We start from the raw sequence: 60,948 nt of genomic DNA, 5'->3' as shown, positions 1-60,948 counted from the left end.
TAGCAAGCCTAAATAGCACCCTGATAGGAAGTTCTGGCAGAGACCTAATTAAATTAACTCTCTTTGATTTATTAACAAGCACAGCAACATATCACACAGGATTGTCCCGTGAAATGAATGTGTTTTCTGATTCCCTCGGCTGCTTCGGTGTAGTCACCTCCTGGAAAACCCAGTTATGGGGACTCATGTTTAATGAGACTCAATGGCTCGAGAAGGATCCCTGCCCACCAACAGAGATATGCACTGGTAATAATATGCAAAAGCATGTTATTTTCCTTGCACTTCCCTAATTCCTTTTTAATGCCTACGACGATCTAATGGCTAATTCGTAATTTCCTGTCCACCGATATGCAGATGAATGACAAGCCAAAGTCTTCTGCATGTTTAATTATTCTGTTGATTTAGAAGCCACTTTTCCCTCAGTGCAAGTTTCTCTCTGTGTGTGCTCTCATGCATCATGTATTTCATTATTTTTAGAAGCACGTTCTGTGCCTTTTTATGCTCTCATAGTTCCAGCATCCAGTAATTGCTGTGTTTTGTGTCCAATGGACCTGATCCACCGGCAAGTGTAAATCAGGAAAACATCGCTGACTTTAAATGGAGTTATGCCAAGTTACACCAGACCCGAGACCTGACCTCTCCTATTTTTAGTGATGGGGGAAATGTTATTTGTGTGCTGGGACCCTTGTGAAGTACCAGAATGTAAAATTCAGAAAACTTCAGAGTGGTTAAAATCCAAATTGAAGCCTGCAAATGCACAGACGTGAATCTATTTATATAGCGAGCTCTACTTCTGCTTAACCCCTGCAAGGAACTGTAACTCTCTTTGCATATTTGATTTCTCTCCCTCAGTAATACATACTCTACTTAATCTATTTTTGCTACTTTCTAACAGTTTCACTGGTGGGCTTCTTCCCTACGTCTTACATTTACCTTTGGTGTTTGAGCGCTCTTTGGTTAAATTAAGGTAATTAATAAATGGAGACATTAAGCAATCAATTTTGCCTGCATATCTCCACAGCCTTACGTATGACTGGCTGTAATCACAAGATAAATGCAATGTGCTGATGTATGGTAATGTTCAATAATACATTCTCCACCAAGCTCAATTCATCAGGGAGTTTCTGGAGGGGAGGCATTTGTTATTGGCTGTCTCCGGACCTCAAGGATAACATTTCTGTCCTTTCCATTGGCCGCCCCGCTGCTGCAAGCCTCTTCCCGTCTTATTTTGATGATGAATATGAAGGCATGCTAAGCCGTGCCGGAGCGTAGCGCTCGCCGACTGCACTCCCTCCCCAGGCTCAAGGACTCAGGGGCTCCCTCGCTGCTTCCCCTACCCACCAGCAGCAGCAGCAGCAGCAGCAGCAGCAGCAACGCCAAAAGTTGTGATGCTTTTCTTCACCCAGTGCTTTGGGGCTGTGTTAGATCTTATTCACCTGCGGTTTCAGCACTACAAGGCAAAGAGGGTTTTCTCGGCTGCCGGGCAACTTGTCTGCGTCGTCAACCCAACGCACAGCCTAAAGGTGAGTTAAAAATATTTTTTCTCTTCTGACATCTTCTCATCTTCCCCCACCACCACCACTGGCATTTCTCCGCAGGGAATGAAATGATGCTCTGGCAGCAAGGGGAGAGTGCTGTTAACACATTGCAGCCCTGGCAGAGAGGATGTTTGCATTGTCTGGCTGCATGATTCCCCTTGGAGCGAAGGAGAAGCAACCACTGCTCCAAGCGATTGTGGGAAGTTGCTGCTCCCCCTCCCCAAAGTTTCCTCATCCCTTTCACCTGTGTAATAAGCACGCGTGTTGCAAGAATCTGGAAAAAATTATTGGAAAAGTTAGTTGAATATATTTAAGACCCTTTTTAGTGGAAGGATGTTGGGTGGTCTCCCAGGCTGACACCCAAGCACAGGATGCTGCCAGGCAGTGGGGACCAGGGAGGAGGGGGGGATGGCAACAAAGGGGTCTCTGGCTGCTGGTCTTGTTTGCTTTTTTGGGGGAAAAAGGCTGTATTTGTCTTCTGAAGGGAGACTGAAGGCGTTCCTCTGGCACTGAAACTGTCCTTAAGCTGTTTGCAAGGTGAATCTATTTTAGGCGGGAGAATACATTTGCCTTAATGCAAAACTATTTATAGTCCCCATAAAACATTTCTCTTACTCGCACAATTCTGGATTTTCACAGACAAAGTGTCAACAGCTCTGTCTGTGTCAGAGCCTTGATGTTTGTATGTAAAGGAGCAGCAGGGGCATAAAGCTATTTGGGAGGCTTTAATTACTTTATCATGGCAGTGAATGACCAACTTTAACAAAGTGACTCCTTTTTTGCAGTAAGTCCTTGCGTATCTGACTTGCCGCTCCGCTAGACCCACACAAGCTCAGAAATTAATTTAATTCGGGACGACTTATCTTTGGCTCTGCCGGGGTCCCTGTGAGAAACTCAGAGGGGTTGCAAAGAACGTTTTTGCTGAGCTGCAGGTCCCTGGAAGGTCCACTGATGGGGTAAATCCTTCTTCAGAGCAGCATCCCCCTCCCCCAAAAGGCAGATTTCCCAGAGTTATATTTCCAGTCTCAGGCTGTGCTCAGGCAGGGAAAGGTTGTTTCCAACAAGGCACCAGCTCCGTGAGGGTTTCTGCACAAGGCTGTGCTCAGCTCAGCGAGCACCGCCGGCCGGGGCAGGCACTCCCAGGGGATGGACTACTCGGGTGCGGGCTCGCCTCTCCCGGCATCATGCTCCTCTGCAGACACAAGCTATTTAAAAAGCCCGCAGCCCTGTCATTATCTGAAAGGGTCTGGCCATCCAAATAGATCCAAGAAATAGCCGCGTTCTTAAGTGCATGGGGAGATTTTGTAAATGAATGCTTCTGTGCTCGACCCCTTTTATATGACTGTCTCCTGCTACTTTTATCTATAATTTTAATTGTTTAAAAAAAAAATGAGCAGAAAAAAGGTTATTGAAGGTCACAATACAATTTCAATGCCAGTGGCACTGTCTGATGAGGTCCCATAAGCACACAGAGGGGTGTCCACTGACTGCTCCACTGGTATCTAGGACTAGAGCTGAATTTATCAGTTCAGGTCCTCTTGAGTTGCAGATCTGCTATTGTAGGAGATGCAGCATTTTATCTTTGAACATATCAAAAAAAGTTGATGCTTCTGTTCCTCTCTGTTAAACACACTGGGTATTTCAGTTTATTAAAATCCCCCATGGCCAAGCTCTTCACTGGTCAGACCCAAAGCACGGTAGAGAGATGAGCAATCTCGGTACTCTTGGCAGCTCTTGAAAGCAGACACTGGATGCAAAACTCTCTTGGAAACCAACGGGAGCCTCTAGGAAAACATCTGACGTATCAGTGAAGCCCCAGTGAGAATTGTCTTGACCTGGGTGGGAATTTCTTCCCTGATAGGACTGCAGTGGGAACCCGATGGCATGTGTTTCCCCACATGGGCCTGTTGAGACACCAGGCAGATGGACAAGCTGACAAGAAACCTCTCTGCTCTGAAAAAACCCCTCTGACTGTAAAGTGAAATATGCTTTGAAGGTGCTCCCAAGTTACCAAGCTCACATCCAGTAGGGTAAATACAGAGGGCTTTAGCACTGATCTGCTCCCAGGATGTTCAGATTAGTTTCCCACCAGCTCTGTAAAGAACATACCATCACTTTGTGCCCACACCCAGAAGAGAGGGTGGGTCAGACCCCTTTGTGCTCAGCACAGCACTACTGGCATCCACTGCCAGCACCAGCCGTAGGAGCCTTCGGGCCAACACCAGTCATCTCTGAGCAAAACACCTCAACCCACCTGCTTGTGCCTGGTGGTGAAGAGGTGGTCACCTTCAGCCAGCAAGACACCATGTCCAAAAACTGGTGTCAGAGACAAGCCAGATGAACCTGCTTCTCAGGGTGCTCCTTTCTCTCCAGGGGATGCCCAGGGAGGTTGTGGTTGCTCTCTCCAGCAACCTGGTGCAGAGACTTCTGAAGCTGGAATGGGGAAATCCCCCCCAGACTGTCCTGTATGCCAAATGACACCTGAGGGACCATTAAAAATGAAAAGGCCAAGCATAGTCCTCTGTGGTGGTTTACAGTATTATGGCTACTTTGATGTTTCATAGTCTATTATTTCTAGCTGGGTAATTTCAACTGTAACATTTTGTTGACATCCCCCAGATCTATCTTAACAATTGACAAGTGGAGTGAAAACTGTATTAAGGTTCACGGTCGATGAATACAAGCCTGCTAGGAAACAAGGGCTAGGAGCAATGTCATTTCTTTCCCTTCCCTTCTAGGCTTAAATGTTTGTGCTTAGTTCAAAATTGTAAGCTCTTTGCAAAGGGATTATTTTATTCTGTATCTCCATAGCACCCAGGCAAGGGGGCTCCTGGCTGACTGGTGCAAATGATAAATGACAGGCATCATATTCTGGTGTGATTATGCACACTGACATCCCTCACATAGGTCAGGTCCTCAATCAGTGCCAACGCACATAACTCCATTAAAGTCAAATTGCAGCAGGACCTCCATTCTCACTCCTTCCATCCAGGGGAGTGCTCAGAGATGGTAATGAGATCCAGCCCACCCTGAGGACCCGTGGTTGATGATCACGTATATGTGTCAGAGATTTGGCATCACGTAGAGCACTTGGTGAGCAGCAGAGGGCAGGGGAGACCTGGTACCCTCCAGGGAAAAGTTGCACCATCTTCTGCTGCCACAGACACATAGTTAGACCAAGGGGGGCTTCCAGTAAAGTTATGTCAGCATGCTGTCACGGCAATCACAGCCCAGATCTCTGACTGTGACCAGAGCCCATCACTTACCTCTTCCTTTAGGAGAGGTCCCGAGGTCGGCAGAGAAGCACAAGTTTCTAAAGAAACCTGTGTCTTTCTTCCCACTGAAAGGCTCATTAACTGAGAAGGCTGATGAGTGATTCAGTGTATCTTAAAGGAGAAGACAGTAAGAGTATCAGTGCAGACACCTCTATTGATCTGCTGCTATTTCCCTGTGCACGACAGGCTGACACAGGCAGCTCTAAACAAGGAAAGACAATTTTGCAACCGTCCCCCTCCATTTTGCCTGTTTGGCAGGGGTGTGAATAGGGTGGGGAGGTTGTTTTTGAGTCTTTTTGTTCTTCTCGATGCTTTTCTCTTTTTGTCCTCCCGCAAGCTTTCCCAGGCATGGCAGCAGCACCCTATGATGCAGTGTTACTCTGGGATCAAAATTCACTTGCCAAGCAGAGAAAACCACATATTTACTTCACTTCTATAGGTCACCTTTGTTCTCAATTGTATTGTATGCATTATCTTGTAACCTGCTTTCCTTTAAGCATATAGTCGCCCCGATGTCTCCCCTTGGAGAGGCACAGTCAGGCAACAGAGTTCCCCAGCCAAGTGGCTGCTGCCTCCAATGCCATATTAATTAAAGGAGCATTGTTTATGCTGCTGGCTGCCGGGTGCAGCATGTGGGGAAAGTTTTAAGGTGCTCCATGTGCGTGGAAGAAATGAGCAGGGTTTGCTGGTCCTGCAGAGATGAGGCTCAGTGAATTCCTCTGCATTTCCCCCCTGTTAATAGATGTGTGCAATCACAGCCTAGCGAGGTGCTGTGTACATCTGGGTAAAACAGACCTTCATTCAAGGAGTTACCAGCTTTTTGCACGCAACTTTAACTCTTAGGGGAGTGTGAAAATTGTTCTTGTAAAGATTGAAAAAGTGGGTTTACAACGTTCTTGTAAAAACCACTGTCTTCATCTCTGTAGGACTTCGAGGAACTCATTGAATTACAAAAAGCAGCATATTTAAAGGAGGGCATAGATAGTTCAACCTTATATTCAAAAAAGGTTGCAACACGGTTTATGGGGCCAAGCTGTCTTCTAGCTATTTTTTTAAGCAACAAGCAAATCTGCTTTGAGTTAGGGAAGGGATTTGAGTCCTGTTATAACAGCTTCTCTCTGCACGAAGTGGCCAGCCAAATAACATTGTAATCCACTTTATCCCCAGCAGGATTAAAGTGCTATGGTACATTATACCCCTGTGAGATTTATTTATTTATTTATTTGCTGCAAGGGAGTAGAGAGACTCTGAAACCTGCTGCTAACAACCCCCAGACATCCTCTGCCACTGTCTCAGCCCAGACACCCTCAAATATCCTGTGTAGGTCTGTGATTTGGGGAGCCCAAGTGGCATTTGACCCCAATGTCCAGCAGGATCATGACAGCCATGGCAAGAGGGGCTGCAAAACCCCCTGTTGCCTGCAAACCCAGGGTCCTGGCAAGGTGCCTGGGTCCCATCCCAGCTGTGAGCCAGAGATGTGTGAGCACTGGGTACCTCAGACTTTCAAATCCTTTTGTAGGGATGTGGACAGCACCAAAAAACACTGCTTGGACACCCCTCCTTCAGCCCTGCCTCTGTTTGAAGGGATTTCAGTGGGCAAAACTGGAAACTAAATTGGCCACAAGCACCCAGGGAGCCTCCGGTCATGTCTCCTCAGCTGCCTGCAGATGTGACCATAATGGAGCTCTGTGGAGGTGAGGCAGAGCACACTCTGGCAGCTCTCCCCCAGGACTCATCCACCCATGCTGCTGCCTGGTCCCAGGAGCTCCCCTCTCCCATAACCCATTAACCTTGAGCCCACAGGCTCACTCGCCTGCACAACTCATGGGGCCACGGCACAGGGCAATGTGAACTTTGCTCCAAGCACACTGCAAAGCAGGGCAGCTCTGAGCTTCAGCATGGTCTCCCAGAATAACAATGAACGGCATCTCCTTGGTGGAGGGAGAGGGACGAGAAGAGCTGCTGTCTCAGAAGTTTCTGTGTTAATATGCTCCAGCTTCCTTCTCCCCACTTCCAACCCCAAACCTGCTGTGGAAAATTAATCACTGCTGTTAACTGACCCTGCCTGTCATGCTACATCTCCAGACATGGGATAGAGTGGGTAAGCATCTAGTCCTTTCCTACTAACGTTTGATTTTGAGGGTGAATTTCAATAATAAGCCTGACCTGGTTACAAGATGGTTCAAGTCAGATGTTATCAATGAAAGACAATGCTGTTATTTTAATATTGGAGAAATGCCTCTCCGCTTCGCAGGGTGTTTAACAGCAGGGTGAGGAGTAACCATCAGATACCACCACATATCGCTTTGTAATCCACCCACTCTGAAACGACTCAGTATATCAAGAATTTCTCAGTGCAGGCCTTTGGGTTAGACATAACAGCCCAGATACCACCCTCAGGAGAAATACTGCCCCAAAGCAAATGCTGTGGCTAACACATGGTGTGCAGAGGAAAGATGGGTGTTTTAATACAAGCCTTGATTACATGAAATGAGTGGTGAGGTCTCAGTCTGCTTCCCAGCAGATGTAAGTCACCTCTGGACATTCCCACAACTAGCATTAGTTAGCACATGTTGCTGGTTTCCTCAGTAGAAAAGCCAAGCACTGAATATAGTTCTGCAAGCCCCAGATGTTAAAAAGTCCGAGGCCATGTTCCCAAATATTGTGAATTTTGCCTCAAAGCCAGAATTCACAGAGACAATAAATTTTTGTTTAAATTTTGTTTAACCATTAAGATTCTCTCCTAGTATCAAAGACCTCCCAGCACACTTAGCTGGAGGGGCACTTAGAATCTTCTTTTATTTTCTCTGAGACAATCTGAGGTTCTTAAGTAATCCAAGGAACAGAGTTTAAAGGAAGCACAGCAGATCTCAAGAGCTCTGGTAAAGCAGGGGAAAGGAGCCTCTGTGGCTATGCCCTATCTCCCAGGGGTTCAGTGCTTTCTATACCATAGAAAGCCCATAATCCTTGTCCTGCCTGGCTCAGAGCTGAGACTTTGGGTCCCTCCCCACACGGCCAAAGCTTTCCCATCACAATGGGCAATCAGTGTCTCTCAGCCGGGTGCAGAAGAGGGAAAAACTGTGAAACCTGCAATAATTTCACAGGGTGGTAGTGGGAGGACAGTCTTTACCCAGCTTTACCAGGGGCTGAATGAGGCAATGAGGAGCATGGGAGAACACAGCCACACTTTTCTGGCTGCATGAGGCTGGGGTGGCGAGGAGTGCTGCTACCCTGGCATGATGGGAGCACTGACCATAGGAACGATGACCATGATGGGCTGCCCTTAGCACCTCTCAGTGGCATTGCCACTGGCACACATGGCACAGCATGGCACAGCGCAGTGCAGAGCCATGGTCCTCCTTGGAGCTGGTGAAGATGGGTGCCAGGAGGCACATGAGCCACCAAAAAGGAGAGAATTCTTTTGGAGAGCTGAACAAGATTTAGGTAATACACTGGGCCTGCTTTTTGTGTGATTTTTGCAACAGAGGTGAGCAGAGCTGGGCCACCATGTTCAGCTGATCTGGGTCCAGATTCTGATGGAGCTGTGAAGAGCCTGAGCCTGAAGTCTCCACCTGGGTCTGGCTGAATGTGACAGCAACTTCCCAGTCCACCTCTCTATATGTGCTGTATTTGGAAGTGAAAAGCATGGATGTTGAGACATTAAACACCTTATCAGACTGCATTATTTTTCTTTCCACAGCTTCTCTCTTTTTGTCGAGTGCCTTTTCTTCTGCGCTATTGTTCCTTCTCATCCTGCCCATTCCCTGCTATACCAAAGTTTTAACGCAAAAGATTCTGCTCCTTTGACATTCAGTAATCTAATTTTGGGCTTTGTTTACTCCCACTGAAAGGAAAGCATCACTAATTTCACTGAAACTTTGGATCTCTTATTTTCCTCTAAGCTCTTTCAGAAGAAATCACAATCATTCCATCCTCAGCTTGTTTGGTGCCACCAATTTCCCCATTGATAGATGAAGTCCCACTTTAAAACGATCACCAGCAAGACAAGGATCACTACAAAGAGCAGCAAAACATTGCTGTTACCACTCACAGGTGCAGCTGGTGAGGAAGTCAAGTGCCTTACATGGCTGCAAAACCCGATTGCCATCGTGCACTAGATGAGGGCTCAAGCAGGAGGTGCCGCGGCAGCCTGTTGTCCACCCAGCGCAGTGAGCCATGATCATGATCTCTTCACCAGTGCTGGCCAAAAAGAATATCTTCCCTCTGTTTTGATGTGGCAGAGCAAATCCACTTTCTGCAGGGATTTAAGCTGGTGGTCTGGTGTGTGCACAGCCGAAGTAGGCACACACGTCCCTTCTGCTTCCATGCTGCAGGAGCAAGCAGCTGGGCAGGGCAGTGGCCTCAGCTGGTTTTCACAACCTCCCACAAAGCTCTTATCCCTAGGGATTATTGAGGGCTGTGCTGAATGGCAAAATTTCAGTTGTGCATGGAAGATGTCCTGAAAATTACGCTGGGTGACCTGCTGCTAATAGCCACCTGCAATACTCCTGATCAACTCTCCCACAGTGTTCTCCTCCAAAGAGGGAACAGCATCCTGGCATTGCCGATAAATCACCTGACATGTACACAGTGTACAATCTGAAGCACTTTTATTTATTTAGAGACATTTCTGAGCATCTTATATAACATTAATGGATTTATCTTTAGCTCTCCCCTTTAGTCTCAGCAGCAACATGAAAGTGTCACTGGGGGAAAACGGCTGAGACCTCTGAGTACTTTGCGTGTTTATTTTGGTATATTTTTTTTAAAAGGTAGAAATGTTTGAAACAACTTTGGAAAGGAATTAACCAGTTATTTCTACAGCAGATTCGGTGCTTTCAGTTCTAGTCTTTTCTTTCAGAGCAACTTTGTTCTGAGCTGATCCAAACTGAACCCCCTTTTCCTTCCAGATTGGCCTCCTCAGTGAAAAATAAATAATTTGCACAGCTTTTGTGATGTTACTGATATTTTCCACATGGAAATATTAAGCTCCAGAGTGGCTAGCAAATTGCCCATCAACCCCTGGGAAATGCATGGTGAAGAGACATGGTCCTTGTGAATATCTTAAACACAAGATGACACACTCTCTCACATCAAGTGCCAGCTGAAATGGAAAGAGAAACAGAGAAATTGAGAATAAATGAGACAGAAAAAGATGAAATCGGTAACATCCCCTTGTGCAGAAAACAAACACTATAGATGAGCAAGGAGGCGGATGCTATGGAGCAGAAAACCACATCAGCAGAGGATGAAAACATTCTTCCACTCCTAGGGACTGCCATGTGGAAAATAAGGAAAGTAATAAGTGTGGAAATGGAGTAAATAACCACCACACAAGGATTACATAGGGCAGCTGGGGTAAGGGGATGGTTAAGGTCACCTTCAGGCTTTATGGAAATGAGAGGCTGAAGTGCAAACGGCAGGATGGCAGCAAGTGGGGTGATCACGGTAGTGCCCGGAACTCAGCAAGACCACTCAGGGGTTCAGTGTCAAGCATGTGCACAGATTCAAAAATATGTATGTTTTGCAGGATCAGACCCTTATTCAGACATATTTATTCTAAAAATTATCAAACTTGATCCAGCAAAAGATCATATGAAAAACCTGCTGGCGTCCAGCAAATTTATCAATCTCTTTTGAAGAGCACAGGACAGAAAATTGAAGACGTCTTCCTCTTTAACAGGGAAGTGAGCCTGGATGTGTCACTGCTGCATTGCAACATCAGCTCAGGTGAGGATACTTGGTTGCATGCAGGGATGTTATCTCTGCTGGTTGAGGCCCAGTGATATGAAAAGGCACATTACAGACCAGTGGGGGCCAGGTTTTCCTTGTGGGGCAGTACTGTGAGTTCTCTGCTTGTACTACCTGAGCTCTGAGGACACATCTGTGGTGCAACATCTTTTGGAGTCTAGGATCAGTGAGATTAATTGTCCTCAAAGGAAGATTGTCTTTCTTGTCACTGACAATCAAGGAAACCAGAAGACTAGCTTGGGATGGATATGTCATTTTTGTCTAGCTGAAGTTAGATGAAATGAACCCTACTGATACCCTACAGTTCCTTTGACCTATGCACAAGAAAACCCAATGAGTATAATTGTCTCCTTGAGATAAATCCAGATAGTTTGGGCACAGTAACACCAAGTATTATATCCACTACTATTTTACATGGGTTCAGGTAAGATAATCTTCTTTCCGCTGTCCAAAAGCAAGTTTTGAGGGAGATTTCAGATTTAGCAAAGAAATGTCTGGCAACGTAACTGCAGAGTGAGATCTTTCAATTTATTTCTACTAGAAGGAACTTCTGATCAAGAAAAAAAATAGGGAATAACTTTTGGGACTAACTGACAACAGAGAATTTCAGGCAAAAGAGGCGAGTAAACCATGGATGCTGTCACCATTGCCAGGCGAGACAAAAGGACAAAGGGGTCCTGGTGGACAAGCTGAACGTGAGCCAGCAATGTACCTTTGTGGCAAAGGCCAACTTCATCCTGGGCTGTATTAGTAGGACTGTAACCAGCAGGAATGTAACTTGTGAGACCACGTCCAGAGTACCAAGTCCTGCCTGGGGTTCCCTACCCCAAGAAAGGCACTGACACAGAGAAGCAAGCCCAGTAAGGGGCACCAGGAAGCTGGAGCACAGGGTGGGGGAGGAGAGGCTGAGGGCTGCACTTGCTCAGCCTGGAGAAGAGAAGGGAATTGCTGTCTACAATTAATCTATGAGACTGTATAGAGAAAACAGAGCAAGACTCTTCCCACAGATGCACACTGGAAGGACAACAAGGACCAGACATAAGCTGAAACAAGGGATATTTTGACTAGATATGAGTTAAAATGCCCTTCTCACGGAAGGGGTGAGGCACTGGCACAGCCTGCCCGGAGAGGCTCTGCCATCCGCATCCTTGGAGATTTTAAAAATTTGGTGGGACCCCAAGCAACCTGATCTATCCTTGCAGTTAACTGTTCTTTGAGCAGGGGTTGGACAGAGGGGTTGAGCAGAGGTCCTTTCACACCCGAATTGTTCTGACCCTGCAATCCTGTATAAAAACAGAGCTTGGTGTGCAAGGAGGGGTGCAGGAGTGTAAGGGTCTCAAGAGCAATCATTGAACATTTCAATCAAAAATAACCAAGCCAAAGTCATATCTGAAAGACATATCTCAAAAGAATGAAGAAGGCAGACAGACAAACATGTGGGACACTCTCAGAAATCATCACAGGAGACTGATGCCAGTGAAAAAGTATGGAGCTATAGCAGTTACATAAGTATTCAGTACTTTAAGCTCATCAGAAATGCAAATCCTTATGGTATTCCAAAGCCCAGGGATATTACCAGCTAATGAAATCAGTCTGGATTGGAAAGGAGGTCACTGTGGTAGATGAGGTATGACAAAAATGAGAAAGACATACTTCAAAATATGTTTTGGAATAAGCACCCTTATTGGTAATTACAAGCAATATAAAATAAACTCTAAAGGAGAGAGGACAGATTGTTCAAATTCTATCAGAAAAGACTGCACCGTGGCACAAGGGTAAACATGTTCTTAAAGAGCGCTGAGTGGAGCAAATAACACGGAGCAAGTCACACGGAGCAAATAATCCACTTGGACAAATCTGCCTTTCGTTCTCCTTATGGGATGGCTGCCAGCAGAACAAACTTTCTTTGGGTTTATTCAATTAACTGCTTCATGATTACTTTCCCCCTACGGCAGGATCCCTAATGCTTCAGGCCCACTTTTTGGCATCTGAGCTGTGTTAATTAGCTGTGCAAAGAGGTACAAAGCAGAAAGGCTCCTTAGGTAGTGTAATTTCTGTTCCCTGCCTGGATTCTGGGTCTGCTCCCAGGCTCTATGGAGTTTGTTTCTGTTTGTCTTTGGTCAGTGAAAGACAGACATGCTGCATAGACTTTGGTGACTTAGGATGAGATAGCATCACTAGAGGTGAGGAAATGCTGATTTACCCAGCCTTTTTAGGCCAGCTTGTGGTTTATAATACGGAAGTCTGTGGGTGACCTGTATTTTGCTGGGGAAGCTTAAAATTTTGACATTCCACATGAGTTTGTCGGTCCCTTAAAATCTGGTCATTGCTCTGGTGCAGGGTCAGCAGAAGGGAAGATAAAGCTTGGTCCTCATGCTCACAGGCCTTTGTGGGATTATTAAAAGAGTTTGCATTAGTATGTTGGACTAAAGTGGCAGCTGAAATGTAGGTACATGTTCTCCTTTTCTGCCTTGGCTGTGAGAACATGACTCCTGGCAGTGGCCGTGAAGGCACTGAGATCAGGAATGTCCTAGGCCACTGTAGCAAGCTTCAGTGGAGGATATCTGACAGAAGCCTGAGCATTGGTCCTTGAAAAGTGTTTTGCTGGTGTTTAAGGTTTGTTGGCTTGGGAGAGGTATTCGCATTTCATTTTCTCTCCTCTCATTCCTACAAAACAGTTATGATGTGGTCAGGGGCTCATCTGGCTCATTTAGTTTCCTCTCTGTCATCATTCTGGAAAATGTTTTTTGGCGACCTCTTTACTGTTGTTAGTCAAGCAGTATCCTACATAAATATTTACCTCAAGACATGTACCCAGGTTTAGACCTCTCATTATCTGTGCTTTTGGGAGTGGGTGGAAAGACATGTTTTCCACAACCACATGCCAACTTAGCAGAATGAAAACTCAAAGAAGGCAGCAATGCAGCGGGAACATGTGCCTTACAAATAGGGGTGTGTTTACTTGCAGATAATTCATTACTATGCCCAGGTCAAGATTTAAAGTGTAGCAGGAAATCAGACAAAAATGCTTGCAGTAATTCACCATCGCTTCATCTGGTTTCCCCCTTACAGCCAAACTGGAATCATTTGTCCAATTATAATTTCTACCTGGAATCTCAAGGGCCTAAATCATACGGGAAATAATATAGCTTTAAAAATAAAACAAAAATTTTACTGGGTTTCTTCTATGATAGAAAATATTTCAAAAAAGAGACTCAAAAATGTGAAGGTCATGCAAGGTTGCACAAACATAACCACTGATTTGTAAAATAACTGATTATTAAGACTGAATTTTCTTTCAGGCTGTTGGTAAAAGATGACGGCACTATCAGAAAACAGATCTGAAGCCAGCTTAATCTCCAGGAGCTTCACAAGGCAACTGGAGATAATTTAGTGTTGCAGCTTACTGGTGAGGTATCTCTTAATAATTTTTAAGCTTTTAATGATTTTTTAATAATAAGCCAGTGATTAGAAAACAACATCCCAATTCACAGATAAATCCAGGCTGTGTCTGAGTATTTTGCCTATTTGCTGCTTTAACTAAAGCAACTTTAATTTGCCAGAGGCCAATCAACAGCCTATAGCAGAAGAACTCAGGCTGATGAAGCAGATGTTGGGAATGGGAAGACCTTTTCTTTACTTGCTCATAGGGAAAATTAATTGATGCCAAAACCAGCCTTTCAGCATTTTTTGCAATAGTAACTTTTGCTTCTTGACTTTTACAACATAGAAAAAACTGCAGATCAGGTAGCTTCTGAGTTGTTTTTCATGGAAAAGGGCCTTGATGCTCTCTACAGGCAAGTTACACAGTGGGTTGCAGCCAGCTCCGGTCCTAGCTGACCTGCAATTACAGCTCAGGCACTCCAGTAAGACCTGTGCCACCTGGTGTTTGCAAACAGCTGAGTGTTGAAAGATGAGCAAGAACCTAGTCCAGCCCTCTGCAGGCAAAAAGTCCAACAGCCTAAGTCCAGTTTTGCAGATAACAGACTTCCCCAAGACCAGTGAGCATCTGTTCCTGAGTTCATGGGAAAAATCAGGCTGAGCTCCCTGGAGATCACTCAGGGATAACGGACCCAGTGCTCTGAGTCCAGGCTACAGCTAATGGTGACAGAGAGTTTGCTGTACTTACCTCTGTACCCAAAACTGCTTTTCCTCTCAATGCACAAACACAGCCTTTGAGCTCACCAACAACATGTGCAGGTTGCCCATCACCTGCCCCTCTCACCCCAGGAGCTGGGGTGGGAGAAAGGATGGAGCAGAGATGCCGCAGAGGCTAGATACGAGCCAGGCCAAGCCTCATGGATAAACAGCTGCACTGGGTGGGTGCTGTGCCTGAACTAATAAGCCCTGCAGGAGACAGGATCTGTTCACTGCAGCATTCTGCCAAGTTGTTGTGGTTTACCTGCCTCCAAACCTGACGGGCACATCTACGTGCTGCAGTGGTCCATCATGCTGCCGGAGCTGTGGGGAGGGGATCAGCTAGCTGGGATGCTCAGCAGGCATCTATGCCTTTGATTTCTCTCTCTGTAAATTAAGTGGGGGACAATGTTCTCTGACATCAGTTAGGTAGTTTGGGATGGAGGCCAAAACAGTCAAATCTCCTGCTGTAGGTTAAGCTGCTGTACGTGTGTGAGGGACCCATCCACAAAACTGGTCCTGTTGCCATAAATACTGTGAAGCTGCCAATCCTTTTGGTGTCAGTAAGGCTGGGGGGATATGCTCTTCCGATCTCACAGTCAGGTTGAAAATATGTAAGACCCAAAATGAGGATGCTGAAGCTTAATTGTAGCCACCTAAGTTTGTAATTTTTTTACCTTAATCCCTTAATGATGATTATCCTGTAAGTAGAAAATATAAAGCATTTTAGGAGCATTAAGTAATACTTAGAGGGCTCATTAATCCACAGTTAATATGCAGCCACCACTGAGAGGGAATGAAGCAATCATGTCGCCTCAGCATTACGCAGCATGCCGTCCCCGCCTGCTTTCAGGAGGGAAGCAGAGGATGCCCGCTTCACCTGGGACCATGGGAGGAGATGGAGGTGGACAGAAAATGGTGGTCTGAGGTAGACACCACAAGGCATGCGCAGCCCCCTAACCTCCTTTGTCATTATGCATTGGGGCTTTGGGGCAGATCTGCATCAACATCTTGACTTTTTCCCTAACACAGACAGCAAAGTTAGCACCTTTTACTTTCAGTGTGCAACCAGAGTAAAATTCAGCCACCTATGTCAAAGTTGAAGGTAGTGCTTTGGAAAAGTGTGTATTAGTGCTTTTCCCTGGCAAAGGCAAAACACTTGGGAGGTCAATCATAAGTCATCTAGGCTTCACCACACCAATGACCCGATTAAAAAATGTGTGGGAGTATTTGCCAGCCTTAACTTCACTGATAAACAAAAATGCTCTTCATAATTTTGGGTTTTCTTAGTGGTTCCCCATGCACAACAGTGATTAGACTGTGCCTTGTGTAGCCCCAAACATGTTGAGTTCCCAGCACTGAAGCAGAGGCAGAAACTGCAGAGTCTGCAGTACCGCCATCCACTCTCAAGGCTTTAATTCCAGGGGGATTTAATTCTCATAGAAAATGTCCTAATGTCATGAGGCAAATAAAAAACTTGTCAGCTCAGTGATTTTTAGGAGGTTCTTAACTGGCAGAAAATTCAAGGGGGCACTGTGCACTGCCTTAGGACAGGGTAAAACAAGAATGGAGGGGCATGTCAGGCAATAGTAAATGTACCTATACTATGTGGTCAAAGGCAAGGTTTTCCTTTGTCCTGCCAGGGAACTTAATTTTCTAGATACCTGTCACCATAGGAAATGAGTACTGAGGCTGTCACAGTTCCAAATGACTGTTTTTTCATGTATTATCTTCGCTTTCAGTGTGTGAGCTAAGGCTAAGGCCACTCATGCTGGCCAGGTTATGTGACCAGCTGAATTGTATCTTGGACACAATACAGTGTCATGGCCAAATCTCCAAAAAGGTGCAAATCTCATCAGCCCAGGGTGGCTGCTCTAGATGCAAAACAAAAAGAGGAGCAAGAGTAGGAGTCCTGGCTTTCTGATGGACTTCCTTCTCAAACCCAGTCCCAAAGCTGAAGAAGGAAAGAAATGCATGTGCTCTAGGCGTTAAATCCTTCTCTGGACAAGAGTGGCAGGGGTGCATCGCCCCCTGAGCTCCCAAGCCTGCAGCTGTGTCCTGCAGCTCATGCATGGGTGCTACCCTGGTGGGAAGTAACCTGTGGTGTACATGCAGCATCGGCAGCCACCCCAAACCTCATAGCCAGGAAACAGGGGGTATTGACAAGTCATCCTCAACATATAACAGTTTGCTGCAAATCAGCCTCCTCCTTCCTGCTCTGTGCTGTCCTCATCACTGATGTGGACGTATCCTCTGTGCCTTCTCTAATCCAGAAGCTATGCCTGGGGAAGCAATAAATGCCATCCCATGATGTGATTCTCCTGACTTTTCAGAATTTTTATCTAAGCATAATCCATTGATGTTATTTAATTACCATAAACCAGCTGCCTTATAGCATCCAAAATACATCTATTTGCCTTAATTTTACAGTATGGTAATTAACTACCAACGACTAATTTAAAACATATTTACAGAGGGAAATGTCAGAGATGCATCACTTCTTCATGCCCAGTAAATGTACCTGCAATAATCAATTTGGTATTTAATTAGCTTGCTTATGAGCTCACCTCTGAGAAAAATTATTTCAGAGAACGTGTTAGCTATGATGCTTAAACAAGTTCTCAGAGAGAGGATGCATCAGCTCCAGGTCAGCAACAATTTTTTGCTGTATTATGTTGGGGTGTTTTGCTGTTCATACAGGCTTAATGTAGTTATGGCCTTCACATCATTTTTAAGTTAAACTATTAACCACACAGAAAATCAATATGCAATAGAGCAACGTTCATTAAGCAAACTATAAATCAACTCTTCTGTAGACACAGCAGGTACCAAAGACTTTCATAAAACTCTTGGCCTGTCATGATCAAAGGAGAGGAGACTGTTACCATGAACAATAAATTTCTGTGCATCAAATCTGGGTTAAGTGATATATACATGCTACCAAATATTAATTGGGAAGGGAATTTGTGTCTGTCAGGACCTAGCAACAGTGTGGGCCTTCAAGGGTTCCTTCTGCTGTAGTTCCCTGAACAAGATGGGAATCGCACAAGTTAAATGGCTTTTCCATTTCTGTATCATGCTTAGGGATATAGTTCTCCTGGGTAGTGCAGTGGTGGTCCCTGAAATGAGGGTTGTACCACCATCCCCTGGGATCACTGAGCTGCCTCTTAGCCACCAACCGCAGGAACTGCAGTGCATCATGCTTGTGTCTTCTTTGCCCTAATTGAAGTGCGAGTTGCAAGGCTGAGGATTTTTCACTTCTTGTCACTGACTTTGTGTACTCACAGCATGTTCATCCATCACTGAGGATGATGAGCATGTGGGGGGAGGAGCAGGCAAAAGGAGGAATCCCATTTTGAAACCTCACTGACATAACACAGACTGAAGCTTTGGTGAAGGTACAGCAAAATTTTCTAGCCTCCCATACATAAATTCACATCCTTTAAAGCTAAAAGAGGCTCTTATGGTAACCTAACCAAGCCAGTTGCAAAAATCCAAAGCCAAGATCCTTTCTCAGGAGCTTAAGGCCATAACTTCGTCTCCCTGATGTCTTTTAGAAAGACCTCTAGTTTGGACACAATGACTTTCGTCAATAGAGATAACATGTCTAGGGGCAAAATATGATATTTTTAGAAATGGTACTGTCAGCAGAAAAAAAAAAAAAGGCAACATTTGATTACCTTGGAAGGCTTTGGGGAACCTGGGAAGACGTTGTTCAGTGTTTTCTTTTTCCTAAACATTAAAGAAATAGCAGCAATCTGAGATCCCACACAAAAAGTCTGGAAATCAAGTACCCCCTCCCTCCTGCTCAGGAGAACTTTGATATCCCCACAGAAACACTGCGTCTGTTGTAAAAAACAGAAAAACTTTGCTGGGGGTTGGAGGGAGGCAATGAAACAACCCCAGAAAAATCAATTACAGCCGATTGACAGTAGAGGTTTGTATCGATTCAGTGAGACTTCCCTTCCTCAGGATAGTCTTGCAATAGCCTTACATTCCCTCGGTGCTCACCACGTCAGCCTGTTCCCTCCACGGCGGCTTTTCCCTGTGCTCCTCTGTCTACCAGCTTTCACAGGTGCAGTTACAGCTCATCTCGACTGCTGGATCAGCATTTTTTGCCCTCTGAGGCTTCGTGAAAGTCACCCCAGTTTGCAAAACGACTGACTGGTGCTTCAGCACTCTGTAAAAGTCAGTGATGTCTGCACACACCACTTACCCCCACAGCTCTCTCCACTGCTTTCCCACAGTAGCTGTAGCATCCTCCCCCTGCCCCATTTTGCCAGATTGCTCCTTTATTTTTCCCCCAGTCACATCCTGACCCATTCAGCTGGTTTCCCCATCCAAGGGTGGGCAGAGAGCAATTTCCCTGCACAGCATCTGCTCCTGCAGGCTCCTGAAGCAGCCCTGGTCATCCTACATCAGGGAGATCAGCTGTGGGCTTTCTGCTCCCTCAGCCTTGGGGGTCCAGCCTGGCAGTGTTACAATGCCTTAATGCCCTGCTTCTGTTCTAATTAAATATCGAAAATCCTGTTTCAGGGGACTGGATCTCCTTGTAGATTTTTTTTTCTGCAGTAGAGAGTCCATGGCTCATTGGTCTGGAAAATATCATGCTTGTCTTTGGCAAATAGCCAGTCTTTCATAAAATGTTCCTCAAGTAGAAACTCACAGTCTCCTTATAAATACCGTCACCTATGTTTTAGAGCTGAAAAAACCAAGGCCTCTCTGAGGTTAAAGCAAGGTCTGAGACACAGAAAGGAGAAAGACCCAGTCTCCTCTCTTTTCATTAAGAAGGTGTTCTCAGTAATTCTATGGAACGAGAGATGAAACCTCTTCTGAGGGAAAGTTTCAGGGGCTCAGCACTTACAGGTTCACACCTTCTATCAGCAGAAAGAAGTGGGTTTTTTTGAAGAAGTTCAAAATACATTTGATTTTGAAGTTACAGAAAGCCATTAATTATGCTGTTTTCAAAGATAATCAGTCCAGGCACCTGCCACATACAACCAACAGAAATACAGTGGGGGGGGGGGGAAAGTAAATGTAAGGTGATAGCATTTATAGTCCAGAAAAGGTGTCTCTTGAAGGACAGACACTATTCCCTATCTCTCTTCAAAGCGCATGAACCAGTAGCTTTGTGAGGACATTTCAGCTCCTGACAGGGCTATTGTGCCAGCCCCAACAGTCTAGAAAATAAATTTAGAAAGTTACTTTCAAGTCTGTGCTGCATTGTCTCAAGATTACATTAAACTTATTATCCAAATAATAGAAAAAAATGAAAATGCTGTTGAGTCTTCAGGGGCAAAAGTGCAAATTTCATGCAAGATGCCTTCTGTTTGTCCCTGAGGGCAGCGCCTGGGCAGCACCCTGGGATGCTGCCTTCCAGCTATGCCTCTGCTGGTGACGGTCATGGAAGGGAGACCTGCAGCAAATGCCTTATGCTGATTATTTAAGAGGAAGAAGGAAGTTTTGGCTGAAATAAATCTGTGACAGAATATACTTAGGACTAAATTGCAGCTAAGTTTTTTGTCCCTATTTCACAACGGGGAGTGCATTGTGCTCGTTTCCTTGAGATTTTATCCACCTTTGAACCAAAACTGGAGAATGGATAGTGAAAAGTGGGAGGTGGTTTCAAAGCCAAAAAAGGGGACCAGGTTTCAGTCCCTTCCCTTTGGACAGGTATGGTTATATCCCTGCAGGGCAGGCGAGGACCCCAGGACAGGGCAGGAGAGGTGCATGACAGCATTCTAGTGGCAGCAGCTCTGAAGTTCAGCCTGGCTCGTTGGCCATTCTGCAAACCAAGCTCCCTGGAGAGCAACAGGGTAATTGTCCTGCGAGTGGTCGAATCTGCATTTTTCTGATCACTCAAATTCAGTGCAAAACTGATGATAGTGCAGGGCTTGTACTTTTCTCCTGTCTTTTTCTTTCCCTTAATATAGCAAAGTGGTCCGCTACTAATGGACGTGCATTAAACTGCTTGGCACAGCATGTTCAGCACTGAGAGCAGGAAATGATCATTTCAGGGCCACTGCTAAGAAAACCTGTTGAAGTGTCTTGGGGCAGAGTGAAAATCTAGTACTTGGGGATTAATTATCTGGAATTTAATGAGGCCAAAAGCCAGGTAGCAATTAAATGTCTCTAGATGGAGAGGGTAGTTTCATAATAGACTTCAGCGGTGAGGCTAGCTTAAAAAGTTTTTGCTCTCTCATCTGAGTCTGTTACGAATATAACCATTTTTGGGGCTGTGCTGTGAACCAGATTGCTGAAGTGATCTGCATTGCAAACTCTTTTGGGGGATTATATTTGAGCTGTGACATTTCAAAATTAGGCTCAGGTTTCTGCCAGATTGGAGCAACGAAAAAGACATATGTGTGTGCGTGCACTCACGTGTGCGTTTATACACATCAATATAAATGCATTGCAGAAGTGATGCTTGCACAGAGAACATACAGTATCAAAGCCCGAGATTGGTGGGTTATGTCTATACTGTTAAATGAAAGAGGGATGGGAAGCAATCTCTTGCCTGAAGCTAAATGCCAACAACTTCTTCAACTGGTTATGGTTAGCTCTCACTATAGCAATTTTGCCTTGGAGAAGTGTAGCTGGAGTGGTGCAAACAGAGCCAGGGAGTGAGCTGATAATTCAGGTATGTGGATGATCAGGAGTCCAGTGCTTGGGTTCACTACTTGATCTTCTTTTGCTGAACATAGCCATATATCCCTCTCTGAACATACCCAGGTCCATATACTGGCTTTGTGTTTTGGGCCCATCTGTATGATGTATCAAATTCAGAATATTTTGGGTTGATTTTTGACCTTCCTAGTTTTATCTATATATGTAAATATATGAATAAAAGGAGGGGTTTTTTTCACAGTAAATTATTCTTCGAATAAGTCAACAAGAAGTCCTTTTTTTTCCTGATGTATGTTAAGAAATATGTGAATAGTTCCTGTTTAATGCTTTTAAGAAAAACGTGTTGCACAGTAAAACTCCTGAGCACTGTATCATCTGCTATATAGGTGTCTACTTTGCATTAGCCAAAATCCAGTCCTATCCCCTATTTCATCCAGTCCAGTTTTTCTGCAGAGTTCATGTTTCTCTCCGAGTACAATAACCATATCACTTCAGTTATTACTGTCATAGCAAGGAGATCAGACACGCTCCCTGGCTTCTCCATGCAATATATCAACTCTGGTTATGTAAAATATTACAATAAATTATTACATCAAACAGGATGCAGACAACAGGATTAAAACACTATGACATAACACGTATAATATGAAATTATAGGCACACTATCTGACTAGGTATATGTGTATTTATTAGTTTGCATATGGGGCCTATGAAAAGATTTGAGCAATTTGAGATAATTTTATTTTTAAAATCAAGAATCAGAATATAACCACTCTGGCCTTGAGCAGAGCCCTTTCTTGCCTATTGTAAAGAGTCTGATTGTTTTCTTACAGCCATGGATCAGCTCTCCATCACATATTTTAGTTTTTAAAGCTATAATGAGATCAGCCATAGCTCAGCTTTCCTTAACTCTCCGCAGGCTTGTATCAATGCAGATGTTCATGAAGAAGAGATAATGGTTTAAAAGCTCTAATTTTGTTACCCTCTCTGCCATCTAAGCTGATCCTAATGTGATTAGGAAAGTCCTTCCTTACTTAGGCAGGGTCAATTTGTCTCAGTGGAGGTAGGGAAAGGAGACACTGAGGGTGCTAGTGTTGGCTCCATGCTCAGAAATGTTATTGTGGCAGCTGGGAGACTTGTTAATGAGGTGTCCTTCATCACATCCAAATGCAGGGGAGAGTCACCCACTTTGTCGTTTCTTCTTTATTTGTATTTATCTGGAAACAACGGGCTGCTACATTTCCACAAGTGCACTTTATTTAAAGAGAGGCTCCCAAACCTTGTCGCTGTGGTTGTACCAGATCAGGCTGGATTCATCACATCTGATTTGTCACACAGCTTCACCTCAGTGTGGTGGAGGACCACAAGAAACCCAGTGCATCAGGCAGCAAGCTGCCAGTGTGTTGACAGGACACATTTGGCTGCAGACCTCCTAAGCACTTTGTATCATACACAACCAGAAAAGGAGAAGTTAATGCAGTCATAAGGAAGTTTAGCTTAAGGTCAGAAAATAACAGGATGCTACCAAACTATCAGAAGCTCTTGTGAAATAATAATAGTAACTGACACAGGGAGGAAGCCCTAAAGACATGTTGCTGCAGTGTTGGGTAATGGGCCAAGATTTACCTATCAGCCAAGGGAATATCACAGGCAGAAAGCTGTAGACTGCGGGATCGGGGTGGGCTGTGGGGCTCATGCTGGCCACCAGAGTTGGGCAGGAGCATCAAGGAAGGAAGGGCAGAACTGCAGGATGAAGTCCATCAGAGGAGAGATACATGATATAAGTGATGCTGAATGTGCCTGTGGTCAGGCCACATCTGTGCTGTGTTTTGGGACAGCCTCACACCAAGGGGTCGTATGGAAAAGTTAAAGACAAGATCACTTCTCTTTTTCTGCATTCACCTAGAGCAGGCCTGGGTGAAGAGAAACACCACTGAACTTTCATATGGGCACTCCTGTCTGGCCATGGGGTGTAAATTACCACTTCCCTCTGCTGCAGTTCTCCATCACATTAGTTCATCATGAATGAACTAATTTTAAAAAGATCACATTACCGTATTCCTACAGCATCTGCTCAGCCCTTGCATTCACCCTCACACCTGAAACATGAGCAGGCAACCACAGCTCAGGTTAACTTTCATTTGCACAGACCGAAGACTGTGCATCTAATCTTCACTATCAGCTTAGCCCATTTCCTTGGGGGACACCTCTGACAAAACTAGCATGTCAGTCTTGGTCTCATGCTGACATGTTGCCCTGATGTCTTGTTTCTTATGCACTTATTTTCTGGTCATTCAAATGCAAATCACAAAATTACCCTGGCAATTTCAGCTACTGGTGCTCCACACTGCTTGTCGTCCACATGGTTCCTCCACTGCAGACAACTGGTGTGCGGTGTGCATCAGCTCTTCAAACTGCACGGGTGAATGTTTCCTACTATCTTTTCCCTATAAGTGTTTCTAGTGTAGGTCTGGGGACTGTAGTTTGGTCTGATTGCACCCCTTGCTTTTTCTCTGCATTGTGGTGGTGGATACCATGGACCGGCTCATTTGTCGTTTGTCCCTTCCACCTTATCTCAGCACTGTATTGCACGGTCTTTCTCCACTACTTGATTAAGTGCAGAGATGGCTCAGTGCTGTGGACTCTCTTTTCCATAAAGGGCACAAACAGAAGTTTGTTTCCAAAAGCCTCATTCTCAGTATTTTAAAATCTTTCACTTCCTGCTTTTTTGGTCTTAGCATTGGAGTATGTTTCAGCTTTGTTTGCCAAACTGCTCTTTCATTAAGTGTGGGTGTCCCTGCAGCTGGCCTTGTTCAAACAGGATTTTCAGGATTACAACAGTAATATTGCTGAGACCTTATACAAAGTGGGAAGGTTTTTTCCATGTCTGATGCAACCAGATGCTATAAACTTCCAGTAAAATGGTTAGTTTCAGGCTGTGGCTCCTTGCCTGTTCTGCATCACCGGAGCCCTAGAAGTGCTGTTCCCATTTCCTTCATGTTTCAGCAATGCTGCCAGGGAACTACAGAGTTTGGTTTATTTCATGCAAATGTCCATTTTCTGTTCCCTTCCTTTCAATCTTCACTAACATTTCTTGCCCTTTTGCCCTTTGTGGTGGGTTAACCCTGTCCAGCAACTTAGCACCCACCATCCACTCACTCACTCCCCACCAGCAAGATGGGGGAAAGAATCAGAGGAACAACAGTGAGAAAATCTCATGAGTGAAAGTTTAAGTGAAGGAAAGAGAGAAAACAAAGAACAAATGATGAAAATACAGTCACTTGCCACCTCCCACCAGCAGACTGATGTTCACCTGGTCTCCAATCAAAGACTACTTTGGAAAGACTACCTCCCACACACAATTTATTGCTGAGTATGACATTATGGAATATACCTTTGATCAGTTGGGGTCATGTGTCCCCTCCAAACCTCTCACCCACCCCCAGTCAACTTGCTGGAGGGGCAGAGTGAGAAACAAAGACCTCGATGCTGTGCAAGCACTTCTCAGCAACTACTAAAACATCTGTGTGTTATTAACACTGTTCTGGTCACAAATCCAAAGTCCAACATCATATGGGCTGTTATGAAGACAGTTAACTCCATCCCAGCCAGACTCAGTGCTCTCTATTTTTGATTTCACTCCACACCCACAGTGACTCCTCCCTTCTTGCACACTGCTCTTTTCTGGTGCCAAATCCGAAAGATACCTGACTAAATGGAGGGTCCCATCTTACTCAATGGAGGAAAATAGGCATGCCTAGAGTAGATGCAAAAGCAGATCAGGAGGTGAGCCCAGAGGACTATGCTATTTACCTTGACTGTTAGGAGAACCTATATTGACTAAATTGTATGCAGATGTCTGTGAACCTGTGATGTTAGGTAAGATGAATCACACTTTTAGTTTGAGTTGTTTATGAAACCTTTCAGTGACTTCAAAACTTTGAAATACAGAGCATAAAACTTTAACCAGACTTCTCTTTTTGAGATTGTAGATACTCTAGCCCAGCAGGCTCTCACCTTCCACTACCTAAATGGTCAACATCTTCAAAGGTATTTTGTTCCGTGACTCTTACTAAAATGTGAATTTTGTCCTTAAATAGAGTCAACACCATGACACACTACATACATCACTTTCCACTTGCATACAAGTGTGTGAACAACAAGTGGAAATACAACTCTGGGTGCGTTTTTTACCCCTATGCCTTTGTGGTAACTCTCAACACCAACAAATCACAATGAAAGTGTTTCATTTTCATTAGCTGGAGGGATGATGAAGATTAAAAGAGAGAACAAGAACAAAGAAACCGGATTTTCTTTTATTGGACATGCTGGCTTTCTATGCTGGAGAGAGGAAATTGTAACCCTCCTTTTCTAGGTCACTTTGTTCAGGCACCTTTTGCTATGCACAAAGAGATTCTGTAAGCAGGATATACACAACTTTGAAGTATAACACAGTTATTTATTGGTTGACACAGACAAGACATAGCTGGGAATTAATGTGCTACCAGGCTAAGTGTTAGTATGCTCAGTGTCCCCAGTAAGACACCTGAAGAGTCCTTGCTGGTCAGGCAGTCAGCCATCAGGTGGGGGAGGGTTGGTTTTGACTGCATTTGTGGCAGATCCTCAGTGTTGCCAAGCTTCCAGTTTCCAATTCTGTGTTGCCATCTAGGATTTTATATCTTCCCATGTTTTTCTTCTTGAATTCTTGTGTTGCTCCCTATCCCCATCTCAGCAATCCTACGTCTGCCTTTTCTCCTTTCTCATTTCATGAGTCACTGCTCTACAGACTTTCTCCCAGCTCTTCCTCAGTGGTCTGAGCCAAGGCTACGTAGCTGGGCTGAACCAGAGCCAGGTGCTGGATTCCTGGATCACAGACAGCTACATTTCTAGGAACAGAGGAGGTTGCAAGTGTGTCAGGGCATAAGTGATTTATGGATGTGCAGATCCACAAGTGATTTTTTGCTAGGCACCAAGATCAGCAGTTCTGGTGAGGATGCATATTATGACCGATAGGTTGTGACACCATGACACCATGCCAGGCTTGCATGCCACTGATACCATGTGCCCCACATCTGAGGAACACCTGTGCAAAACATTTCAGACTGAACCCCTAACCTGGCTGAGCCTAGTTTCATTGTTCCCACACTCTTCTGCAGCCACAACCACCACCAGGCTCAGCTCCCATAGACAGAGCAGAGACCTCCAGCACCTGGCTTCTCCTTTTGAATGCATTTTCCCAATATCTTCAGTCAAGGGGTCCCCTTTTTCTCAGCTAGCTGTATGAGACCCATTTGGTGCAAGCTTAAGTGTGGTGTCACAAAGCAGAGTAACTCTTCTACAGTCAATAGTCTCGGGTACTCATGGTTTTCAGTGGTCCCCCAGTATATAGGGGATGGATAAAATCCCATGACGGATGGTGCTTTAGCCAGTGTAGGGGAAAATTGTGATATTTCCTTTATCTGTCCATGAACATGACGTTGGGGACTCAGGACAAGATCCAGCTCCTAAAATACAATTAGATGCTATTTGATCTCTAACTCTAAAAGACTAACCTGATCACTTAGACACTGTAAGAACCCCTGTACAAACCCCAGCCAAAGCTGGCACTGAAAATGTGCTTAGTGTGTCTCCTCACTCCCAAAGGGCTGACATCTTAGGACACCATCTTGCTCAGCTCAGCATCTCCCACTTGTATCTCTCTGGGTGCAAAATCAAGCAGACTCATGGTCCCCAAGGGACTAGATCCTGTATTTAATTTGAGAGTGTACCCAACATAGAGTGACAACATGGGGGGCAGGAGAAGACACAACTCCCTGGTAGCAGCCTTCAGTCTACGTTTCATCCACTGCTTGCAGAGCAACCTAGAAATGAGAAGTCTCTCCCATAGAGGGGAAGCTACATCTCCTACTGCCTACAGGAGTGACCTAATGGTGTAAAAGATCAGGGCAGGGATAACCCTCCACTCTTTCTGTTGAAGCGAGGTCATCATGCAGTCAAAAACACAAGCATCTTGGGCTAGAAGAAGTACAACTCCATACCTACACCTCTTGTGGAAACAGTAAACTGCAGCCTGGTTTCTTTTAGCTACTGTCTCCCGTACAACACAATCCACAGAAACAAGGACTGGATCCTAAATTTATCTTCCCTCACATCAGCACACAAAATGTGAAAGCCTCTGCTGTCCCCACATCTCCCTGCTCCTAGCAGTGCAGCTTCATAGCAGAGGTGCAATGGCTGCAGTGGAGCTGTGCTGGCTTTGTTCAGCTAAGAATGTGGGTTTATAGCAGTTCACCCATTCTGTACAATCCTTTTTCAAGGTATCTGTTATGCTCAGTGCTGGAGAAATAACAATAGCAGAAATAATGAGGGCGACATAATGGTAAAGCAGCCAAGTGAGAAATGCACCACTCCAGTGCAAATGAGACCCATTCTGGCCACTCAGCATCTGCTCTTCTCCCTGGAGCCGTGGCTCCTCTACCAGCCATGTCTAAGAAACCTTGAGGTGTCTCCACTGAAACATGATGTCACCTGCACACAGCTGAGCATGTTCAACTGAATGTGACCCTTCACCAGGTGTCTGTAGTTGTGCTGATGGGATTTGGATGTATAATGAGAAGCCAAATTTACTTGAGATACCCTTGTTCCAGAATGCCAATATCAGGAAACAAATGACATAAAAGGAAAGTAATGCACTCTTATGCCCATACTATACACTTAAAATTAATTCCCTGTAACTGAAACTGATTGTTCACATAAATCTCACCCTGCTTTTAAGCTAGGACATAACCTCAGCTTAATTGATATTCGTTCTTGAAGACAAAGAAATCAATTTGTCATGTCTAAAGAGCCTTTAGGTTTTTCACAGAGAAAGACTTTTCCTGGCAAATGAGCTTGTCTTTTTATAGTTTCGGGTTTGTGAACATGGAAGATATGCCTTTAATAGTTACACACATAGACATAATTCTCCTTGGTGGGCTTAGAAACAAAACCACTTTCTGGATGTGTACTTACCGTAGTCTCCTTGGCTTTCAAATGCCCAGGTGTGTGAAAAGTTGCACAGGAAGTTCCCATTGTTTCCCTCACTATCTCACTATTCCAGAGTAAGGTGACCATTTATGATTATTTATCAGTGTGTACACAATCATGCCCTGTGGAGGCACCTACTGAAATGCTGGTATGCCATTTCCATTCCGGTTTTATTGTTCTTTAACCACTGCCCACCCATTAACATCTCAGATTCAGGCAAAAGTGCACAAATTAGGTGGGAAATCTCATTTTACCATCAAACCTGCAGTGTGGGCATATCAGCATAAAAAAAATATATGTGTGAGAAAGCTCAGCCCCATTTCTGGCTGACTGGAGTTTGGATGGGGTTAGTCTCATACCCTCACAAGTACACCCTCCCTTAAAGTTCTGAACCAAGCAGGTGGGAGAGCGAGGAGTCTGTGCTAGATTTTGAAATGAGCTTGTACAGCAGATTCACTGCATGCTTATCATGCCTCGTAACACACACTGCGTCCATGTCCTACGATTTATGTGCTAAGTATTTCCAATATAGCAACCACATTGATTTCAAGGGCAGTTTGCAGAGCAGTGTGACTCTTCAGCTGACAGGGAAGGTAAAGCCTGACTGCCCTCTTCTAGCCATAGAAGAGCTGTGGTATGGCTGAGGAGTTGAAATTGGTCCAAAAGAGCTGCTGACACAATGTGCACTTGAACGAAGAGATGTTTTTTACATAGTGCCTTATGAAAACAAACACGTACCTGACATGTAACTGCATCTTGACATAAGATGCCAAAAGAAAAAGCCTTCCACAGCAAACTGCTTATTATTTTCCCTTCCAAATGACCGAGTCCTTAGGAAAGGTGCCAAAAGATGTCCCTGAAGGCTGACAGTCTCTGTGCTACCATTAACCTTCAAAGGCTTGGGAAGCAGCACATGAACTCCCTTGATGTGAATTTCTGCCTCTCACTTGCACAAGCTGAGCCACCTCTGGGTGTGGGAAATTCATGTACGGCTGTATTCACCAAGTCACAGCACGCCAAGGCCACAACACCAAACTGCAATCTTTCATGCTGTGTGATGGCCAGTACACTCCCTGGATTCACCCTGTAACAGCAAGAGCTCTCCTTGATGGGCTCAGAGAGACAAGGGGCTGTTTCTACCACGTGCAATGCAGAGGCCACCTTGTGTCAGAGGTGAGCTGAACCACATGGACACAAGATGTGTCACTTGTCCTTTGGGCTAGGGAATGGCTCCAGCCTGGTTTATTGACATGTATAAAGATAGCCTAGGCTGACAAATTAGAGATGAAGTCTGGATTGATGTCTGGACCTTGACCACTTGCACCACTTTTTCCTTGGCACAGGTTTAGGCTGCCCTACCTCCCCTCAGTGAAGTTATGTCTGTAAGCCAAGTTGTGTCACCGGAGCTTGGGACCAAAGATCTGTCCCTAGACCTCCTTTATTTGGCAGTTTAGGCCTTGAACATGAGGGCAGTGTGTATCATTTTCCTTTAAAAGTTGCAAGTCATGATGAAAACAGGGATGCTTGCTTTGTCACACGGAGTCTTTCACAAAAGGGACCAGTTAGTATAGAGTTTATCAGCTAGACGGGCAGTGTCAAGGCACATCTTCACATGGCAAAGAGAGAGCACGGAGGTACTCCAGCTGGTTAGCTGAGATTCTGAAAGCAGTCTAAGTTCAGAGTGGGATGTTGACAGTTCTGTCTCATGGCTCAGTTAGGGCAGAGTCCAGGGAAGAGCAGAGATGTTATTAGGAGAGCCTGAGTTCATAAAATCACTAACCTGAAGAAGGACATGGAGACAACAAGGGGACTGTGTCTGAGGCAACATGGGGACAAGCCAGTGCAGGGCTAGGCAGATGGATCAGGAAGAGACAGAATCAAAGGGCTTGAAGGTGACCAGGAAGCTCTAGAGCCAAGGCAGAAGCAAGGTGGGATTTGTCTCACCTGAGCGTAGGAGCTGAAAACCAGATGTCTGCATCAGTCTACTCAGCTTAGACTCCCTCAAATCCCCTTACAGGCAATGGAGAGAAATAGCCAAGTGATGCCAGACTGAACTAGGAAGGAAGTTTAGCTATAACTCTCTCTACAGCTTCAGATGGTTTAACTTAATCCTGATGTTATTTCATACACAGACTTTTCTAATTTTTCAGCCTGTATTCCTTTAACTGCATTCACCTGTGTAAGGCCAGTAGCAAGGAACTCCAGCAAAAGGGCATTTGCAAGTTAGAGTTGATACTGCTGTCACTGATGCTCATTTTCATATCTGACTGTTAAGAAAAAGTTTTAGTTTACCTTACTCCGTATCTTAGTGAAAATATGTTGCTTAAAACTCCTTTTTACCTTAATCTCTCATCCTGAAACATTTGATTTCCTCTCATCTGCCAGTGTGGCCTTAATGACCATCACCTGGAGTTGTGACTGTGTCTCTCCTTTCCGGTTCTTTTACTGTCCCTTCTACCTCACTGGCCAAGTTACATGATTTGAAAAATAGTATCCAGCCGTCACTGTTATGGGGACTTGGCACCTTTCTAAGTACAAAAGAAAACAAAATGTTGTGCCATAATAAGTGAAAATGAAGCACAGAGCAGATCACCACAATGCTGAGGTTCCTGAATCACAAGGGTTTTTTCCTTGAAGGTTTCTCATTTCACAAGTTCATCTATGTAACTACACTGTAACCAGGCCCACAGCTATTTAACACAATGCCGAGTCTTCTCCATAACCTATTAATTTGGATGATCTCTGTCCAGTTTAAGCCACGGTTGATTCAGTCCTATAAGTCTCGGCTGCTGCTGATTGCCATTCTGATAAATGGCAACAGAGTGAAAGGAAGAAGGCAGCATGGGCCTGCTCCTCCATTTACTTAATGTATGCTCAATAGCATTGCCCTGTAATATATCTGTTACCAATCAATACGCGATATAATTTTAGTGAATGGTACTGGAGCAAGCCCAAAAACTAAAGCAGATCTTCATGTGAAACAGGCAGCAGGAATAAATGAGGAGAAAGCTCACATGGGAAGCAAAATGGAGATGTGACTTGCAGGTCTGACTTTGCAGTGCTGACCTCACAACATCAGGTCCAGCAGAAAGCGAAAGCGCCTTTGGGGAAAGAGCATTTGTGATGAATAAGTTGGGACTGAAGTGATAGAAAGGGAGTGGGAGGTTTCCCACTGTAACTGCATCATCACTTTCTGTGGAAGCAGGTTCTTTCCTACCTGCCCTGAAGTTAGCTGCTCTCACCAGTGCTGACAAGACCATAAACAGGGATGAGGTTAATGATCTGTATCTTAAGCTGGTGAGTACTGGGTCTGCTCTAGTTGGCAGTGGTGGAGGAGCTGTGTTCATACAGCCCTGTTCTGTGCTGGAGCACGCTGGCATAAGTGGCTGTGGATGGAGGAAAGCAGTGAAGATATTAAGTCTTTCATTGATCTTTTAAATTCTGGTTTATGGTCTAAATCTGAAGCAGGTCGTTCCATATAGCTTCACACCACAACCTTGCAGAGCCTCCTGTTTGTGCTTCCCTGAGCCCATGAAAACAGGGCAGTCAGCTCTGATGTTCTGCTGTAGAAAAAGAGTTATAACTCTGATTTCCTTCCGTCCAGTGCTAAGCTGAAACCCCAGTATGAATAGGAAAGAGAACCCAACTCCACAAAGTTAGGATACTGCTCTGAGGACTTTCTCTGGATGCACTAAACAGACCTCTATAAGCTAAGGGCAATGGGACAGTTTTCCAGCTTATGTTAGATAGGAAAAAGGAACAACTAGTCAACTAATGACTAGTTAGTAGTTGGTTCAGTGGCAGCCAGTTCTTACAATTTTCTTTCCTTCAGTACATGAGACAATGCCAGGGCACTGTGTCACACAATGGGAAAAGCCTGGCAACTCAGGGTAAGTTACAGGGAGAAGCAACGCTGTTACTTCAGAGACAGCTGGCAAATTCAAGGGTCCAGGGTGCAGATAGAGCACAGGCTCAGACCAGGACAGGTGTTGCGGTGCTGAGCTACAAGTGCATGACATACAGCCCCTACAGTCTAGGGGCAGGAGGGTCTGAGCAGAAGCCAAATATGTATGTCTTGAACTTGAGACTCTGCAGGACTGCTAGGGTCTAATCTTGCCTTCACACTGCTCAGAGTCAGGTTATCCATTACATTCTTCAGTATTTCCCCTAAAACTTGAACGCTATTTTTTTCCCAGCACTGAGGATGCTTTTGAAGACCAGCTTTGTTACCTGGCATCAGGGACCGGTCTGCAATCAGCATCGGGCTAGGCACACAGGAGTCTGCCACGGTGGCTGCTGTTGGGAGCAAATTGTCCTATTCACTTACCCACTTTTGATTCAAAACCTCTTTGGTGGGCAATCTAGCTGCAGGCAATGATGGAGGGAAAAGGGTCAAGCAAGTACGTGGTTAACTGCTCCTTTGTCTGTATGAAGTCCAACAGCTAGACTGCACTTCCAGGTAACAACGGGAGGAAGCCAGTGCAAGCAGAAGGTCCTGCTGGGCTCTGCGATTAGGGCCCATGGTTCAAGGTCCTGTTGTCGCTGAGCTTTTCCCACATGTAATTCCAGAAAGAGCCTCTGGTAAAGGCAGCGTTCATCTCATTATCAATTCAATTTTTGTGACAGCCCTGCTAGGGCTCTTAATTTCTTGTGTTAAAACAACAAATGAGATGACCCAACTGCAATCTCTAATAGGTATCATGGGTCAGTAATCATTCATTTGTTATAGTGCCTCTCACACGAAGGATGGAGATGAAAATTTGTCCTCCTAATGGCAAGAGCAGTAAATTAGTTTTATTTCACTGTTAAATCTAGAGGCCTGAAAATGAGGATGACCAGCCCTTATCTGGGAAGAAAATGTGTCAGCTCAAGGGATTTTCTGCATTAGGCAAATAGGCTGCTCATAATCACCCATTAAACAGTCACAGCGGCTGTCTCTTGACACCCTTTGCTGCTCTGATTAGTTGTTGCATTGGACATTGTGAAACTCTTCAAGTCTGATGTCCAGGTCTGGGCTAGTGACCCCAGCTCCAATTGTAGCCAATGAGGAGAAGTGAATGTCTCCTGCAGGTGCTGCATGGTAATTTCATCTTTCCCTGAAGATGGGCATGTTCAAAATAGAGACAATGAATTGCTCTGTGGAGGTACATCTTATCTCCATTATTAAGGGAGCTTCAGGTAAGTAGCTCAGATTTGAACGTGTCTGTCTTTTAGACATATACATTTAGACAAGACAAATTCAACTCAAAATTTATCCAGTTGTTTGTCACAGGTGTTTCTTCTGCTAAGTAATTATATACTTCTCCGTGAAGCATTTGCAAGCCCCACGTGTCTAAAAAATATTATTCTGAGTTAGCATGGACTCACTGTGGATCTGAAAATTGAAGTCATCACTTCATGCTCATAGGGTGGAAAGGAGGGAAATGAAGGGTTTTAAAGACAGATGGAAGCTATGTTGACAGGGGCATGAAGGTGCCTAACAGCCTTCACTGAGCAAGTAGCTGCTGATGAAGTCTCAGAAACAATTGAGTGGCTCCTCCTGGGAGTGTGAGTATCTCTCTTGAAGTAACTACACATGTGATTCACACCTTTGGTCTGACAGGCTGCACAAAACACCACATAGCCATTCCTACTTGTTAAGCCTGGTCCCAGAGGTCTGCCCTGAGCTCTCCTAGCCCTATATGAAACCAGAAGGGGATGTAATATCCACCCTGACTGACTCAGGTAGTCACAGGGTGTGCAGTTCCTTACAGAAAAGCCATGTTGTTCACCCCAGGATCACATCCCGACAGGGAGCAGGGACTGCAGCTGGGAGCTCAGTGACCGGAGCCCTGGGCGGTGGAGCCATGCCCTCTCTCGCACACATGCACCCTGGCCCAGGGAGCAGGTAGGCAGCACTGCAGCCTGAGAGACAGGGAGCAGATCTTCCCTCGGTCTCCCATCTCTGAGCCACCACACTTACTACCTCCAGCCCTGGCAGCCCTTTGGGAAGAAGGAGGGAAGTTTATCCTGGGGAAGAAAGGCTGAAACACCTTTGATGTGATGAAATGAGTGGTCTGTCATCTTGTTCAATAACGTGTCACACAGAAAGCTCTATAAAAAGCTCTCTATAAAAAGCTGAAAACACAAAAATATACCCCACTCTTAAATCCCCAAAACCTATAAGTGTATCAGAATAGTTGTACAACTATTCACTTTTACGAAGCACAAGGTATGGAGTATTGTACAGCCAGCCAAGTTTATGAGAGCATGTATTAAGCTGCCTGCATGGGGAGGACCTACCTGAAGTTAAAACATAAAACCTTCCCACAAGACAACTGAGAGTGTGAGGGGGAGCATAAAAGTGCAAGAATGGCTTTGAATAAGAAATGTGGCCCCTCTGTCTCCTTTATGTAATGCTACACTTGCACTGAAATAGGAAATGTTAGGATGGAGAGCCAGAGAGACCAGAGCCAATAGAAAGAGCCTGTGGTGCTGCAGCCAGAGCTGCACAGCTTACACCAATGGATTTCCAGCAAAAGCCTCCCCAACTTTAAAAATAGCTAGACTCCAGGAGCTGCTGGGTGATGATGGGTCTCTCGCCTCTGGATTGTTCAAGGTTTCCCCATGAACAGCATTGTCATCCCCTGGTGACATCCAACCAGTGAACCTCACCATGGTGCCTGCTATGGTCATGGAGCAGACCCTCCTGGAAGATGTCGAAACATATAGAAGACAGGGATGTGATTAGAGACAATCAACATAGCTTCACCAAGGACAAATCATGTCTGACTAATCTAGTGGCCTTCTACAGTGGAGTGACTGTATCAGTGAACAAGGGAAGAACTACAGATGTCATCTACCTGGACATCTGTAAGGCCTTTGATAGGGTCTCCCACAGCATGCTTACCTCTAAATTGGAGAGAGATGTGTTTGATGGATGGACTGTTAGATGGATGAGGAATTGACTGGATGACAGTCAATGGCTCAATATCCAAGTGAAAACTAGTAACAAGTGGTGTCCCACAGGGTCTGTACTGGGACAAATACTATTTAGTATCTTCATCAATAACATAGATAGTGGGATTGAGTACACCCTCAACAAGTTTGCAGGTGACACCAAACCAAGCAGTGCATTTGATTCGCTTGAGGAAAGGGATGCCATACAAAGGGACCTTGGCAGGTTTGAGTCTTGGGACCTTGTGAGTTTCATGAGGTTCAACAAGGCCAAGTGCAAGGTCTGGCACCTGAGTTGGAGCAACCCCTGGTATAAATACAGACTGGATGGTGAATGGATTGGGAGCAGCCCTGTGGAGGACTTGGGGATACTGGTGGATGAAAAATCAGATATGGCTCATCAATGTGCACTTGCAGCCCAGAAAGCCAACCATATCCTGGGCTGTATAAAAAGCAGCGTGGCCAGCAGGTTGAGGGAGGTGATTCTGCCCCTCTACTCTGCTCTTGTGAGAGTCCACCTGGAGTACTGCCTCCCACCTTGGGGTCCACAGCACAAGACAGACATGGACCTGTTGGAGTGGGTCCAGAGGAGGGCCACAAAAATGGTCAGAAGGCTGGAACACCTCTCTTGTGAAGAAAGGCTGAGAGAGTTAGGATTGTTCAGTTGAAGAAGAGAAGGCTCCAGGGGGAACTTCAATATATAAAGGGGGCTAATAAAAAAGACAAAGAGACACTTTTTACCTGGATGTGTAGTAACAGGACAAGTGGTAACAGTTTTAAACTGAAAGAGGGTAGGTTTAGATTGGACATAAGGAAGAAATTTTTTTGTGATGAGACATGGCAACAGGTTGCCCAGAGAAGTTGTGGATGATCCATCACTGGAAGTGTTCAAGGTCAGGTTGGGCAAGGCTTTGAGCAACCTGATCTAGTGAAAGATGTCCCTGTCCATGGCAGGGGGGTTGAACTAGATGATCTTCAAAAGTCCTTTCCAACCCAAACCATTCTGTGATTCTGCGACTCTATGCTCTCTCTTGGTGGCACATGAGGTCAAAGGGGAGGTGCCAGCAGGCTAGGGAATGCCAGGAGACTCCTTCCCCAAAACGGTAGTGCTGCAGGAAGGGCAGTGTGGGGACTGACTCAACCTCTCCTGGCTAGGGGAGACCATTTTGTCTCAGATCTGAGGCATTTTGACAGGACAAGTTGGAAAAAAAATGAATACTGTATTTCTCTGTGCTTTGCTCCTTCTGCAGGTGGAGCGCTGCAAACTTGGAGACTGCCAATACAGTACCTTTCTGTAAGCAGGAATGTTAACTTAGGAGGTAGTTGTGGGCTTTTTTTTCTTCAACAAAACCCTTTAAACTTTCACTCTATTTATAGAGATAACATTCTTGCTCTAGGTGGAACATTGTCTTCTCTGGCTAACCTGAGCCTCCCTTTCTGTTCTTTCTTTCCACCTGCATCTCCCCCATGTGAAGAAAACTTCTAGAAGAACTATTCTTTGAGAATTTGAGGGGGAGGAAGAAGAAGGAACAGGCTATGATTTGCACAAAATTAAAAGAAGTATTTGTGACACAAGCTAAATGTTCCCACAGAAATGTCCCTTTCCTTACTGTGAAGAATATCTCAGTGAAGCATCAGCAACATTACACAAACTAAAAAAATTTCCCCAGACTTGCAGTTTGTTTTTCATGCCAAAAGCTAATGGATCATATTGGTTTTCTGGATTGTTCTGCATTTTTTCTCCTTTCTTAAGACTGACTGCACAAACTCAAGACACACTTTCAGCTGACAGTAGAATAATGATGAATTTTGGGTTGTCTTGTAACAGGGAGATGTTTTTCATTCAATGCTGCACTCACATTGCAGGTTCCCAGAGCAAGGGCAAGCTGAAAGCTCAGGGCTAGGTCACTAGTGGAGAAGAGGCAGGGACGCATAGAGGAAAGGAGAGTTACTCTGAGCCCAGCACAATTTATTTTCTCCACTTCTCTTCCTAAAGCTCGTGAAACTGAGCATGACCTCTGCCACACCAGGCCATTGTAGATGGGTTTGAGATGCCTGTCACCCGTTGGTACCAGGAGTGCCTCAGCAGGAGGGAGACAGGTGTGATTTTAACTACTCTTGCATTTCCCCAGACACAGCTCTCAGGAGAAGGTCTTAACCAAAACTGAGGAGTGTCTTACAGTTCATACATTGCTCAGTGACTGCTACAGAGATGTTAAGCACAGGCACAGCCTATGAGACAGGACAGGGAGCCAGTGTCAGCAGCATTGCATGCCCTGTGGTCCCTCCCTGCTCCACCGACGTGGCCCCAGCCCAGGGTCTGAACTCAGCTGTGACCTGCCTGGTGTGGGTTTAATTGCACATTACCCTATGACAGTTGCAAGAAGAGTGTGACATAGACCATAGAGGAAATCCTTCGCCAGTAGGTGTGTGTGGATGGGATTGGAGACATCAGTCCCACCAAGAGAGGTTGCAGGCTTGCTCAACAACAACCACCTTATCCCTTCTCTCCTTCCAACAGACCAGTAATGTTTGTGCTGTCCTTTGGCACTCCTGGGGTGCATTTCCGAAAGAGCAGTTAGTGGATTTAAATGTCATATAATTGTTATAGCTGGAGGTTGCCTGATGGAAGGGAAACATTTCCATTGTCTCAGGGTGGATTTGGTCTAATTATCTCAGATGACAGCAGCAAATCTGCTCCTCTTGGAGACATGCTGTTACTGTAGTAACTTGTAAATTATTATTGGATGATGAGTTATTAGAGCCAGTCTGAACTGTAGTTTATGAGCACAGTGGGCAATCATTTCTTTTTCTTTTTTTTTTAAATTCTTTTCCATATTAATTTATTTTTCAGTGTGAATGTAAAACACAAAATCAACAGGTCAGATATAGGGCTCTTGTGAACTCTGCCTCCCCTATCAGACAGAGCAGATGCAGCTCAGAACTACTTTATCACTTTGCTTTTAATTAAAGCCTATAATGGTTTTGCACTTTGTGAACAGGCTTTATCCAAAATACAAAGTGTATAAAAGATGAAGTGAATCTTCAGATAATTCTACATTTTGGATTATCTCTTTTTACATATGCAGGCCATTCACTACATCACCCAGAGCCACAACCAGCATTGCCTCATGGGCAATCTAGTGATAAACAGTGGTTACACCCTGCCCTTCTGGAGAAGAGCTGATAGCATGTGCCTTGGCTTTCCATATATGCCTTGTATGACCAAAGGGGATGGCATTTAGAGGCATCACCCTTGCTTAGAACAAGGTATAAAATTTTCTTCTAGTCCAAAGAGACGACAGCAAATATCTCCATGCCCCGGTGCATCAGCAGTTGCAATGGAATATCAAATACTCTGCACTATGGTTTGTTGTCACTGTATTGTGTCCAGTCCTAAAATGCAGCAAAAAAAATTCAAGTTACAAACCAGGTGCCAAGCGCACATCCCACCCTCCAGCCTGGCTTCTTCCGAATTCATAATGGGACCCCAGCCCTTCTGCGAGGCTGGGCAGTGTGCCAGGAGGAGGCTCAGGGTCTCCCAGAACCAAACCAGAGAGGGAGATGGTCAGATTAACCTTAAACTACCATCAGAGGAGGAAAACCATGTTTCTGACCTGCAGCTGCTCACCCTTTCCACGTCTATTGCGGACAGTAGCTGTAGCTCAGTATCCAGGATGTGGATTCATCCTCAGTAGCTGTCTGCACTTCAGGGAAGCTCCTCATGACAGAGACAGAGCCTGTCCCTGATCCTTCTGTGGTCACAGCAGGGACATCAGCTCCTGCTCCAACAAAACAGCCTCAGTTGAGCTCCTCTCTTGGGTATCTCTGCAAAGGGCTTAAACATTACTGGCAAGAGCACCCTCATGGGCTTCTCCTTGAGGAAGAGGAGCAGTTTATTGTCTTCTTCTACTGCTCCTCTTCATTTTAAAAGACCTTCAAAATTTCCGGGAAGCCACTGTTTCTGTCAGGGGGTCCCAAACACGAGTAACAGAGAGCAGAAATGTAACATGGGTGAGGGTAGTGAGTATGGGTGCAGGATAAACCTTCACTGAACAAGGATGCACTGGGCACTATGAGCATGTCTGGTCCTATTTGTTCCCACAGCCATGGTCTCATACTGTGTTTACTCAAAGCCAGGATGCCTTTTTTCTGTTGTTACAGATCTTAAATCTAAGATTCACCTTTGGTTAAGCCCTTGGAGCTGGCACAAGGCAATTACCCAGAGCAGGTGATGTATATCAACTTGCCAACCTGCCAGACCTCCATGGGTCCAGGTGCTTCCATTTCATCCATTTCATCTCCATGCTTTTCATTTATTTTGGCTAGCAAATAATGGTGCCAGATGTTCCACAGGAATTGCCCATGTACATGGTTTTACTTGTATATACTCAATGTATTTTATTTCTCAAAGAAAGCACAGAAAGTGATCTCAGGTAAGATCCAGTAAACACAGCAGTTAAACCAGGGTCCTTTGTCTGGGTGTCCATAACCCATCTGCAGCTTTGGCTGAGGATCGGCAAGGCGGTGCATCCCCCTTCAGAGTGAAACACAGAAAGTTTCCGTGTCCTCCCACCTGGGCTGAGAATTGTCCATCAAACTTGGTTTTAAACCAAGAGAGCTGGAGAGCATGACTTTTGTCCACTCTGCTGGTGTCTACACCTCGGTATCTCTCAGAAAGCATCTATGAGACTGAAATGCTTTAGTATGGATCTTGTTTATATTGCATTATAATTATATTGTTTTCAATATATTGAAGAATGTCAAGTTTTTTGATTATTTTGAGCTTCAGGTCTGCATGACAGTTTATGCTTAAAATACTGATTTTTGGAAAGCAAGCAAGGGGTTTTAATTTGAGAATAATGTCTTTCTTTCCATCTGGAATCCATTTAAAATGCTGTGACATATTTTTGCTACATCTACCACAAAAACAATTTTTTTTTTTCCAAAATACCTCTAAAATACGTGGCGTCATCTAAAATTCAGGGTTCTCTGATACAGAGAAATGTGGTGCTGCAATGTGGACATGTACTAAAGCAAGCAGCATTTTCTCTGAATACTCAGAGGTGTGTAATTAGCATGAGGACATCCATTAACACATCCCGTGCACTGTGTCACCAAGTCACGCCTGATTATGTTGCAAAGTGAGATTAGCAAAATGAGCTTGAAGTTGTCCTCTCACTGCCATTTGATAGTAGGGAAAACAAATCCTTCGACTGCCAAAGCTGCAACTAATATTCAGTACTTAAGAAATTCAACTGATGCATTCATAATGAATAGGATTTTGTGTAATTAAAATTTTAAATAAATCCCCAACATGAGCCCTGGCTTGGACTTCTTAATTTCAGATATGGAAGTACAGCTTTTGACAAAATAGGTTGAGGGTTGTTTTATTTTTTTTTTTTCCTTCTCTTTTCTTTCATCTGGGAGATTTACAAAATCTCATTAGCATACTAAAAAATAGCAGAAAAGAAATTAAATGAAGACCAGGATTAAAAGACTCACTACTTTCTTCATGTCACCTTTATAGTTCTTTTGAGCATCTGTCCCTGTGTGGTGGGTGTAAGTAATGTGGAGGTGGATGTTAGTGGGTGGCAAAGCTTTTATGAGGCAGAAAGAAGCTGAGAATTAGAAAATTATTGGAGGCAGTTTCCATACAGATGAGAAGAAGCAATCAGACCCTGAGAAGCCAAAGAATAGAAGGAAGACAGTAAGAAAACTGAATAAATGGCACATTTCACTGGCAAAGAAAATTTGTTTCAGCAGAAACCCTGAAAGTTGCCATAGAGCTCTCACTCAAAGCATCCCACAGCTGCAGGTCCAGGCCCCTCTTTGCCTGCAGAAATCTTTAGGTCAAATCCAAAAATCCACCAAGTTCTCATGGCATGTTTCCAGGTTGCTCACCTACCTGCGGCATCCCTTGTTGTCCCTTGTCACACGTAGGGTGGTGGAGAAGATGAGAGAAGCAATGGCACATTAGCAAGGAGGTCCTGTAGCTGGGAGGAAGACCGTGCCGCCCTGGAGAGCTGGACTCCACTCATGCCTCTTCCTGGAAAGCCCTGTATGATTCTGTAGAGCCATTTACAGCAAGCTGTTCATGGATGGCTTCTAGTCAGTCCATCTCTGCTCCCAGGTTCTCAACCTAAAGTCATAGACCTGATTTGCAGATAGTTTAATCACTTGTAGCTGCATCTGAGGTTAATGGAGGCTGGGTTTTGAAAATATCAAGTGCTCTAGGAGGCAGTATCAAAAATCAGGGGCTGTGTGATATGAGTAACAGAATGGGATCAATACACTTGGATCTTTAATCTCTTCATGCTTGAATTCCTTGACCCTAAACTGGGAAATAATATTGCCATTGTACTTTAGCTCAACATCATAGGTATCAGCTGACATATGCCTGTGATGCAGAGACAGCCACAACAATAAGCCTCATAGAAGAAAAAATACATTACAAAATGAACTCTTCTCAGAGGGAGTTTTTTTAAAAAAAAATGCAATCTCAAATTTGAGACTATTTTCACAAGAATGGGAAAAATAAGCTCATCATCAAAATGTATGGGCTTCCATCTGCCCAGGTCCCACTATTTTTTAAATAAAAAAGGTTCCAAAATTATTTGACCTGGACAAAACTGTGTTTTCCCCCACTGCATTATTCTCAGAAACATTTAAAACAGACCTGTAAGTGTTATGAGGCTATATATAAATATGTGTATGTGTGTTTACGTAAATGTATATATATTTTAATACATATTTTAAAGTCAGCCTGAATCAGGTGTTATCCCAAACAATGGAAATTTTACTGAGTTGAACACAGTAGGAGACTGGAGTGGGGTCAGCCGTAGCAGGAGGTAGCATTAGCACAGGGGGTAGGTTTGTAACAGGGGGTGTGAGAACAGCCCCTCTCAACCCCTGGTTCCCACCAAGGGTCACAGCTGTTGTGAACATACACGGCTCTTACCAAGTCTTCTGTAATCCAGCCAAGAAAGCTGTGGCTGAGGAGGAAAGTTTGGATCCACAGAAGGAGTAGATATGGGTACCCTCTTGAAAGGAGGATTAGGTTGTAACATCTCAGGGTGTGCTAAAGCTGGACTGGGGTAGAGAGGGAGGACTGTCCACTGCTTTGGGTTGGCTGGCATGTCCAACAGTTTTATTTTCATCTCTGCCACTTTCTGCATGACCCTGCTCAGAAGTCCTACCGTGATGGCCACCAGACTACACCATTGGCTTCCTCAAGCAAATAACCCAGACCATGGGTGAATTAATGAGTGTTTGCAAAGTTGTGTGTCATCACTGAATAAAATGCAGTTACACAGGTGTAAAGTGCAGGAAAAGGACGATTATGCGCAGAACGTGTTTTGCTGTCAGAAACCCTTATTGACTGGGCAGCGAACGAATACTTGTCCTCACTCCTTGGGAAGTTCTTGGCATGCACTGGCACTGTTCACAGGCATGTAAAAGGCTGATTTTTTAACAAGTTATGTGCGTTACTGTAAGTAAAAGTATGAATAAGGCATCTAGACTCCCAGTATAACACTAGTGCAGAAAGGCAACATTTAACCTTCACTCTGAATACCTGAGCAGCACTTATTCTTCTACAATGCAGTGGTGTTACTCACCCTCCTTTTACTCCATATCATCAGGGTCTGGGTCCTCTCCCATGGGGTGGGAGGACTGGATTCAACCCTCCCTCACCCTGAGGGGTTTGCTTCAAGCAAATTCTCCATTTGCAAGTCAGGATTGATTGTAAGGCATTTGACTGCTCAGGGCAGCAGCCACCAATGTGCAGCAGAGAAGCAGGGCTTGAAGGATCATGGTGTAGCCAGTGCCTGCACCCCACAGTGTCTGGAGCTCAGCCAGCAAGTGTGCAGTGTGGGTTGCTGCCTCTGTTTCCACTATTTTTACCACAGTTGACCTAAGGTCTTTGCTAGTTAAAATACAAAAGGTCCCGCAGAACATGAGGAGCAACACCAAAGCCCTTCCTCCTGGCTGGGTGCCTCAGCTTTGCAGCTGCAGACTCAGAGATATGCTTGTGTCTTTGCTACCTCTTGGAGATCTCTACCTCTTTGATCTACCCTTCAACCTTCCCCTGGATTTTCTATCAAGTCATTGGTGACTGGAGGTGTAATGGTGGTAGGGAGGCACAGATTTACACCCTCACGTGAACAGACATCCATTTCTCTCTCCACGGACTGCAGTGTCTCCAGTGCAGCAGGAGAAGCCCGTAGTGGTACAACTCTCTCCTGACTGAAATAGGGATGTCTAGAAAACAGAAAAACCTCTGTGGGTCTACGCTGAGGAAGGGTTTTGTCCTGGCTGCGTGTAGAGCGGTGTCTGGAGGGAAGAGCCTTTGGCATCTCTTGGGATGAAGTAAATTGCACTCCAGGGCTCTGCATGGGCTGTAAAAGAAGATGATGTTCTCCAGTTAGACACCTAATGCTCAGGCATCAAAGTTAGAACAGATGAGTCACACCTGGAGCAGTTCGTTGCATTTTTAGCAGAAAGTCTGCAGAAAGGCTGGGGCAGGATCCAGAAGCCCTGAGACACAGGTCCAAATATAACCTCTTTTTTTTTTTTTCCATAAGAAAAGCACCATGTGTTTATAAATTGCTCTTTGCCAAATGACTTGTTCTTAAAAAGAATTACACTGTAATAAGCTACATCATTAAAAAGAAATTTTTCTGTGAGCAGCAGAGCCTGATTTCCTGCGGTTTGGTGTCTCGTGGCAGGATTATCTCTCATCTAATGAGGAGCACTCTGGCTGAAGCCCTTTCTCCTGTTCATAAAGGCACTGTCTCATGTGGGTTCTCTGGTGTCCATAATACATGTGGGATCAGACTGCTATTGTTTAAGTTCTCTCCTATCTGACAATGTAAAACTACCCACATAGCAAGCTGCTCCTCCCTGGAGACGTGAAAGGGTCATACTTCTCTACCCTGCTGCCTCTTCTCACAAAACTGGTTGAAAATGAAAGTCTTTAAGACTTCTATCACACAGTTAAATTTGACTGAAATTGGCCAACAGGCTAAAAGATAATAGAGAATAGTACTGGACTGATGCAACAATATAATAAAGCTAATTTTATTAGGTAATCAGGCAATAAATGATGGATAATAAATACTGGAGCAGATTAAACATGGAAAAAAGTGTTCATAAATATTTATTCAAACCTTTAAATGCACTCAAGGTGACCATTATATGCCCGTTTTGCATTTCAATTTTAGAGGTTTGATTCACAGCCATATGAAAGATCAACAAGGGCACAGGCACCCCAGTAGTTACACTCATACCTCAAAAGTGAAAGTAAAATAATAGTTTTCTGGGAGATTTTTTTTCACAGACAGGGAATTTTTAAACCTTTCTTTCAGAATATTACAAAATTTAGAATTTAAAAACAGGAATGTTAAATCATTCAGAAACCAGATTTTGAAGACGATTCTCACCTAGTCAGAAAATAAAAACAGATCATGTGATTTGTGTTGGATTTCCAGAATTTTCAGTAAACCTGAACAAAGTCAGACCAAAAATCCTTTGCCAAAATGATTCATGGAAATGTTTTGAAAATGTGAGATGTGAAAAGGAATTATCAATTATTTGCGCACACACACACACACACACACACAAATCACAAATAAAAAAAAAAAAAAAAAGAAAAGAAAGATACATTGAATAAATTGCTCATCGTAATTTATTTTTCCAGTTCCTGAGCCATAGAAATGTGCTTGTCATAAAGTGATTTTTGGAGATACTTTTCTTACCTTGGATACAGTTTAGATGGATGGGCTACCATTGCTCTTCGTGCTTATCAAATTAGGAGAATGCATTTCTAAATTCAATTACGTCCTCAGTGGAAATGGTTTCTCTGACTCTGGTAATCTTTGGAGAAGAATTATACACAGTCTATAAAGCTTCACATTTCAAAACCTAATTTTGAATGTTATTCAAGAGGTTAATTTAAGATTCATTTTCCTAAAGAGGAGTTAAATAAAACTGATAGAAGGCTGGAACTTGTCGAGTGGTTGAGAGGTTTATCAGCATGTGAGTATGAGTTCATTAGTTTTAATTAGTATAATCACTAATGTTGCATTAACAGTTTGGTGAGAGAAAGTAATTGCTCACACCCACTGTATTAGATTGGGAGATCAGAATTCATTTTATGAGGCAATTAGCATTTCAGGGATTTTTTAAAAGGTTTTTACGATCTGCCATTGCAGTAGCTTCCTTCACCAAAAAGAGTTTAAATTAACCATAACTTTCATCCTAATGGGATGCAAAAATTAATGTAGAATTAAGTGTGAACCAGCAATCCCACTGCGATAAGCAGGCAGCTAAAACCACAAACCTCGATTAGTCTATAATGACCTGTTTTATTTCCCAGACAATGATAGTCATTTATCTGTCCTCAATTCATTATCTTCTTGGAAAGTTTATTTTCTTGAATTTTATACAACAAAACAAATAAAATATGAGGAAGAGAAAAGCAAGTAATAATTCTTCAAAGAAAAAGCTGCAAGGTTCAATAATAGGGCTTAAATAACCAATTATTCTTCATATCAAATGTCAGACAAAGAAGAAACAGCTTCCTTTGACACCCAGTGCCTTGGGAAGAACCATGAATTTCACAGCTGCATCAATCACAACCCTTCTCTGTCCATCACATGCCTTGACAGCTACTGACAAAATGAGAATGGAGATCCAGGACTTTGTCATCTTTCTTGGCAAGGAAGCCCTGGTCATCTGAGAGTTAGGACAGTTGACCCAATTCTTCCAAAACATCCTGGAAAGCAAAAGTGCAAGTTCTGGAGGGAAAAACTGCTTACAGTAAGAATGCTTACTCTCACATCAAGGCTGTAATGAAAGCCATCACAGTATCCATAGAGAGATGAGACAACACACCATTTGCAACATATCTGGCACCTATTATATGGGTGAACTTAAAACAAATCTCTGCTCAAAAATAGCTGAATAAAGCACAAATCTGCTATAACTTGGATATGGCATGAAGGAGAACTGTTAGATGACAGAATCATACTGTTGTCCCTGTAATTTTGGGTACATATGTTAAAATGAGCAGACATGGGGAGGTATTCGGGTAATTACATGAGTCTTCCTAAAGCATATGTTAAAGCAAAATGTACATATATATGTATGTCCTCTTGATTTTTATACTCCTTGCAAGCATTTCCAAAGGAGTTCAGAGAAAGACAATGTCCTCCTACATTTAAGCATGTAAAATTTAGGTACAACTAGACAGATTGGATCTAAGCCTTAGTCACTCTGACCCTCCACCTTTAGGAGTTGAATTACTCCAGTGAAGAGAAGGGCTGCCTCACTCTATTGACTGAAGAGGCAGTCTAAGGTAACCAGGTTTCTGTCTTGGGTGGCTGAAGTAAATGCTTAAGAAAGGGTAGGATGAATCATGACCAGCGTGTCTGTGCCTTAGGGTTTGTCTATGCACAGAGTTATTGTGGAGAGCCATTACTCTTCCTGAATAACATTACATGTGGATACACTTTTGGTTGAATAAGACTTACTCATTTCTCTTCAACATCCTCCTGACAGAAGCAGAGAAGTTTGCTTCCTAGTCCTCACGTGGAATTTTTCTGCAAGAGCTGCTGCCTTTTTAGCTAGCTCCCTACCTTAATCCAAATTTACTTTAGTATAAAAATGCCCTAAATTTGCCATCCATCTACCTTTAAGAGCCATTTAAGATTTATGGAGGTAAGTGCATCAATTAAACACAAATACATTGACAAAAAAAAAAAAAAAAAGCAAGCATCATATACAATAAAAACTGTTATTTCACAAATTATGGGTGTTATAAAGCATATTGTTCCAGGAGAAATGCCTGTATTTGCCAGTGTGTTTCATTAAAGAATAATAAAGCCATACATATTTCATTTCCTTGTTCTGAGCTGCAAGAGCCTTAACTATATAAAATGCCCCATGCTGTCCTTGCTCTGTTGGGCTTTCTTTTCTTTTTAATCAGATTTTCCCCCCAAAACTAATGAAATCGCTCTTTAAACACATACATCACTTTCATTTGAAGTGACTTATCATGGCTCAAATGATTTCTCTCTTATCCTGGAAAACAAGGGAACTGCCAGCACCTTTTGCTGTGCAGATCGAGGTCTGGATTGTCCCTGATCTCCAGAGTGCTGAGTTCCTGGCATTCCCACTGGTGCTGTTTTAGGGGGGAATATTAGGTGACTGATGTCTGCGGGGTCTGCACCTTGCATATCTGCGCTGGTTCCTGGTCCACTTGCTATCACATGTAATTTCTCTCTTCTTGTAGTATGCACCGACCCGCTGTGCAGCTGCACAGACGTCCACGGAGCAAGGCATCCTTCCTCCCTGCCATCACCACGAAGCAGTGCACGACCCCCAGCTGGTTCCCTGCACATGCCCACTCTACTCCTGCCCATGGGAAGGGCACCTGGAGGTGGTGGTGTCCCACCTGAGGCAGACCCACCGCATCAACATCCTTCAGGGGGCAGAGATTGTCTTCCTGGCCACGGACATGCACCTGCCCGCACCCACAGACTGGATCATCATGCACTCTTGCCTTGGCCACCAGTTTTTGCTGGTCCTCAGGAAGCAGGAGAAGTATGAAGGCCACCCCCAGTTCTTTGCCACAATGATGCTGATTGGCACACCAACCCAAGCCGACAACTTCACCTACCGGCTCGAGCTCAACAGGAACCAGAGGCGCCTTAAGTGGGAGGCGACCCCCAGGTCGGTACTGGAGTGTGTTGACTCTGTCATTTCAGATGGAGATTGCCTTGTGCTGAACACTTCCCTGGCTCAGCTCTTTTCCGACAATGGAAGCCTAGCGATAGGAATTGCAATAACCACCAGCAAAGTTCACAACGCTGAAGATGAAATGTGAGGGGGAAGAGGAAGAGGAGAAGAAGGAGGAGGAACAATGGTGCTCTAGCTGCCTTGTGAGAGTCAGAACTTACAGACTTTTGGGGGGGGTCTCAGGTCTTTTATGGTATTTAGTACTCGTCCACAGTGGGCATTATGTAAACATCCTGTGGTTACAGTCTCTGTGTAATGTATTTTCTGTTTTGTTAATACAATTTTATGAGAAATTTTAAAGAGGCTTATCAATTTATTGTCAACCTCCAGCAACACTGGAAACAACACTTTCTCCTGGAAAGTGCACCCAGGGTGACTCCTAGAAACCTTTGGCCTGAGCATGCTATGCAAATATGTTTCTTTCATTGCCTAATTGCCTGGTATTAAGGAGTTCCCTGTGCCTGGTAGAAGGTAAAGTATTCCACTAAGGGACAAGAGCACCCAGGTTTCCATATTAGCAATAGTGATTTAACTCTTATCCTGAGGTCACAACAAACTGCAGGGAGTCTGCAGTTTCAGAGCTCCCTTCAGCTTCTGAGGAAGCAACCTTCACCACCCAGACAATGAAAGCTTCAGAAGAAAAGTGAACAACTCTGCTGAGCCAGGGCCTGGAAAGTCTTGTTCTGCATTAAATCGGGGATGACAGATAGTGGGTGGTCACTGTGAGCATGGTTAAATCTCACTCTTGTATCATGATGGGCAGTGAGAGACTTGCTAGATGGTCTGGCTCCAGGATGGATATAACCACAGCCAGCCATTGGGGCATTACCTTTCCAGCTGCTGTTTCCTTAAGCATTCAAAAAGAGATTTTCAGAAAATAAAGTATCAGAACAGTCCTAAGCTGTGTACTGATTCTGCTGTTGAATTCTGTGCCCCTTAGACCCACAGTGTGAGCTGCTAAATATTGATTTAAAATAACGCAACTGGAAGATCTGTTTGCAAATTGGCTATGTGGGGGGTGGTGATGGTCCCTTTCTTCTGCTGAGGGCGTTTCACAGATGGCCGCAGTCACAAGGAGGCGCGGGCTTCTCCAAGAGCTTCTCGCTTGGATGGGTCCTTGGGGAGAGTCAGAGGCAGGTGCTGGCAATCTGACACTCAGTCCCATCTGCAGTCAGGCGTGTTTCCTCCATAACCAACAACAGCAGTGAAATTCCACCACAGTAGGTGATGTGTTGAAGGAGGGGGCTCTACAGTGAGTGTGACACATGAGAAGCATGGGAAATTGTCTTTTCCTGTTTTCCCTTCTGCCCATGTGTGGCTGTGGCCTGGCTGCTCCTGAATGCTTTTTTGAGAAACATCTGGTGGGTTGGGTCAGTTAGTAGCTAGAAGGGCTCATTGCTCGAGTCCCTTGGAAAACCAAGGAAGGGGGGAAGCGAGATAAGGACAGTCCTTCAGTGTTTCACAAGGCACCTTGTTGTAGCTAGCTTTGGGTATGCAAAATAACTGATGCTAATCTCTCTCACCTGCTGCTCTCCTGGGAATTATTATAAATGATGCGTGAAGTAAAACGATTTGCAATTTTCCTGAGATGAATGCTATGCAGGTAATGCTTTCTGAGTTGCAGATGTACCTTGTCTCCTTACCTGGGCTTTCATAGCAGGTCACCGCTTAGAGAGGAGCTAGGGTCTCTTCAACAGGCTGCTCATGACCACGCAAGCTGAGGTCTGAAGAAGTTTCTGTCCCTGCAAGAGTGTGCTGAGGCATACCTTCACAGCTCTCCCACCTCTGAATTTGGGGAGCCAGAGGGGCATGCTGGTTTGCAGTGCTTCACTGGAACAGGTAGGCTTCAGAGTGGCTTGCTTTTTCCCTGTGATATTAAATATTCAGAACCAGCAACTGCTGCCCTTTCCCTAAATGATAGCAATAAATAAATCATTGGCATTTTTGTGGACTGAAACTGGCTTCTCCAACTCCTCCAGCAAATATTCTGCTTCTGAATTAAAACAAGGCAAAAGCAATAAAACCCCAATAAAAACAGTTCCTCTAGCTTAAACTTTCTGAGTTCTTTGTACACTGTGGTAATGCTGCTTTTGTTGCCTGATTACAACTGGTCCTACAGAGGGATATCCCTCAGGTATTCACTTGTTCCAGAACTTTTGTTCTTGAAATATCTACTGAAATGAATAATGTGCTGTGGTATTTTGGGGCATGCCCCTCACCAAAGGATGAGTGTGACAACAGTAGTTCTCTGGGATGGGCATCTCCATCCCTTGCCAGTAACCTGTTTTTTCTGGTTTCAATGGGGCAGGAAACACAGTGGAAATGTGACACCCCTGACACAGAGCTCCTCACATCCCATGTGTCCTTCTCCCAGAGCTTTCTTGTGACCACAAAAACAGTTCAGCCTTTCTATTTCCTTCCTAGTCCTCCCCATCATCTTGTGGCCACCCTTCTCAGCCCATTCTCAAGCTTGCCTCCTCCCACTTTTGCCTCTTGGGTGCCACTGCTTAAATTGTTCTCATTGCTCTTTGCAGCCAGCCGGGTAACCTCCTTGCTTGGCTCTCTCCACTGCTGCAAAGCCCCAGGACTAGCAGGGATTTCAGAAATCCAGATATGTTGGAATACTGATGAAAATCTGCCCCTTAAGGCTCCCAGTACAGAAAACGAGGACACATTTTGGGGAGAAAAGAGATATGGGTGCCTATATCCAGCATTCGTAAGCATCTCAACATAAAACTCAAATGTTTAAGGGTATATTTAAGGACTTTATACCACAGAGGACATTCTAATTGTGTCATAATTCAAAGCCTATGAGCAACCCTTCACTGCTACAAAGAAAAGATGAAGCAAATATTCTGCATTGTGAGACAGAAATCCTAGAATGTTGCCAAGTAGGATCAACAATGAAATTCAATTTACATGCACTCTTTCAGTGCCCATAAAATAGCACTTTCTACAGCTACTCATGGTTGAAAGGCAACTGTAGCTGGGCTTCCCAAATTTGGGCTGAAATCGGAACTTCTAGAATTCATTTTGTTCTCTTATGTTTAGCATCTTTATAATGTATTGTACCCAGTCACTCCAAATTCCTTCAAAAATGTGAAGAACACAGCCTTACATCTCTTTGAAGTAAGGAAGTACCCTTCATTTGGTGCAGGAGAAAATGAGGTCTCAAAAAATTGCTACACAGCTGTTGCAAAATTCTGTTTTCCTACCTACCTGAGAGAAGTGTTCCCTCTTTATTTTGTTTTATTTTTTTTACATAGACAAAATGAGGGGTTGGTAGATTTTTTTAGAGTTTTTACATATCTGTCTTCATGGATGGATCTTCTTGTGCCTAGATTAGTAAATTGCAGCAATAATTTCATCAGACTGAGCCAGATGGATTTCTACCAGACCCACTAGAAAACCTACTTTGGTTCTTCTGCACTATCCATCAGACACAGTGTGAATGTTAATGTCAGATCTGCAGTAAAACAGCATTAGTGCTTTCAGCTCAATCCCATTATGAATTAAGCTCACATCATATATCCATGACTCCTTATAAATCAGCTGAAGCATCCCGAGTCTCATCATCTTGAAGATGACAAAGGATCTTGCTGTGCCAGTGCCAGCCCGAGGGCTTTCTGAGAAGTAGGGCAGTAGTCCTCTTCCCACTGGACTCTGATATCACATTCTGTTTCATACCATCCTTTATGAATACAGGCCAGTAAGCTACTAGAGAAAGGAGGGATGGTAAATTCTGGACAATGAAAACGGTATAACAAAATGAATGGTTTACAATAAATTTCTGGATACTGCAGCATGGCTCTCTCTCTTGGGCATCAGAGGAATGAAACCCAATTGACAGTACTGTAGTATAGTTGATTTATCTGCTTTTCTAGCCCATAACACACCTGAAAAACACTTTGATCAGAGAATAGTGTGTCAGAGCAGACTCAGAAATGCACTTCTGCTTCAGCTGGATGAGAAACACCTTCTCACATGGAGGAGCTGCAGCTTCTGAACTGTTCAGACAAAAGCATAAGTTTTTAATCCTTTTTTTTTAAATCCATCTAACTCTGCATGCTCACACCATCTGAGTGAATGGCGGAAAACAAAGATTGCCACATGTATCATCACCAGAACTATTCACAAAATCATCAAAAGATGATTCATCTTCAGCAGAGATGACCCTGTAGAAGACAAGGGGGTTTCACAGCAGGGTAGCACAGGGCAGTGCCTGCAGGCTCCAGAGACATACACATGCAACTGAGGGCAGAGCTCAACCTCCAGACAGAAACATTACTCAACAGAAACCACTTGAAGTGAGGTCACTGTGGGGGCTGTCAGGAAAATGATCAGACCTCCTGAGAGCAGCAAACCAGTGGGGAGATGAGGCTCTGTGCAGAGAGGTGTCTCTTCACATCAGCACCTTCCACCCAGCACAATGGTCTCTCATCTGCTGGGAACCTTGTCTTGGGAGCAGTGCAGATGAGAGGATCAGCCCTTGGCACTGCAGGTTTGTGTGTGGATGGCCCTGATGTTGCATAGTGATTGCAGACACCCAGCCCCAATTCTGTCCCACAGCTCCTCTGGTTTTGGTGGGTACCCAGCTACCTGTAGCTGCTAGTAGTTCCTCCAAGTCCTGGTATCCGACAGCTTTGTTGTCTTTCACCTGCATAGCTCCCACCAAGGTAGGAAAGTATTTGCCAAAAAATACCCAAAAAATCTTTGTCAGAACATCAGGTTAAACCTATACCTCATACCCGTGGTTAGGACTACGATCACTCATTGTTTCTCTCTGCACAAAGGCAACAGACTAATGCATAACTTTTTTATCCCTCTTTGAGCTCTGCCCCTCCAGAACATGCATGTGAAGGATTAGCAGGCAGTGATCATCTTCAAGAGAAGGGTGAGGACTAACATCCAATGTAAACGTGGCTATTCTCGCAGTACTTTCAGAAAGGGATGCCAGGCTCGAAAAAAGAGCCTAACAAACCTTAGCGGGAGGCAAATGGGAAACACCAATTGCAAAGCCTGCTGTCCTTCGACTAGATTGAGCTTTATATCTTCCAGGTACTGAAAATCCTCTTGAGACATTGCCTATCTGAATACATCACTTAATCTTGTAGAAAGCCCCAGGACTGAGGGATTCTTGCTGTTAGAAATTGTATCAAGTAACCTTATTGAAGATAAATGGCTTTGAACTTTCATGGCAACAGTGATGAACTGCTTCAACATCCATGCAGTGCAGGCTGAAAAATCAGAGCTTTTAGACAAAGAAATAAACTTATTCAAATGCAAATGCAAGATGTGGGGCAAAGTTTTCAGGTGATCCTGAAAGCACTTTCTTTATTGCTGCAGACTGAATGTCTGCATAGCAAGAATAATTTCACTGCCAGTCAGGCCCTATTGGCTTGAGTTCAGGAGAAACTCAGATATTCTTCCTTCCTCTGCTAAGGGAGACCACTTTAAAAGTAAAGCAAAGACTGTCATGTATAAAACAAGACTGGAAAGGATCTTTCTTTTCAGACCATACTACCTGGCCAGCAGACAGTGGGGAGAGCACTACACCTCACAGAATCACAGAATCAAAGAATTGTCTAGGTTGGAAAAGTCCTTGAAGATCATCCAGTCCAACCATCAACCCAACATTAACAGTTCCCAACTACACCATATCCCTCAGTGCTAAGACGACCCAACTCTTAAACACCTCCAGGGATGGGGACTCCACCACCTCCCTGGGCAGCCCATTCCAACGCCTAACAACCCGTTCTGTAAAGAAATGCTTCCTAATATCCAGTCTAAACCTTCCCTGGCACAACTCGAGGCCATTACCTCTTGTCCTGTCGCTTGTTACTTGGTTCAAGAGACTCATCCCCAGCTCTCTGCAACCTCCTTTCTGGTAGTTGTAGAGGGCGATGAGGTCTCCCCTCAGCCTCCTCTTCTTCAGACTAAACAACCCCAGTTCCCATCCGTTCAGGGTGGGAAAGTTGCAAGCACAACCTTATATAGACACTCTCCATGTTACAATCCCTGCTTCAACTATTGAAGATAACAGCTCTCAAGCAGCTGGCTTGCAGCCTTTGATGGCTTTAAGACTGTTTTCTAAAAATCTACTAATACTGACTTTTAAGCCACGATGGTTTTAGGGCATGAGACACCGAGGCTCCACTGAGGCTCGGCGAGGCTCATCAGTGTGTGTGCATGGGAAGGATACAGGCAAGTCCTACATCTTTGCCTCTGCCTTTCACAGCAGGAGCACTAGATACACCTGCAGGGGTTGGTTTGGGTCTCTCCTAACAAACTGTGGTGAATCACTAGGCCACAGAACTGGATGCCATCAGTTCTAGAGATGTGCAGTCCAACAGCAGCCAAAATCGATGCGAGTCCCTTGCTCAGCTTTGAGAATTAAAACAGGATCTTGCACAGACATGTTAGGCCCATTCATATCTCTATCAGATGGCTCCTATTTTGGGATACGGGTTTCTCTCTGGCTTCTGATAATGACAGCAGGCTACAAAACATGGCTAGGTGCTACTGCACCTTCCACAGTAGGGTACTGATCCACAGAAAAGTCTCTGGGAACTACAGTAATATAAATGAATAATCATATAATATACTAACATAAAATAATAGTGCAGCGAGGCCTTTTAGGGCTGATAACATCTTTAAAAGTAGCAGCTGATACTGAAAGGGATCATTACTCAAAATGATTTTCGGGTGATGCCTGTGCTTTTGCCGTATGGGGATGTGGAAGAAGATATTCAGAAGAGTGACAATCTCAGGGCTACCCTGATTACTCAAAGAAATGTTGAACTAAAAAAATTAGTTAGGAGAGTCCTGAGTGAAGCAGAAATATATTGCTGTTGCCTCTGGGCAGCAGTTTCTTGTGACATGTGTTCTTGGAAAAGGATTTCCAGTAGACAGAAGGTTGAACTTTGGCACATCACAGCCCCTGCTCTGTCACTTCTAGAGTTTTCACAAAGAAATACTTAATAGAACTGCAAAAAAAAGAGTAGAATTATCCACTGAAGGGTGTGACCAGTGTGAGAGCTGCCAAGATTTATCCAGCCTCCTCTGGGTAAGCCTGCACGTGGCTTCTCTGCTGGACTGGCAGAAGACAGAGACAGCCCCAGGTCTGAGGAGGACTGGCTGCATTCCTGACAGCCTGTAAATTGTTGTTGCTGTTGTACAGCAATTGTGTGTGATAACTCTTGCCTTGAAAACTGGCTGAGATTAAACCTGGGCCCTCCAGCAGTGTACATCTGTACTGGCTGATGTTGACAGCCAGGCTGTGGGTTATGGCAAACTCACCGGTCCTATAGCCTATTATGCAGGACTAACATATGTTGACTGGTGGCTATGTATACACTGAGAAATCATGCTGAAAAAACATTTCTGCATGAGATACGTCCTTAGTGTATTGAGGATGAGCACTTAATCATACTGCCCGTGCTAGATCACATCTCACCCATGCCTCCTGATTTCTCCTCTTCTCTCAGCTGGAAACCTGGAGAAAGCAGATCTGAGTCACCAGCCATGCAGGTGCCCAGGTCACTAAGGCCAGCACAGAAGAACCATGGGGGTGTCCATCCTGAAGGGCCCATCATTGTGCATAGAGGAAAATTGCAAACAGCACAGACCCAAATACTGAGAAGTCTTTGAATATAAACCTTAACTTCATAGATATTCCCATCCAGAGAGAAATAGAGGATTTCCTTCTGCAAAACATACTTGTCTTCACTCAAGTTGCCACCTAAGTGAAAACCCTACCATGACTCATGAGGTTTCCCTATACAGTGATGGTTGCACTTCCCATTAAAACTCAGTGGCTACCAGGTCAAATGGACCACACTTTTGGTTCTCACTTCCTCAGTGACTGACATGACTGCTTTTATGTGTAGGCACAGTGTAGTTCTTCTCCAGACTTGATGATATTCCCCAGGTGCAGGCTTGCTGCAGAAACCACATCTGCACCATTCAGCCACAAGATCAGAATGATCCTTTACAGCCCTAAATTTGTAAAGCAATTACATTCACACTGCATTGCTGTGAGGTTTGTGATCTGACTACAGGTGAGCCAGCACAAGCATCAGAAACCATTCTGCCATAATAGTCCCACCACTTTACCAGGTTAAGTCACTTGCTCAGCCCATGGTGGGTCAGCTGCCCACCCTGGAGCTAAATTAACCCCACAGATTACAGCCTTCTACAAGGCTGGTATACTGTCTAACATGAAAAACCCCATTTTTCTCTCCTGATTGCCTTGAGCAGACACAACAGCCGCTTCCAGAGACAGGTCTGAACCATCACAACTAAGTTAGGAGCTACATCGCAGGTGAAAAATGGCAGTGGGACAAAATGGCACCAAAATGTAACTCAGATACAAGGAGTGGTGCGGTTCAGCAGTAGCTGAAAACAAGAAGAAATGGGGGCTGCTGATAAGGAGGATTACAGCAAAGTGCCCAAATGCAAATGTGACGGGAAAAAGACACTCCTAGGCTACAGGTTAAGAGGTTTTTGTGGAACAACCTTTAGTTTTGGTGATAATGCCCTGGCAGAAAGCTGACACAGCTTGGATTTCAGACCCATTGGGCTGGGCAGCAGCCAAGAAGAGCATTTATTCATTACATGTAAACTGAGCAAATTGCCCAGGGAAAGGAGTCAATAAACATGGAACCTCACGGCACCATTTTCACAGAGTGACCTTTCAAAACATAATTGCATGTTAAAAGACTCGATGGCAGTTGTTTCTGATCAGAGAAGCACTAACTGAGCTGGCTTTAGGACTTATTTATTGTCAAGTGGGAGTGTGTTGGAAAAGGGCTGTGTAGTTAGAGGTTGCTATTGGCTATCTCCCATGCAATGCTGTGATCAGGAGAGGTCCTCCTGACTCCTTAGCTACACAAATGTTTGGTCTCAGGTCCTCTAGGGAAAGGCAGAAATAACAGTGGTGATACTGGGAAGCGTTTTCACTGTCGCTAAAATGCCTATGGCTTACTGCTCTCTTCCCATCCAGTGGTGATGACAGCATTCAAATCACTTTGTCTGGGGGAGATTTTGATTATGGTCATGGCGATGCATGATCCTGAGAATGAATGGTCCTCAGTCCCTCAGACCATAGGCTTCAGGCTGCAGCTCCAGCTCAAACACCATCATGGGGTAGGGGGTCAACACCCCTAAGGCAGAAGAGCTGTCTGTCCTCTCATCACGCCACCACAGAGCAGTCTCCTTCCCTCACAAACAGCCTTGCCTTCAGCTCAAACACCCCACAAAACTATCCTTATTCTTCCACAGGTAGCAATCGCATTCCCTTGCAGTCCTTAAAGGCCCTCAATTTAATTCTTCTAAAAGAAAAATTTCCAGCTGAAAAAGTGAACCCAAATCACCTCTATGTTATGTCAACATAATTGCACAAGACTTCATATTCCCAGAGGGTTAGGGGATCCTGGCTATCTCTTTAGCCTTGTGTTAGATGCCACATGTCATAATACAGTGTCATTTCCCAGAATAGACACATTTAACCCCAAGACAAACCAGCACAAGGTATTGCAAAGTGTGCAGCAGGCAGAAAACCAGCACGAGATTGCAGGACAGGCTTCCAGTTTCAGTTAGTTAGAAAGAAGCATCAGCGAGTGCAATAAGGAGTGCTTGGGGCTTGGCTGGCAAGGTGGGCATCCCTGAAGCTCAGCAAAGGACTACGGAAAAGAGGGGTTTCTGGAACATGACTACTCCATGATTTAATTACAGCTCAGGTCACTTAATCTAAATGCTCAGCTTAACCTTTGAGACTCTGAGGTGTGTCCATCTGTAAGCATCAATGACAGCATCTTCAAAAGCCCATTCTTTTCTTTCCAAATTCAAGCAGTATTACTCTGCTAATGCCTCAAGAAAATTAATCCTTTGAGAAACTGAAACTGTTGCTTTTTGGATGAGCAGTACAAGGCTGTGCCACATGAGATCCTAGAGCAGCTGCTTCATTTAAGGACCAATGCATACCAATTTTTTCCTAGGGCTTCAGTCAGAAGATCTTTGCATATGCTTAAGCATTTCAATGGACAGGAAAGGACTAAACACAGACTTGAAGATAAGCATGGATAACCTGCCTGAACCCGGGTCAGGTATGCCATATTGAAATTTACTAAGTAAAGAAAATGGCATAGGAATAGGTAAGAAATTTAATGTATAAATCCTAAGCAGTGTTTTCTTCCATACGTTTTTTGACATATATTTGTGTTTGTTAATGTTCAGATTCCACTGTCCCCCTCAAATATTTGACATCAACTTAATATATTACATTGTATAAAGTGCTCTACTTTAACATGCAGTGATACCTCAGAGAGAATTTCTTAATCTGAACCAATGTATATAATTTTCTATAAATCCTTATGATGATGTATTACATAAAAGAGCAGCAATAAACCTTTCTATTGGTATCCGTAAAACATTTCACAATGTCTGCCATGAAAAATGCCATTAAGTCCTATTTGGCATTCTCAGGTTGTATCACATGCTTGCATTGGAGGGCTAGTTTTATGAAGAGGGTAGTGCATCATGAAAGGGTAGAAATGAAATATTAGGAAGGACAATTGCCAAGGTGCACTGCCTGCTAAAGCTTGCTTTACAATTTGTTATTACCTACCTTTAATCTTCTACAGTCACAACCAGTTTGAAAAGAAAGGTGTCACCATCACCAAAGGCAAAACACAGGTCCCAGTACTCCCAGCTTGGGCTGTCCCCAGTTGCCCTCATGAGCTGGATTCAGCACCACCTGTGTTTGGTGACGGGAGCTTAAAAACCCATATGGGAATCAAATGAGGCTGCTCCTTATTTCTTGCAGGTTTTGGGGGTTGATTCTTGTTTGTTTTTTTCTTCTGGACAATTAACAGGGAATATATTTTAGCACTACCCCATAAATTGTCAAGGACCTTCATGGATTAATTCTTTAATTTCAGGTTGGTTATTTGCAAGATGAGAATTGGGCAGGATCTCTAACCCAATTGCCTGTCAATTCCTTTTAACATCAATCTTTTTCTTTGCTTTCTTATTGCCAAAACCTGTTTCAAGCACTCATGAAGCTTGATAGAAATCGCCTTCAAAAGAGCTGAGTGATCAAAACTGACCAGATGTGTAATATGAATATTCATGATTTATTGGAGCAACCTCCACCCTCTTCTCAGAGCAGGGTACCTTCAGCTGACCTGTTGTCTCTCATACAAATTACTGCCTCATTACCACTCATTCCTCTGGAACCTAGCTACAAGGGACATCGAGCTGGTGTTAAAAAAATCAGGAAAACAGTGAAAGAAAACTGTATCTGATCCAAAATGGAGACACCTGAAATTCCCTGCCACATGTGCAAAGGAAAGTGGACTTGAAGGGACTAAAATAACCAGTTTCTCCCCTTACGCATGAAGCATGGATGTTGTCCCCTCTGATTTTAGACATGCCTGTGTCTGTGCAATTCACCAACAGTTTTTCTTGTAGAGGGTAGAGGTAGGGCACTTTGAGGATGTGACCCATTTCAATTATGTACAAACCTAGTTTGGAAGGAAAGGAATAAAGTCATTACATTGCTCACATCAACCTCTGCTCTTTGCTGGAGGCTCAAATGTTCAGGAAAACCAGAGTGAAGCATACCCTAAACACTGCAGGCTAAAAGTGAGGGGTGCCTTGTGCTTGTACTCCTGCCATATGCTGAAATTTCCCAGGGAGACCACTCATTTACCACCTGACAATAACAAAAGTTTACCAAAGGAGCATCCTGGGCTGTGGGTTAGCATCAGTCTCCAGTTCAGCAGCAAACAGAGAATTTATGTTCCATTGTCCTCGCTTTCTCTGGCCTGCCAGCACAATCCTAGACTCTGTTTCAACAAGGTCTAAAGAGGAGGACTCCACCTCTTTCAGGATTAACAACATTCTTCACGGCAGACACAAAAAAAAGAGCTGATGATGGAGGAGGGAGATCTGGCAAGTGATTTTTCTCCACTTCCTCATGAACAAATACACTGGTGGTTGCAGAGCAGTCTCTAGTTTGCAGAGAAGGCACTTGTGCCTTAAAACATAAGGCAGGAAATACTTTTTGTGGACCAAAATGATGTTTGGGGAAGGCAGTGTATTACTTCATTTAATACAGCCAAATTTCATGCACAGCAAGAACAGGGGCTAAAAATAGACCAGGATGCTAATGAGGGCCTGGCTCACACTGTACAACGAGATGATGATTCTTTTTGAAAATGCAATAATTTAAGGGGTTGTTTCATCTTGTTTCTTTCTTCTGCTATGAAGTGTTCAGAAACATGAGGCTGTTTGGGTCTGCAATTTTTTCTCCTTAATCTTAGGAAAACGAAATGTTAATGGATAAAGGAGAAAACCACTAGAAGCAAGAGTTGTTTTATTTTTCCTGAGGCTGCTCACATGTGATCAGCAAACAAAGTGGGTCAGAGAGAGCTTTCATAACATTTCAGGTGGATTTCAACACAACCCAAGATGGGGGATCAGGATATTTCTTACACAGAAGAACTTGGATTTTCCCTAATTTGTAGGTGCTGGGGGCTGAAGCATCCACACTTTTTTTATTCCAGCCCAAAGCTTAGACATGTGGCTTGTGCAAGAGATGGACTGTGAGCTCCAGCTGGACCTTTCTGCAAGCCCAGGACATTTCTGCAGCTTCACGGCCCTTTCACAGGCTCCACACCGTCCCCCAGGAGCACACACATGATGCAGCCTGTTCTCCTTTGCAGGCACGATGGAGAGCAACTTGTCTTCAGCTTGGTCACTTCTCCTGAAACCCACCTGGCAGCTTCAGGTTATCCTGGGACACTCATTTTCATGGGACACCCAATTCCTCAGCTGCACGTATAGATCACACA

General features: G+C 44.3%; 1 protein-coding gene across 1 annotated transcript; it reads left to right on the top strand.

Moving 5' to 3' along the window:
• The first annotated feature begins 1,300 nt into the window (after nt 1-1,300).
• On the top strand, nt 1,301-48,354 carry SIAH3 (siah E3 ubiquitin protein ligase family member 3). The gene is made up of 2 exons (XM_074860998.1): nt 1,301-1,523; nt 47,586-48,354. The coding sequence occupies exons 1-2, from the start codon at nt 1,389-1,391 to the stop codon at nt 48,177-48,179; spliced, it is 729 nt and encodes a 242-aa protein (XP_074717099.1). The 5' UTR covers nt 1,301-1,388; the 3' UTR covers nt 48,180-48,354.
• Nucleotides 48,355-60,948: the final 12,594 nt, after the last annotated feature.

This window comes from Strix uralensis, chromosome 2 (genome assembly GCF_047716275.1).
Source record: "Strix uralensis isolate ZFMK-TIS-50842 chromosome 2, bStrUra1, whole genome shotgun sequence".
NCBI classification, from domain to species: domain Eukaryota; kingdom Metazoa; phylum Chordata; class Aves; order Strigiformes; family Strigidae; genus Strix; species Strix uralensis.
This window is presented reverse-complemented; position numbering and strand designations above follow the sequence as displayed.

Bases quoted from the DNA above. Each gene is read 5' to 3' on its own strand.
- SIAH3 (XM_074860998.1), top strand. From the start codon at position 1,389: ATGCTTTTCTTCACCCAGTGCTTTGGGGCTGTGTTAGATCTTATTCAC. The intron at 1,524-47,585 runs GTGAGTTAAAAA...CTCTTCTTGTAG, and splicing joins ACCCAACGCACAGCCTAAAG to TATGCACCGACCCGCTGTGC.